Genomic DNA, 68,347 nt, shown 5'->3' with positions numbered 1-68,347 from the left:
AAAACAGTTGATTTTTGTGTCACATGGTTACATGGTTCCACATGACGAGAGAGCATTGAAATGAGGTGTTTTTTTGACATTAAAAGTATCTAGAAAAACATATTTGAGTCTGAAATTATTTTTGATTTCATGTTGATTTTGAATTTTATGTCGGTTTTTTGTGTTTTGAAAGTCATAGATTAGTTTAACAAAATTATGTTTTAAAATTTCATATCATAATTTAATTCTTAGTAAAAAAAATATAGTTTTCATTAAAAAAAAAAAAACTAGTAGTCCAAGTACACTTTCTTCTTTCTCTTTTTAAAACACTAATAGCTTGACATTTTTTCTTAATTTTTTAAAAAATAAAACCAAAATTTATATAGAAATAATTGAAAATTCATAATCTTAAATCTTACTTTCAGTATATAAAAATTTCCACGGAGAATTTAAAATCGATCAATTAAATTAAAAAGAATTGAACTTGAGTGTATTTAAATTATTTCATTAATTTTGTTTGCAAATTATGGAAAGGATCTTGAAAAAGTAATAGAAAATTTTGATTATATATGGAGGTTAAAATTAAAAATATTAAGACTAATTTTTAAATAATTTCAGATTCATGGATGGTTTTAGAGGTGTTTGTGGTTGATTAGGTGAAGTTGATACCCATAATTATTTCCAACCCAACTTTTGATATTTTACAATTTATAGATCCAGTTGTACAAAATAAATCTGCACCCGGGAGGGTTGGATATATCAGGTCGAATTAATTTTTGTGTGAATATTACATATATCTACGGGTTTAGCATATAAATTTCCTAGTTCATCGATGATTTTAGAAGAAAAAAAATACTTTTTAAAATATATAATTTTTTGTTTTTAATCACAATTGACGTTGCAATGATCCCATTCATATAGTTGGTAATAAACATAAAAAAAAAATTGAAGAGAGAGGGACAACAAAATATTTATACCAAGTATTGAGGTTACTCACTAACTATAACTAAATGAGTTATACTGATTGGGTGGTTTTTAAAAATTTGAAGCCTCGTGAGACCAATAATATCTATTTATTTGGTTTTTTAATCAATTATTACTTGTAATATTTATTTTAACTAATTTTGATGGGTTAAGTCGAATAAGATAATATAAATATTAAATATGACTATTTTTTTAACACCCCTGATGATTTGAGCAATTTAGCCATAATTAAATTTGCGAAAGTAACTGGCACAATAGTTCGTTGCTAGTGTTCCTTCCGTCTCGTGGTTTGGTCATTTGGTGTTCGGTTCCGAGCTCTAGCAGCCAGAGTTAAATTATTGGTATGTGCAGTGCATCAACACAGTAGTTTCAATAAGAATTTTATTTAGTTTTTCCTATATTATTTGTCAGTGAGACGTGATGTGTTATGTAGAGGGTAAGATTAATTTTTTCTGTGAACAAACAAAAAGAACATCTAGATATTATTAGTGTTTAAAAGTAATTTAGACAACAAGTAATTTTCATCATTAAAAATTTAATGTATTACTTTTAAATAAAATATTAAAAGAATAATATACTGGATTGATCCGAGCTAACCCGAATTAACCTACAAAATCTATGAATAGTGTGATCATGACAACTAAAATAAAGTAAATCAAACAAATTATAAAATTTAATTTTTAATCAATCTAATGCTGGAGAATAGAATTGACAAAAAAATAATTAAAAAATAGACATAAATTAATATGTCAAACTCGTGACTCGAGTCATGAAATAACCTCATAAAAAGCAAATAAAAAATATAAACTGAATCAACTCGGGTTAACATGTCAAACTCATGACCAAGACTATGAAAATATGATAACCATAAGTTAATGAATGTTTTAATTAATACCCTCTCTCTCCTTTTTTTAATTGTTTAGTTTATTTTTTTAAAAAATATTAAATGATATTTGCATTGTTCCTACAATTTCGTAACATTTGTTTTTAAATATTTTAATTTATCTTTAAATTTCTTTCCATCCTAAACTTTATATAGATGAGTTTTATTTGTATATTTTATTTATAAGAGTAAAAGTCATATATACTTATCAACTAGAATTCACTTTGAATATAAATAAAATATACAGAATGAAAAGAATAGTTGAGACAAAACATCTGCATCTGCTTCTATCTTTTATTTTCTACAAAGAAAATCAGCTTCCCTCTTGAACTTACTTTAAAAGGTGTTAAAAATTTTCAATTTATATGTTTTTAATTTGTTTTATTAATTACATATATTATTTTTTATTAAGAAATTTATGATAACAAAAAAAAATATCCATAATGTTATCTATTTCTTTCATTGAAAATCTACTAGAAATCCTATTTATAATGGAGCACGAATGCACTTTAAATTTAGAAATAACCCATGAAATATTCAAACCCCCAAGTTATCGCACCAGACTTAGACTGTGTTTCTTTTCCGCTAGTTTTGATGTTAGTGGTGAATTAAACGCGGTAACATGTTTGGTATTGAAAAGAATTGAGTTTTATGCCGTGAGATTTATTAAAAAATTAAATTTAAAATGTAAGTTTTGTATAATAGTTTTTACATATATTTTTAAATGAATTTTGTAAATATTTTTTATCAGTCTTATTTTTTTATGTTTGTAAAAAAATCAAAATATTTATCTAAATATTTTATATATATATTTTTTGTCATACATAAACTTCAATCTTTTATTAAATACATATTTAAATTTAATTAATTATAATTAAAAATATCTTTTTAAAATTTAATTTTTAAATCACAGTCATAAAAATTACCTCAGCAATGAAAACACCCATGCAATTATGCAAAAAGATACAGCCCACTTGCCCCAGTGACGGCACGGCCTGTAAAGGATGGTAGGCAATGACAAGGCGGATGGTCTGCAACCCACCTGTTTTCATTTGACTAAAATCTAACATTTGTTTGTTAATGAGGTCAGGCACCACGAGTCACCTCGTGATTACCGTGGCAAAGGCCCAGCACTCAAATGCCGTACACATATGAAACACATCCAAAATTAATATAAAATTAATATTAGAGAGAGAGAGAGGTTCGGGGCGGCAATGTTGGCAGTTCAAGGGAGAATTCATCTTCACAGTGGACATCAGATTCGGCCGACTATGTTCTGTTTGGGGCTGCGTATCTTGTAGTCTTCTAGCTTTAATTTATTCGTTCCAGAAGGTTTCTTTCGTTTTGTCAGCATTTGCTGTTAGGGCATGGCATGCAAAACATGCATTTTTTGATTTCTTTATGTTAAATTAACCCGAGCCGTATACAGTGGGATGCGACAGGAGAAAGGAGAAATGAGCCACCGGATTTTATACTTGGCACACCTCATCCAGTATGTTTAAAAGAGTACACGTGAAATCATCTTGTGGTCATCTGGTGGTCCAGTGATAAGAGTTTGAGATCAAAAGATTTGTTTTTTTGTGGTTTCAGGTTCCAGCCCTGTGTTTGCTCATATGATGACCACTGGAGGCTTACATGGTCGTTAACTTCAGGGCCCGTGGGATTAGTCGAGGTGCGCCCAAGCTGGCCCGGATACCTACGTTAAACTAAAAAAGAAAAGTACACGTGAAACCTGGAAGGGAGGTAGATGAAGTGGTAAGGTTTTAAATTTATTTTTTAAAAATTATTAATTCGAGTTCTATAAATTTCAGGGTCATTGAAGGTTTGCATGGTCGTTAACTTTAGGGCCCGTCGGATTAATCAAAATACACGCAAGCTGGTCCGGACATCCATACTAATAATAATAAAAAAAGAACATGTGAAATCAATTGTGATCTCCAGATAGTTTTCTTCTTCTCTCCGACCACCATCACGAACATTTAACGTTTGAAACAGCTAATCAAACCAGTCAATTATCAACGGTACTGTTACGAGTCATAGATGATTTATTTTGCATCTTTGCAAAGGAAGCATAGCTTGATTCCAAGCACTACCCCTATCTTACGTTGTAAAGAAAAGAACTTTACTTGGAGGAGATAGCAAGCTTATTTTTGAATCTCAATTAATGGTAAAATCTGTTTTAATCAGCTCTTCTCCTTTTTGATGACGACCTTGGCTCATACACATTGACAATTCCAAGCGAGAAGACCTGGGCAAAGGTCCATGAATTCACATTTTATGCATGAGTTGCTTAGCTTTCAAAGAAATGAGAATCGCATCTAGCTTGGAAAACATTGCCCGGGATAGGGTTTACGTGGTGGGGCATAACATGGCCCCTTCAGCATTTTTGAATCACGAAAATTCCTCGAAAGCTATTCTTACCGGTCTTCCCACTCATCTTCTAGTCTCTCCCTTTAGTATAATTAATCCCTCTAGATGAATTGACTTTAAGCTCCCTAATCTTTAAGATGAAAGCTCTCCAACAGCATTCTTTAATCTCTAAGAAAATTTGAATTCTGTTTATTACAACTCACAGCTACCTTTTCTTGTCTCCTCAACCGTTCATGATTGAGTTTGAAGATGCTCGATCGCTTAGTAGTGGTATCATCACTGACTTGTGGACAACGGTTTGGAAATTTTCGGCCAGGGAAGATTCATAAATCAAAGAAATTTCTTTTGTATATTTCTCCAATGATAAAATATGTAAGCCTATCCCTATATTGAAGTGTCCACGTAGATCGATTATTTGTTTTGACAACCATGACTATTCTTCTCGTTGCTTTTCTGAATGAAAGATAAGTTCGCCCAAATCAATTGGAAATAATTATTAATTTACCCATGTTAGTCATATAAACACACCCATATAATTGATATTTCACAACTTGATTCTCCCTGATCACATCCACACACACACACACAACCACACATATTTCGTACTAATTTGCTATTAAAAATATGATTGAAAAGGATAGAAAAAAAATCATAAAAAAAACCAAGTTGCAGAGCCTGTTGGTTTTCGAGGACCACCGATAAGTGCTGGACGTGGCCGGCTTTCTTTTCAAGTTCATCAATCTAATTAGTATCCACACCATTTTTTCTTAATTAGTGCTTGCATCGTGCTCACTGGTATTTTCATATTTTGTGTAAGAAATAAAGATACTCACCTTAAAAAAAAAAAAGGAGCTGAAACTTGATACAAGCCGGGTAGGAGATATATAGATATATATACGCATGCCTACAAATATCATTCAATAATTTTTTTTTTAAATGTATATTTAAATTCCACACTTTTCCCGTTTCTTAAAGAACTTTTTACTATCGTGCAGTAAATTTCAAGTTCGTAGCATTGAGATTTTCCTGAAGGAAAAACGTTTCTATAACTTTTCTGTTTCTTTTTTACATGTACATGTAAAAACGGGCTGATAGTCGGCATCAAGGAGCTTGTCACATAAACGTGGAACCTAAAAAAGCATATAGACTTAGCCCAATTAAAGGTTTCTGATAGACACCACCGACTGGCCAGAAAGGGAGGATAAACCCAAGCCAAGTATTAAAAGATAAACATGCCATGACACGAGCATCAAGTGCCACTTGCTAGTTGCAAGTCCCTACCACATGGCACATCACATGGTGAGACAAAATTAGTCTGCTTAAATTCGTGTCCCAATTTGTTGGGTAGCCAGGAATGCAAAAGCTAGCTCCCATCGAAAACAAAAAAAGGGCGAGAAGGTTAGCTGTATAGCTTAGCAAATTTTGTCGGTGTGGAATACTCTTCGCATAGATCTATGCTTGATCACCTTGTTTTTTTAATGGGGTTAAAACTTAATCTTAGAAATTTATAATATCGTTGCAAGTGAGATTTTGCTCTGCATTTGTTATTTTTCAGAACGAATAGTAAGGAAAATGATTTCTTGTAAATGCATAAATTCATGTGCATATAGTCTTAAAATAACAACTCGAGATAATCTATGGTTAAGAACTAAAAAATAATAATAGTAGGTCAACAATCTTTAAGAATTACAAAATTATATGGTATTTAACTAAGCGGGTTTAGCCTATAGATTTATTTAACTCTCTTAGTTATGATATTAATTATATGGTATTGCAAAATGGATGTTTTTATTATGCAGTCCGAAATGAAGTTTTTGTAACAGGGATAAGACAGATTCCTTGACAAAATTATGATGATTTTATCGAAGTCTGCTAACCTACATGTTCAACGCAGCACACATAGCTAGCCAATGTGGTGAGTTTGCTTTGTTGTTCCGCAATACTTGTTATTTAACGATGCATAAGAATATTTCGCGATCAAAAGTGACTCGTCTGTCCTCTGCGTATTTTTCTAAACTGGTGTCTAGCACTCGCTTTTCCCCCTAAAATCTCTGGTATAGGTTGCTGAGAAGACCGACAATGTCATTTGTCAAGCATCGAGAAATATTGGAAACACTTGACAAAAGAGATGCTTTCTAATCTGACTCGTCTCGGAGATAAAAAAAGAAAGAAAAAAAAGAATTGTTAGCTTGCCGATCCATCCCCCTTGAAATTAACATTCCACACCGAACCCGTTTATTAGTCGACTATTATTAGCAAGACGTAATTGAACCTTTTCTTATTTGTCAAGTTTCTTTTTTGTTATATACCTTCCATCCTTTTGTGATCTCGTGAACGATCAGCAATGACAAAACGTTCCTACTAATTAGTCAGTATTCCATCTTTAAACAAAGTAGAGTTTGGGGTGTTTGAAAATATATTAGAATTGTTTTTAAAGTGTTTTTTAATTTAAAAATACCTTAAAATAATTTTTTCAGTCAAAATCCCAAATTTCTTGTTTACCCTATTATCTAACATATACTCTATGATATATTTTACACTATTATCTAACATATACTTTCAAGTAAAAGGTTTTTAAACTTAAAACTTATATAGACCCACACTATTTTATGTTTAATTTTATCAAATAAAATGGAATGGTGATATTCAAATTTATGATCACCTGATTATCAAAACTATGATATAATATTAAATAATCAATCAAACTCAATAGTTCAAGTTATTAAATTAGGCTCCAATATGTCTTTTATATTACTGTATAACAGTTATTGCAAATAATCGTTTCATTTTTTATTATTATTATATATATATATATATATATATATATATATATTAAAAAAAACGAGTAGTTCTAAAAATTGTCTACTAAAAAGGAAAATGAAGTAAACGAAGGAAAAAACTGTAAATTTAGGGAAACATGATCTCTGAGTCTGTAACTAAACAGGCCTGTTTCTGTGGGTCCTCTTTGTTTCGTTGCAGGTATAGTGAACTACAACTCCATTGCTTCTAGGCCCAGGTAGAGACTCCCGTGAAAATAAAGGCTATTGGGCATTCTAATTGGCCCATGACTCTAAAAACTTTTCCCTGGGCTACGAACTCATTCGGCGTTAAGTAGTTTTTCAAGGATCCCATTTCAAATCTCCGGCACCTTGCCCGCCATCCCCACGGCCCACCGCCTCCACCCAAAAATAATAACCACAATACTTTAAAAAAAAAAAAAGACACAGAGGAAAATGTAAGGGAAAAAAAACTAGTAAGCACACATTATTTAAAAAAAAAAGCTGTACATACAGCTAATATTAGTTATCGTGAACGTGCTATACCATGGACAGAGTTTCAAGTTAATTTTTAATGCAACAGAAGAAAACATTGGCTTTATAGATGCATTTTCTAGTATCATAAAATTTGCTAATTGGGGGGGAGAATGAGGTGAACGAGAACATCTTCAAAGTTAATTTTTATTTAATCCTATGGAAATTAAAATAATCATTTGAAATAAATTCAAATTAAGTATTTAAATTCTAGAAAAAAAAAGATATTTCTTTAGTCAAAATCCTCGGTTTGTATTTATCCATTTTTTTTATATTTTAACGAGGCATGTCTTTTTCATTAGCAATATAATTTTTCAATTAAAACTTTAAGTAATTAAAATAAATATTCACAAGAATTACAATGATTTAAATTCATAAGAAAAGATATATTTTTTCAGTCAAAATCCCAAATTTCTTGTTTATTTTTACTTATCTTGAAAAACAAATGTCTTTCTACTAGGAGCATTTTTTTTAATGTAAAGATTTATCATGTTTTTAAAAAGGCAAGTTTTTAAAAAATTAAAACATGTATTGATAATTTTAATGCCCTTGTATGGAAATATAAAAGAATAATTAATTCATAAAAATATAAAAAAATAACCACGACAAATATATATTTTATTCTCATTAAATATTCATGTGATTTTTTAAAAAATTATATTATATTTAGATATAAATATTCATAATTTAATTATAAATATTACCATAAAAAGCTCTAATCTTATTTAAAGTTGATGGAATAATCAAATGATTTTTAAAATATCATTATAATTATTTATTTAAATGAAAATTTATTTTTAAAAATTTGAAAAACTAACATCGAAATAAATAAAGTTCTCCCAATACTTTTTTTTTATTTTTTAAGTAGAGTGGACGACATGTTATTTGATTGGACAAATAATGTGTCATTCAAATTTTTGAACATCTATATCTCAACTTTTTTTTAATAATAACATCCTAGGAGTATCATTAATTCCATTTTTTTCCCCAAAATATCATCTAATTAATTTAAAAATAAAATGTCAGACAAGATAAAAAAAAAAACTCCACAAACCTTGATATACTTAACAAAATAATAACTTAACAAAAAAAGAAGAAGTAATTGAATACATTACAGTAACTAGAAGGAGGTATTTACCTACATTAACGAAAAGGAGCTACGAATGGAAAAGTCTTATTTCTTAAACATAGCGACAACACATGGTAGAAGTATGAATAGCTTAGTCTCAATTTTAAACTATCGTGTTTTTAATAAATGTTGCCTCTTCATTTAATTTCATAGTTCTCATCGACCAAAAAAACCTTGAAAATTTGTTATTTTGAGCTAAAGATTTTCACTTATGCTGATTAAAAATTCAATCCAGTTTCAAAAATATTTTTATTCTTTTTGAAGTTAAGAAGTATTTTTATACTTACACAATTGCAAAAAACTAGAAAATAATTTGGAATGATCTCAAATTTTGTTGGATGCTCTAAAACATTATATACATTTATTTGCTTTGTCTTAGTATGATAATAAAAATACTTGCATCGTCGAATGCACAACACTTAACCAACCCTGAAATATATTAATTTTGGGAACCACAGATTATAAGATTTTGAGAAACGAATAACTAAAATTATCTATATAAATTCCCACGAACTTCATAGAGCCTTCCAACAAATTTAGTTACTATTTAGTTATGAATTCACAAATTAAATCAGCACTAATAAAAATAGACTGTGCATTTTTTGAAACAGTCAAAAAAAAAAAAAAAAAGGATGATTTCGTGGCATCGTTTACAACTCTATGCTTCACAGTTCACACGTTGAATTAATAATGCAAAAAACGTCTCAATTTTTTTCTCATCTCTACAGAGCACGAGCAAGGTGAAAGTTCATGAAGAAAGCCACAGGGCATCATGCAAGAATCTTTATTCTTTTTACACCATCATTAACACTAATACACTAATTTTGTGATGCTCAAGAAGTAATTAATTATTTTAATGTGAAAGAATATAAGTAAAGACACGATCATAATCATTTTAATTTGATGGTCATAAAATTATTTTTTTCTCCTACACGTGTCTTTCTTTTTTAAATAAATTCACTAAAATAACCAAATAGGATGTCAGTAAATTTTTCTACACCAACCCCTTTTTTTTCCTTCTAATTTTGTTGTTTATTTATCTTTAATTGGTTAAATACACGGTTCGCGTAAAGATGGCAACTCGACATCTACCAGCAGCAATAACTAGTGGATTATATCAAAGCACTCGACTGAAACGTCCGCGAAAATAAGATAAAACTTCAATGATAATAATTAAAAAAAAAAACAATTTAATTTTATTAAGAGTCCTCTTTTATTATTAAATTATAAAAAAATAAGTTCGCCTTTTTCGATGAAAAACCATGTTTTGCACATATACAGTTACGGATTTCCCAGGAAACGATCTCCTCAGATCTTCATAACTCTCTCCTCAAACACCAGTGATTATTTTATATATCAATAAATAAATGCATGCTAGAAGGAGAGGAGCGCGTGCTTGAAAGACAGCTAAAAGAATGGCCTTGATCTCAACACAGAACACATAAAAAGAATAACCATGTTTTGCAGTCTGCTCCGACTACAAAAACACGAGAAAAAAAGGAATGCAGGAAGAAATAGGCATTGTTTGCTGAATTATATTCACCTGAATATCCATCCAGTAACATGATATTTGTTTTCTACATCACTTTGCTAACGGAAACATGATAAATATAGTTAAAACCATGACATCGATTTTAGAATATATAACCAGCGATGAAAAAAAAAGGGGTGTTGTTCAGACTTTAGAGCTTTTAAAAAGAAGCTCGATATCGCACGTACAAAATTTATTAACCGGTCTTTACCAAATTTAGTCATTTGGATTTGGATCCAAATTCAGATCCAAACCCGAATTCCCATAAAAAGAATTACCCTCTTTCATCTCTGTGTCAAGATCGCCGTTAAGTTCTTTGAACTCCTCTCTCTCTAGCAAAGGCCTCCATTTCTTTCCTTCACTCTTCTCGAAGTACTTGACAGCCACCTGTATCCTCCTCAATATAGCAAAAAACTCTTCCACCTCCTCCTCCTCCACCTCCTGCTGACTTCCCTTTAGTCCTCCCTCTTCCTTCCCTCTCTTTCCGTTCATTTTGCCGTCAACTTCTCGTTTGCTCTTCTCTGCCTCCATAAAAAATAAAACCTTTTGGGGTTCGTGTTAGCTGTGGCCAGGTATTGTTCTTGTTATAAGAAGCGCTAGGAGAAGTTTGCCCGTCTCCGAAGGATGATGGTGATGTGATCAGTGGCGTCAGCGTATTACGTCAATGCATGACGTGTCTTTATGAAGAGTTGCCACGTGATATTCTTAGCTGCTGGGTGGTGAGCTTTTGACTACGAGCATACTGCACGAGATTAACGAGGCATCACTTTGGAATGATGCTGATATTTTTGTCCACAAACGAACTAAATTTCAATGGTATATTAAAAGAAGCTTATTGTATATATTGGGTGTTATGGAGAATACAGTTATTGTATATATTGGGCAGAGATTCTTCATAAAAGGTTAGTGACAAGTAATGTGCCCGCCAACTAAAGTAGAATGGATACAAGTAGCGAGAAGCTTTTTTTTTTAAAAAAAAAGAGGCATGCTAGCAACGCACAAATTAGAGTGACATACACGTGAGATGTCAAATTTTTACAGGCATTGAGCTTTACAACGCAATGAGTTCTGTGTAGTGAGAGGGCTTATGAGATGGAGGGTGCTGAATATTAGATAATTTCCACGCCTCGCCTGTATGTCAGGTTAAACTATTTTTTTATATATATAAAAAATATTTAGATGCTACTTTAAATAAAAGATAATGATAACCCGATATAAAGTTAATCAATTAAATATTAAATGATAAAATAAAAAAATTATTTTACTATGATTAATTTATTAAATTCGTGAATTGAATAATGAGATTATAATATATTTTATTTTTTTAATTTTTATTTTAACGTCTCGACTTGTTTGAAGTCAATATTTACAGTGATTGTATGATGATCTTGATATCTAAATTTGCGCCACGTCATCCATACTTGGATGGTAGAATTAGAGCCGAGCCAAAGAAACTAGGCTAAAAGAGAAGGAAAAAAAATGGGGTCAAAGAAAAATTGATTTTTAAAATTAGCATGCTCCAGCTTGTTATCAAAGATTAATAAAGAAATAATCGTGTCTTACTCTTAGATTACCGAATCAATTTCTAAAATGCATTCTAAAAATAAAACATCAAATTATCATAATATACATATCCATCTTTACATGGTCCCAAATCTTCTATTAAGAATCCTTAGGATAACTCAACTGTTCATACTTAGAATTTACTCTCAAATAGTCACGAGTTCAATTTCTCTCGGGAGCCATTGAAGACTTACATTGTCATTAACTTCATGGCCTGTAGGACTAGTTGAAGTACGCGCAAGCTAATCTAAGCACCCACATCTATCTAAAAAAATAATCTCCCGTTGAGCGAAACTTTTCATCGGTCCATTTATTTGTTGCGAATCAAGAAATATAACATGAATTATACATAATTAATTAAATAATTTGATTTTTTTAATGGCAAGTCCGAACATGTACATATAAATTCTCTTTAAAATAAAAATATCTTTAATGTTTTAAATCTTTCTTTATTATAAAATGGTTTTGAAGGAAAAGTTTGCTTGATATTAATTTAAACAAAGTTTGATAAAAGTATTAATGAAGATAAACTAAAATACCTGATTCGTGATTCTTTTAATGTATAGGATGGAATTGATAAAATATATAGATTTGGGATTTAATTGAGAACACAAGTAGTATACAGGTCAGAGATTGAATTTATATTTCTCCAATCTCTTTCTTCTTTTAATCACAATATCTTTCAGACCCGAATCTAAAAGAATTGAAATTCAGAAAGTACTTCAGCCCTAACCTGAAAAACTCAATTTATTTCCAGAGTCCCAATGAAGCTAGTTTCTTCACTTCTTTTATTGCTTTAAATAAACACACGTTTTAGTGCCAAGACTTTAAAGCTTAGGTGGCTGGAGAACTTTATAAATGTTTGAAATTGTCGTACTGTTATTTTTTAAAATAATTTTTGTTTAAAATTATTTAAAAATAATATTTTTTTTTATTTTTTAAAAATTATTTTAATATCAACACAATAAAATTATCTAAAAATACAAAAACAAATAATTAATTTAAATAATTAATTTTTTTAAAAAATATTTTTAAAATAAAAAAACAAACCTGTTATTAAGTACGATTTGCGTGTTAACCTCCTACCAATACAAGTGCTTCAAAATGGACAGCAATACTATTGGTCTCGGCCTATCGTTTTTGTGGTGCTCGAGCTTTGTCCTTTATTCTTTTATTCACGGATTTCATTCCCACCACACGAATGGGGTTCTAAGTTCTCTTTTTTTTCTCTTGCTTTCGGTGGGGGTAATGATCTGAGATTCAAGTGTAATTCAATTCCTAAAAAATAATCAAAAGTATAAAGTAGATTATCTAATTTGTTACAGTAATGTTTTTTAGAATTAGTATTAAAAACAATATTCCAGAAATATCCTCAATAAAAGGTATAGAATTCTTTTAAAATATTGATTTGAATTGGAATTCAATTCCTAAATAATAACCAAAAGCAATTCAAAAAGGTGAATCCTCTCATTTGCTACATTAATTCCTCTTGAAATTGATATTAAAACAATATTCTAGAAATATCCCCAACAAGGGTTTAGAATTCTTTTAAAAGTATAGATGGTGGAATTCAATTCTAAAATAATATTCAAAAGCAAATCAGATAATTCCTCTTAAAATTGATATTAAAAACAATATTCTAAAAATATCCTCAATGGGAGGTTTAGAATTCTTTTAAAAGTATTTATTTGAATTCTAAATAGAATTCAATTCTTAAATAATAACAAATTCTGTTTTTTACAAAACTTTTCACCGTCTCTTTCCCTGTTTAACCCCCGCAGTCTCTTCTAACACCTTCTCCTATAAATTCCTCGCTACTTCGATATTTTTTTTTTTGCACAATTTTTTTTATCCTTTTTTCTAGTTTTGATGACAGTGACAAATAAGATATTAGCAATGTCTTGGAACTTCATGGAGCTATCTTTTGAGGTTTTTGATGGGCGACTATAATAACCCCCCAGCATTGTTTTCTGTTTTTGGGAATTAAAAATCAAGCCCATGATGGTTATGGTACTTGTTTTTAGCTCTTTATCGTGTGGTTCTGGCTTGAACAGTCCAGAACTGTTGTAAATTTCACTGTAGTCTTGTCTGGCCTTGCTTGATCCCTCTACAATGCACAAGAATAGCAAATATATATTTTCTTTTATTTTTTTAACAAATATTCAATAAAAAATTATATGAGATAGTGCTATCCGTATCTTCTTTAAAATATTTATATTTTATGTCATTTTAAATAAACATAAAGATCTTTTAATAAAAAATAATAATTTACATGACAAAATAAATTATAAATTAGGGGTAAAATAATCAATAATGCTAATTCAATTTATTTTCATATGTGTTACAAATACTAAAATTAAATTAAATTATGTAATGTAATATTTTATTCTAAATATAAAAATTATAATAGATTATAAATTAAATTTAAATATATTTATAAATTCAATTCAATTACACATGTTATTTTATTATAAACTCGTTGTCAAACTTCATTTGACGTGCTTTTCATACTTGCTGCCCTCTCAGCAATTAAGGTATGATTGAGATTGTGGTAATGGTTGCGATTCAAAACACTTTTCATTTAAAAAAACATCAAAATGATATATATTTTTTTATTTTTTAAGAATTATTTTTGAGATCAGCAAATCAAAATAATTCAAAATATACAAATCAAAATTATTTTTGGAATTATTTTTTTATTATAAGAAAAGATACGAATCATGGTTGAACTACAACTCATTCATTAAAATAGATTTATTATCTGTGAAACAACTTAATGTAAGGATTCATTAAACATGAGCATTTTAGACAACAAAAAAAAAATCATAAATAACCAATTAAATTACAACCAAATCCGTTACATACCAGCACATTCTATGCATGTGAACGGTGGTGCCTAAGATTTTCATTTGATAAAAAAACAGGGCACCCAATACGATGGCTTACACAAAAACATGAATTCCAATGTTTTATTTATTTATTTTTATATAGGAAATATAGATCTCATCCATCAATTGTCAAATGAAATACATTAGATGATCCATAAAATAAAATTAAAAAGATAGAAAAAAATTAAAAAAAAACTAATATGATTGATCAGGTTTATTGAATCATTCATTCAATGCTTCTGCTTCAATTAACAACTTTAACACTGATTAGCCACTGGAGCAACCCACTTAGCAAACTCGGCAACACACAACGGTAATGAACAAGTAGGGGTGATCATTTTCGGTTCGGTTTTTACCTTAAAAAATAACCAAAATAAAATTTTAAAAAACTGAAAAATTTGAACCGGAACCGAACCGGAATCGGTTCAAACCGACCGGTTTCGGTTCGGTCCGGTTCGGTTTTTTTAATATAAAAACAGGAAAAACCTATATTCAAACCGACCGGGTTTTTTTAACAATCTTCTCTATAGCTTCTCCAGCTTCGTTCTTGTTCTTCCCTACAAACCCCACAATTTCAAAAGCTCAATTACTCAACAAACAACAAATCTGTCATCATAAGCTTCATGAAAACTATCATGGGACTGCATATTATAGAGTTCTGGTAAGACAGCAAAGAGTTGCAAGGAGAATGGTTTCCTTGAAGATGAAGATCACTGAAGCCATGAAGATGAATCTGTCATCATAAGCTTTATGAGAACTTTCATGCCCAATTACTGAAGCCTTGAAGATGAAGATTGAAGCTATGTTGAAGTTTTGTTAGATGACTAGAAGTCTAGATCTGGCCATTAGTGATGGACGAGAGTGTGAGAGATTGAGATTTGAGAGTTGTGTGCTTTGGGGGGGTCTGGCTAGTGATGGACGAGAGTGTGAGAGAATGAGATTTGAGAGTTGTGTGCTTTTGGGGGAGGGGGCGGCTGTGATGCAGAAGGAGGGGGAGTGCTAGGGTTAAAAATTTAGAAGGGGCTTTTATAGTATTTTTTTTTAAAACTGAACCGGTTCGGTTCGGTTCGGTTTTTTCGGTTTCAGGTTTATCAAACCGAAACCGAACCGAACCGGTCGGTTTTTTAAAAATTCTAATCGGTTTAATCGGTTTTTTTTTACGGTTCGATTTTTTTGGTTATTTTTTTTTCCGGTTTTCTCGGTTTAATTGGTTTTTCGGTTTTTTTGCTCACCCCTATGAACAAGAGCATAAAATGTGCAAAGTTTAGTGAAAACGTAAAGCGCGCCGATGCTTCGGGGGCTCCCATGAAAATGGGTCAAGATGGAATAAATGGACGCCGGTAGTTTGCAAGAATAAGAGTTATGCTGAGCAAGGCCCAATATCGCCTGGTCCAGGCCTAAGCCTAGATCGCGGGCCTGACTTCAGCCATACAATCCTTTTCATCTCAAGAGAAATACGCAGGCTTGACAACATATAAAATTCTTCTAGGGTATTCGGTTTTTCTTTCTTCTTTTTAACTGTCAAAATCTGATTGAAAGAAGCGTCGTTGAAATTCCTGAAACCGTCTTGGAACTCAATTCTTTTGAATCCCGGCCAACATTGAAATACTTTAAGAACATGCAGAGTCACAACTAAAACAGCCGCAGCCACCTATCCAAACAAAAGTCAAATCTAAAAAACCAGTGATAAAGAACAGTCAATCTAGGATATCAGTAATAAAAGCTTGAAATCAAGAGATTTGTTTTTTCTGTGGTCTTAGATTCGAGCCCTGTGATTGCTTATATGATAACTACAGAAGACTTACATGATCATTAACTTTAAAATCCTGGTGTAAGATACCGGACACACACTAAACTAAAAAAAAATCAATATAAAAATCGCAGGTGTACCAAAAGGTTACTTGCAGCTCAGATCTAGCTATAGCCAAAATCTTCCCTCTCTCGCACCTATTCAACGGTAACTATGTGCGTGTGATGTGCTTGCATACAAGCATACGATTGCTGTATTCCTGTCAGTTTTGCAGGTGATACACTGATTGATTTGATTTTTTTCTCAGATATTTTTACTGCTCGTACTTGTAGCTTATGAAAATGAGCGATTCAAAAGCAAGCATCCAAAGCGAATCTCCATGGCATACTGATACAGTTAAATGAGAGGCCTTTTTAGGGGTAGCTAGGTTTCGGGGCCAAATTAAAAAAAAAAAAAAAAAAATTAGCAAGGGAACAAAAGTTTAAATTTATTAATTTTAAAGTTAAAATTTATAAGAAAATAAAATTCTGACCCCCGCCTCCGCCCCTGCCTTTTCTACGCCGATAATATAGAAAAGTAAGGGTGATGGAGAGAGTGACAATATCTATGAATGGTCACGAGGCGGTATAATATCATCAGTCTTGTCAGCTTCTTATAGTCTGTCTCATTTTCGTTTCGTTTTGTTTTTTAATTTAAGAAGCTGAAATATTTGGATTGAATTCTATTTACTTTCACGCTTAACAAGAAGAAGTCAGTCATAGTGTAAAATTGTTTGTATTGCGTGTCAATTGTTAAAAACATTTTATCTCGAGGAGATGTTTGTTTTTATATTTTAAAAATATATTTTTTTATTTTAAATTAAAATTTTTTAATATTTTTATATTATTTTGATATGTTAATATCAAAAATAATTTTTTAAAAATAAAAAAATATTTTTTTTTTTAATCAAACATTAACACAGTTTCATAACACTCAGCCGTCCACACCCCCACGCTTTCAGCAACCTTGAAAGCTACAATTTAATGCCGCTACTCAAAAACCTGACAATTGCTCTAATTTGAACCAGGGTTTCTTGTCCAATTTGGATGGTCCGTCCCAGTCCAAACCCAACGTCACGAGATCTAGGCCATGTTTGTTTTCTGGAATTCATTTTTTGGAAAATTACTTTTCAAATTTTTCTGTGTTTGTTTGTCATTAGAAAAGTTGGTCAACGGAAAACACTTTTCGGTCAACGGAAAACATTTTCCAGTCAAAGAAAAATTTGGTTTGATTTCCAGGAAAATGTTTTCCCTTTTGGCTGTGTTTGTTTTCCGGAAAGTGGTTTCCAGGAAACCACTTTCCAAACTTTCCTGTGTTTGTTTGCCATTAGAAAAGTTGGTCAACGGAAAACACTTTCCAGTCAAAGGAAAATTTGGCTTGGTTTTCAGGAAAGTGTTTTCCTGGAAAATTTGGGCGGAAAACACTTTCTGGAAGTTGTGAAAAATTTAGAAATGTCATTATTTGCTGATTATATCAAATTTGATCCTCAAACTTTTGATTGTTATATATAATTTGTTTTGAATATTTATTTTTCAATCCCATCTCTTGAAATTTAATTTTTATATTAATTTTGGTTCTTATTTTTATAATTGCTATTTGCTTTTTTCTTATCATTTTTTTATTGAAATTTTTTATCTATCAAATTTGGTCCTTATTTTTTTTATTGTTACTTATTTTATTTGAAATAATTTATGAAATGTTAATTATTATTATTTTAATTTATTCACCTTTTATTTTTTTTAATTTTTTATATTTGATATCTATTATTTTGATTATTATTTATTTTATTTGAGATAATTTATGAAATTATATTTTTTTTCAATTTCATTCTCATTCAACTTTTTAATTTGTAAGATTTGTTCCTCATTATTTTAATAAACTTGAGAAAAATAAAACATTAATAAGTTATTTTTCAGCTCATTTTCCATGACATAACCAAATACTGGAAAGTGTTTTCTAACTTATTTTTTATTACACTACCAAATATCGGAAAATACTTTCCCGGAATTTATTTTCTAAAAAAAAATTACTTTCCAGCAAACAAACGGAGCTTAATTACTGATAAAACTGGTTTTTTTAATTAAATAAATGTATCCTATTTACATATAGCTCTTATTAGAGCTCTTATCTTATCTTCTAAGCATACGTGTTGGTATCATGATTTTAACGTGAGATGTTATGTGAGTCTCAATGATAGATCGACCCGTGTGTATTCTTGATTTTTTTTAAAACACAGCTGTTGCTGCTTACAATCATAATTTGTAATAATTATCCCAAACAGGCCGCAGCTAGTTACCACAGTCGAAACCAAATGGGGCCAAAAATTATGGATAAAAAATGTGACCTTCAATTTTAGGGTGCAATGGCCCACGGACCTTCATCATCGTCACATGACAGTGATGGCCTCATGCCTCGAATCACAGTCCATGGTCCTGCCTCGCATGTTGGTGCTGAACGCTCTTCCCTCACTTTTCATGGTCTCTGGACACTAAACAGTCTCTCAAATAGGTCCTTAAAAAGAGCCTCCTACCCGCTACTCAAACTACTCTACCAGGCAGTTTAGTTACAATGTTTTCTTTCCTTTCTCTGTCTTTCTTTAATTATCTTCTCCTTTTGCTCCTATGTTTCCATCTAGTAAACTCATCTTCTACACCCACCAAAATTGGCAATGGCTACCGTCTCATCTCCCTTAAAGAAACCCCTGATGGAGGCATTGGTGGCCTCCTCCAAGTCAAGGAAAGGAACAACATCTACGGTCCTGATATCCCCCTCTTGCAGCTCTATGTCAAGTAAGCTCCTTTACTATCACTTGCATGTTTGTCACGTTCATGACCCTCGCTGCACCTAACTCTAAATAAACGACTAACATTATTAAACTTGTACAGGCATGAAACACAAGATCGTTTAAGGGTCCGTATTACTGATGCAGAGAAGCAGAGGTGGGAAGTGCCGTACAATCTCTTACCAAGAGAGCAAGCGCCAGCATTGAAGCAAACAATAGGGAGATCAAGAAAGAACCTAATAACAACAGTTCAAGAATACTCAGGCGCTGAGCTAATTTTTAACTACATAGCAGACCCTTTTAGTTTTTCTGTTAAGAGAAAATCAAATGGGCAGACCCTTTTCAATTCAAGCTCTGATGGGTCAAGCTCATTTGGTGTAATGGTGTTTAAAGACCAGTACTTGGAGATATCCACACAGCTGCCAAATGATGCTTCATTGTATGGTCTTGGAGAGAACACACAGCCACATGGTATTAAGCTATTCCCTGGGGATCCATACACTCTGTATACAACTGATATCTCAGCCATTAATCTTAATGCTGATTTGTATGGGTCCCATCCGGTGTACATGGATCTTAGGAACGTCAAGGGTCAGGCTTACGCTCATGCTGTGCTGTTGTTGAATAGCAATGGCATGGATGTGTTTTACAGAGGGACTTCTTTGACGTACAAGATTATTGGGGGTGTTTTCGACTTCTACTTCTTTTCCGGGCCCTCTCCTCTTGCCGTTGTTGATCAGTATACCTCGTTGATTGGCAGACCAGCTGCAATGCCTTACTGGGCTTTTGGTATGATCCTATTCTTCACTATTTTTCTCTTTAGTTTCATTGCATTCTCTCATCACTGCTTGTTTATGTTTTTTTTTGTTTTATTGATATAATAAGGTGTAGGTGATTATTTAGAACGATAAACATGCCCTTTAATGCTGTCTGCCACATGTGTTACTGATAATAGCGTGTCGATATTTGCAACTATAACAGTGGTACCTCCCTCACTTTGTGTTTGAGGTCTAATGATTGTGCTTGATTCGATTTGTACTGTCTCGTGAATGGGATTTTTTTGACATTATAATGGAATTTACCTATCCAGTAGTGTGATAACACTAAAATTCACAGTGGGAAGTCTAGAATACCAACATTAGAATATCGGTGCCCGGTTAGAACTTTAAGTATAGCAACACCACCGTTCACAGCAAGTGGCAGTCAAATACATTTCGTTTCTAGCTCTTTTTGTCTAGTCATGATACCACAAGTTAAAGATAATATAATCATATCATTGATTGAAGATCTTACAGTGACCATGTTTTGTGTAAACATGCTCTTAGTTTAATTAATTAATAACAGTGTCAATCTCTTTGGTCAAATCACCGAAGGAGGATGATTGAGATGTCTAGACAATTAGGACCGGCTGGTTGGCGTGGCATGTGGGCAAAGTTTGATCGACGATGTGATGTCTATTGGCTGCGTAAGAGTTGGACACTCGTGTTATTGCATGACAGGGATGTTATTGCTCCTTTTTTTTTTAATTTGGGTTAGGTGGGGTTGGTCCATCATATACTTTACTTCATTGTGATTCTAAATGCTTTCACCTATCGAAACTATTTCGTAATTCACTGGTAACAACTTTAAGTCTATATGTGTGTATATATATATATATATATATATTAATCTGTAATTAAAATGATATTTTCACTATTGATCCACTGATAAGGTTGCTGAGAATCTTTAAAAAATTTATACTAAGCTTGAATTCGCGTGGGTGCTCATATAAGGATAAAATGATTAATGTGCTTGTTATTTATAGTTTTATTAAAGAAAAAGGTTAAAAGTGACAAAGGGTCACTCAAAAGCTGCTTTATTTTGGGTTTTGTGATCTATGTACTTTTTGATAAGATAGCATGACCAATTCCTAGAGAACACGTAAAGGGGATAATTAAGGCTTCTAGGAGCCCTAATTGAGGTTTCATGGGAGCATTGGACCCAAACCCAAATGAAAATCTATTTGGGTCTTGGATGTCGGGTGATCTATATGGTTCATCATGGCTTTAGACCCGTATTTCCTACAAATCTAATATGGGTCATGTGATCGGGGTGTCGACCTCAAGTCCATTATCCACGCTACAGATAAAGATAAAGAAAGAGTGGTCTTACTTCCATATCTCGCATTTGAAATTTTCTTCTTTCTAGCTCAACTTTGCAAGCCAAAAATCCTAGACCTTTTTTTTTTGCTAATGTTTTCTGCAAAGAGACCACTGGACCCCAGAAGGCACTACTATCCAATCCGCCTTGCAGAGCATGCGGTCCTCCAGAAACTTGTCCTTCCTACATGAAGTGGAAAACCTTCATTCAATCTCCAATCTTTTCACATTGCTGTGATAATTATATGCGTGTCCCACATGATTGCCCTTAGGTGGCGGGGAATGTGTAATATTGTTCTGTTGTTTTTCCCACGGCATTATGAAGATTCTCATGTCGGTAGCTGAACCATCGAAACATAAGACAGGCATGCTATAGCTATCTAGGAGAAATTGAGAGGGAACAAAAAAATTATAGGCGAAAATCTGAAATTTTCCTTTGTTGTAGTATCATCTTTTATGTGATCCTGCGGCTTCTCGTTTGCTTAATTACTTGGGCCACTTTTTAGCTTAAAATGGTTCTTGATAAGACAATGGAGATTTGATAAAAAGAACTATTAGTATACCTGTAGTTGAATTTGAGCAGGATACATTTATCATGTTTGAGCTGCTGAATTTGAATCATGATGTAAACAACTTATGTTAAAGTATATTGTAGTTAAAGAACAGATAAGAAAATTTCTTGAAGTAGTTTAATGAACACGATTGAAAAAGCTTTAGGTGTCAGTTTGTCTTTATTTCATGAACTACAATAATGTTGTGACTCAAGTAACTATATCTTCAAACTATTTTCATGGTAATTAAATCAGGCCCGACTCATAATTCAGCCAAAGGCTCAGATCATAGGTTAGGTGAGTTACCATATCAATCAAAACAAGTTTTAGTTTTTTTTTTTAAAAAAAAACAAACTATGTTTCATTGCAAAATAAAATAAAAAAGATAATCAAATCAGGTTTTCCAGTCAAATCTGATTGACTTTTCTTTAACATCTTGATGGTCGGTTGGGTCTGGGTCGACCTCCGAGCAATTTTAATAATTGTGGCTTTTTCTCTGTTTCGGCGGATTACAAGACATAATGTAAGTATACCATCCATTCAAGCATAGATCCTAGTGCTTCCTGATTTATTTATCATGGAATTTTTAGCTATTGAAAACTTCAAATTCAATTCAATATTTTTTTCGGTTGTTATTTAATCTAACCGAAGAATCACATTCTAAACGCTGGGAAACATCATTCTGCTAATCATGTGATTCTGATGTTAACAGGGTTCCACCAGTGTAGATGGGGTTACCATAACCTGTCTGTGGTTGAAGATGTTGTCGAGAACTACAAAAATGCTCAAATCCCGCTTGACGTCATCTGGAACGATGATGATCACATGGATGGCCACAAGGACTTTACCCTCAACCCCAACAACTATCCTCGCCCAAAGCTCCTCGCATTCCTAGAAAAAATACATAGCATTGGGATGAAGTATATTGTCCTTATTGATCCTGGAATTGGTGTTAATTCCAGTTATGGTGTGTACCAAAGAGGCATTGCCAATGATGTGTTTATCAAGTATCAGGGTGAGCCCTACCTAGCTCAAGTTTGGCCTGGAGCTGTTAACTTTCCTGACTTTCTCAATCCAAAAACTGTTGAATGGTGGGGTGATGAAATTCGTCGATTCCATGAACTCGTCCCTGTCGATGGTCTTTGGATTGACATGAATGAAGCTTCAAATTTTTGTTCGGGACTGTGCAAAATCCCAAAGGACAAGCAGTGTCCAAGTGGAACTGGACCAGGTTGGGACTGTTGCTTGGATTGCAAAAACATAACAGAAACAAGATGGGATGATCCGCCTTACAAGATAAACGCTTCAGGATTGCAGGTTCCAATAGGGTACAAAACCATAGCAACCAGTGCAGTTCACTACAATGGTGTTTTGGAGTATGATGCTCATAGCATATATGGATTCTCTCAAGCCATTGCTACCCACAAGGCCCTTCAAGGCCTTGAAGGCAAGAGGCCATTTATATTATCACGCTCCACTTATGTTGGATCAGGCAAATATGCTGCTCACTGGACCGGTGATAACAAAGGCACTTGGGAGGATTTGAAATATTCTATTTCTACTATGATAAATTTTGGTATTTTTGGGGTACCGATGGTTGGATCAGATATATGTGGCTTTTATCCTGCACCCACAGAAGAGCTTTGCAACAGGTGGATCGAGGTGGGTGCTTTCTATCCCTTCTCTAGGGATCATGCGAACTATTATTCCCCAAGGCAGGAGCTTTATCAATGGGAGTCAGTAGCCAAATCCGCTAGAAATGCACTTGGCATGAGGTATAAGATTCTTCCTTATCTGTACACACTGAATTACGAGGCTCATACCACCGGGGCCCCAATTGCCAGACCACTTTTCTTCTCATTCCCAGATTACACTGAATGTTACGGGTTGAGCACTCAGTTTTTGCTTGGAAGTAGCCTCATGATATCTCCGGTGCTTGAGCAAGGAAAATCACAGGTTAAAGCACTCTTTCCTCCTGGTAGTTGGTACAACATGTTCGATATGACACAGAGCATTACATCAGAAGGAGGGCAGTACGTTACTCTTGATGCACCCTTGCATGTAGTTAATGTGCATTTGTATCAAAACTCAATCCTACCCATGCAACAGGGTGGGTTAATTTCTAAGGAAGCCAGAATGACACCTTTTACGCTTTTAGTCAGCTTCCCTGCAGGCGCTACTGATGGAAAAGCCGCAGGGAAACTTTTCCTTGATGACGATGAGCTCCAAGAAATGAAACTGGGAAGCGGATCTGCAACATATGTAGATTTCTATGCAACTGTAAGTGAAGGAACTGTAAAATTGTGGTCAGAAGTTCAGGAGAGCAAGTTTGCTTTGGACAAGGGTTGGAAAATTGTCAAGGTAACAGTGTTGGGATTGGGTGGAAGCGGAGCACCATCTTCCCTGGAGGTTGATGGGAAGCCAGTGACTGGTGCTTCAAACATCGAGTTAAGCTCATTAGAGCAGAAATATATTACGAACCTGGAAGTTGGTGATGAAAAGAAGAAGATAATGATGGTAGAAGTTCATGGTTTAGAAATCCCTGTTGGCAAAAACTTTGCTGTGTCCTGGAAAATGGGGGTCAGTGGTTGAGCATTCAGAAGGTTCATTACATGTATTTCGGATCACGTATTGAAATGGTACTATTCCATCTAATTAGATTGTTGATGCATTTCGAGTTTTTTGTCAGGGTTCTAGTAGAGGAGATGAGCTGAGCTATGCTCATCCTTTTCCATGAAAAACAATTCACAGAAAGTAAGTTTATATCTCACTGCTTTGTTAGAGCATTTTCAATGATATTGTAGCTTAAAATGAAGCAATGCAATCTCAAGTTCCTTGGAGTTATAATGCAGCTTTTGGATTCTGGATTTGTATTCTTGTTCTATAAGGATAGATATGGTCTTGGTTGACGGCTTCTTTCCTTTCGCCCAAATTCTGTGTCAAAAAAGTTTTTTTTGTGGGTTTGCACCGCGGGGTAAAACTAAAATCTGGCTCAGGTTTGGGCCTGGGGCCATGGCTTGGATGCCAAAATTACACGAGTTTTACAGGATACAGCAGTTCAGAATCCAGCAATGTGAGGCCTGTGATCTGACAACAAGGGGTTCGTGAAAAAAAAGTAGATAAAAATATTAATTTTATTTTCCAAGTATAAAAGGGTTCATGAAAAAAAGTAGATAAAAATAATAATTTTATTGTTGTTGTTATTTGGAACTGACAGTGATCCTTTGGACTGCACCATAATGCTGGCCGCGGTTCATCACATTAATATTGTATTTAATTAGATAAAATATATTTTAACCAGAATTGGATTTTATTTTTAACGTTAACTTAGGCTGTTAGTCTCTTAGATTTGTTAAAAACGGTACTGAACCTTCTTGGCGGACTTTCTCACTGGGTTCAGTGATCTGTGTCCATAGCTTAGCCCGTCCAGGACGAAATTCCAGATCATTATGCACCCCAAAAATTAACGAAAAGAAGTCGTGGATAAACGTCAAAAAGTCGCCATTTTAAATGCAAAATTTTACTTAAATATCATTTGGCTGCACAATACATTTGGTTAGGCTGCCCAGTAGGTACGTTTGGTTATTGTGGCGAGAGATGACACATAAAAGACAAGATAGAATAAAAATTAAATATAAAATTATGTTTGACATTAATATATAAAATATAATGATTATTTTTGGATTATATGTTTGACATTAATATATAAAATATAATGATTATCTTTGGATTATATTTGATTAAAGGTAAATAAGATATAATAAAATATATATATAAATGATTTTACTTTTAACACCTATTCAAACAAATAATTATATATATTTTTTAATTTAGTTTATATTAAATATTAAAATTAATGATGTTATGGTAGTCTAATAATAAAACCCGGGCTAGCTCTGGAGTTGGCTAACCCATAATCCAGGACCGATTCAGGTATAGAAAAAAAATAGAAAAATAATTAATTTAGTCTGAACAACTGAAAAACTTGAGTGAATCCATAATTATAATTATAAAACTTAATATGAAGATAAACTGAGGCTATTATGGAGTTCTAGGTTGGGAGGGTAAACAATTTTATTTATTTATTTATTTTTGTAAAAATGAATCAAAACAAATGACATTGTCTTGTCTATATTTTTAAAAAAATAAAATCACGAGTTGATGATTGGGTTTTTACTGCCGGACACCAGATTACCGGACTCCTTTCGATGTGGCCCTTCAACTTTTATCATCACCATTAGGCGGGACACGTATCGAGTCCTTTAGGCGGGAAAGTGAGGTCACTAGGCTCCACTTCGGCGCTTTTGGCGGGAACCGAAGCGACCTTTCTCTGTCTACACATCACCTCTTGCGTCAACCACTTGTTTTCCTCTCCACAGGCATAGGCGAGCTTAATGCATGGATCATACATATGATGTTCATGGTTACATATGTATGCATGTTAGTTGAGATTTTGTTATTTTTTATAAAGGTCACGTGTTTTTTTTTTTAAAAGGAACATGGAAGGTCACCTGACCCGGTGATGCGTGTTCATGTATTGATAATAAAAAAAATATTTACTTTTTTATTTTTAATTAGATTGAGGAATCATGACAAAAAAACGTTTTTTTAAAAAATATATAGTAATAAGAAATCAAGAACTATACTATATTTTTGTTAATAGAGTTTAAATTATTTATATTCTAACAACAAAAATAATTGAAGAGATTCTCACTATATACGTGCTCTTATTTAGGTGATGGGATATGTACAGCTGGATTTGATCAGTGCTATTCCTGATGTGGACAGCAACACGTGCTGGGTGCGTGCTACTCTGAAAATATATCTCCTTTAATAAATGAATTTAAATAATAGTTAATTGTTTTCCATGCTACAAACCAGAATACTCTGGGCTATTCATCCCACGACCTTGCAAAGAAATAAGGATATTGTAGATCTTTTTCTTACATTTGATAAATAAATAAATAAAGGATATTGTAGATCTTGTCCTCTTGCTTTGACTCTTTTCAAGTGTTTCATAGATAGTATCTAACTTAAATCCCTTGCTTTGACTCTTTTCAAGTATTTCATAGGACAGGTATACAGTATTCTGGCTTCCTCCGAAGATTCTGGTACGTATCAAGACCATGAAAATTCAATTTAAATATGTACATTAGGGATCGTATATATACATTTTATGATCCCAGTATAAATAGAAGTGTGGATTAACTGAAGGGTGGATTTAGATTTACAGTTTTGAGAATATAGTACCTAATGTTTTTTAGTTTTTTTTTAAATATGTATAATTTTAAAAAATATGAAATTGATATTTTTTTTAGTATTTTTTATGTTATTTTAATGTAATGATGTAAAGAATAAATAAATATTTTAATATATTTTTTAAAAAAAATATATTTTACACCCCATTAACAAATACATTTTTATTAACATAAGTCACAAGAAAAAACATTGGTTCTCAAACTTTTTATTTTAGATGACTTTGTCTCTCTTGTCTAAAATTTAATGGACTGAAATATATATATATAAATAAAGTTTTATAAGTGAAGTGTAAACTTCGCATATAACATGGATCAAAGTGTAGACAGTTTGCTCGATGAAAAATACCAATAAAAAAATGTATGTTTACTCTCTAAAGTTCTTTTTTTTCAATTTAATTTCTATTTTAATCGCTCTCTTGTGAGTTTTTCACGTTTTAGCCCTGAAATTTATTTTCTTCATGTTGTGGTCCCAAGCATGGGAGAGAAGAGGGGAGGAGAGAGAGAGAGAGAGTGGTCGAATCAGGTGAACGAAAGGCAAAGTTTTTAAATTGATATTTTTCAATAACGAAACTCGTTGTTATTGATGTGAATGAATTTCATTTATAACGACAGTTTCAATCAGGTCTACTTTACTATTTATATTGTCTGAAAAATCAAACCGGGATTCGGGATTTGTTTTTTTAATGAGGTTAATTTTTCACTTTTTAATTAATTGAATTGTGATTTAATACCAGGAATGAGTTTTTTTAAGCCCCTGTGATATTTCTTAGTTGTTTTTGGATGAAAAAAAATGTAAATTTGTTTTTTTTAGTTTAACGTGGGTGTCCAGGTCAACTTGCGCGCACCTCGACTAATCCCACAGGCCCTAAAATTAACGACCATGTAAGCCTCCAGTGGCCATAATATGAGCAACCACAGGGCTCGAACCTAAGATCACAGAGTAAACAAACTTCTTGGTCCCAAACTCTTACCATTGGGCTACCATCAAGATGGTTGTAAAATGAGTTTACACCTTTAAGGAAGTGGATGCTTAACAGTATGAGATGCGTTGCTTGTCATTTTTCTTTAAAAAATAACAAGCGGGGTAGACAACATGTTTTTCATTCCTAAAAAAACAAAAGTTATAAAACAAGCCTAGGAGGGCTACCCTAGGTCCATGCGCCTTCCCCAGACCTATACGCCCTGGCTTTTTTTATTTGTATTTATTTTTCTTATTGATTTTTTTTTAATTTTATCCTATAATATCTTATTTATTCTAAACCGGGCTACATATTTTCTTTGGCTTGGTATACGTGGGTTTATCATGATTTGAAATAAATACTTCAATATTTAGTTTGTGCTTGAATTTATAATTATTTTTTTTGTCTTATAGTTAAATAAAAACCAATTTAAAAGGGAACAAAGTTATTAAAACAAGTTCATCACTCATCTCATGTACTATATAACTAAATTAAAAATAATTAAAAACTTTTGAATACATTGAAATTCATGATTCAATTCGCATATTTAAAGGGTTAGATTACAAAACCTAGATACATCTAATATATAGTATTCGCAGTATTTTAAAAATAAAATCATGTCATTTTAGAATTTAGGTTCATTTTTTCTGAGTTTAAAAAATTAGCTGCAGACAGACTCTTTTTTTTTATCATTGAAGTTTTTTTATGGGTTATATCACGAAACCCAGGTAAACATTTTTTTTCTTAAATCAATTTGTTTTTGTACCACAGTCAATTATCTAGTAAGTAATACATGTTTTTTTAGTCACGTGGAAAGAGAGGCACCTAATACAACTGGTTTTTCCCACAAGGCCAAATATCAGCGTTCAAACTTGTAATTTAAATATTTAATGCTTTATTTTTTACGGTGTCAATGAAAAAAAAAACTTCTGCTTTTAGAGGAAAAGCTTTTGAATTCAGTGTCTTTTTTTTTTAAAAAAAGAAGAAGAAGCCCGCGTGTATTAACAAACACGCTAATTAAAAAAGCTAGGCAATCAATTGTCCATTCTACCACACCTAGACGATTCCAAAGACATAAATGAAGGCCTCCATCGGAGCTTGCAGAGGCCCCACATGCCTCCCTTATGTTGCAACTTTCCTCACACACTGTTGCACGTATTACATGCTCCAAACACTTTTTACCAACTTCATTCAATTTAGTTCTCGATTCTCTCAAAAATCTTCAATCCAGTCCTAAACTTCATCCCTCTTGCCCAGTAAAGGTCTAATATGAGAGACAGGATAGGAAGGGAAAGGAAATAAACAAATTGCCCAGCTAGGTCAGTTTATTATAATCATGTTCACACCTAATTCGTGAATTTAATGGATTGATACAAGTTATTTTAATATGTTGTTATCTTAATATTTAAAAAAATATTTTTATTTTTTTAAAATCAAATCATATTTTTACCAGTCGTTTGTGTTGCTTTTAAACTTTATATTTTTACCGATCGTTCAAGTTTTTTTTAAATCTGTCGAATCAACTAAGTCACATTGGTTTAACTTTCTTACAGTTTAATTTAAAGCTCGGACTAGATAAAAAGTTGTGTCAGGAGATTTTAAATTTGATCCATTTGATTATGTTTAATAATACTGTAGAAAAGTTCCCCCACAGCCTCAATATTTTTTCCAGAAAAATATTCAAACAATACTATTTTTTAATCAAACTAAGTTTTCGTCTTAGAGTTACCTTACCATGTTATTAATTTACGCCTGTTTTTTTTTTAAAAAAAAAAATATGCCCACAATAACATTATTACATCTCAAATCTATACTTGAAACAAAACGCTAGCAACGAATCTAGTCACAAGCTAAGAGTGTGTTTGATATTGCTGTGGTTGTTGTGGTTATGATTTGAAAAAAAATATTTTATAAAAAATATTTTTAATTGAGGTTGGTTTGAAAAAATAGGTGTTTGGTTAAAACTGTGGTTGAAATTGAGGTTGAACAAAAAATAATTTAATATGTTTGGTTAAAAATGCTTTTGAAATAGTTTGAAATTAAGGTTAAAACGGTCTTTTTTTTTATTTTTTAAAAAAGGTAGTATAATTTTTTTTAAAAATAATTCCTAAAAATTAATTTATAAACCCAATCAAGTTTTACGTAATTTACTTCTATTTTTAAAAAAGGTAGTATAAGGGCAGGGTAAAGTTGTTTGTTCCAGTGGGTATCTGGAAAAATCCGACCTGTCAGGGATGGGTATAAGAGACAATGTCCCCTTGATAAATAAAAAAAGATGCGGCGGGGAACATGCCCAGAGTCTCCTGTACAAATAAACCCGATTATATATGCGAGGCCCATAAGTTATTTTAAATTATTGGCCCATGTATTTATATTAGTATTAGCCCATTACGTTTAATCCATTAGTTTGACCCAGAAGCCTCTCTCTCTCTCTCTCTATCTCTCTCTCTCCAGACACACACACACGCATGCATCAACAGAACCTCTTCGTTCATTTTTTTTCCTTTCTCGTGAATGTTCTTTATTTCTCTTCAAACCCTGGTTTACAGATTGTTCATATAATTCCTTTTATCCCGAGCAAGTTTTTTTTATTCCTTTTCTAATGGATTTATGATATTGTTTTGGGGTTTTTTCTTTACATTAGTTGTTGATATTTTGGGGTTTAAGTGATGTTAGTTGACATGTTATTGATTTGCTTGAATTTGTTCGTGTGTGGGTTATCTATGCATATGAAAATAAATTGAAATGAAATAAAAAGGAATTAACTTGTAATTTTATTTAATTGATGTGTTTTGGATGAAACCTTACAGAATTTTAATATTACAAAGAAAATATGAAAACATGGAGGAATTATGTAGTGAATATCAGTATTTTCCGCTGAAAAAATTGTGTTGAGGTTAAAGATGATAGAATTACATTTAACATTTTATTTTGGAAAATTATGATTTTACCTGTTTATGGTCATGAGTGGCGGTTTTTCATATAGGTTTTGATAGATAATTAAGATTTATTGATGATTTATGATTAAGCACCGTTACTTAGCTTTGAGCACTCTTACTTAGCTTTCCCTACAAATCATCAATTTTACATTTAAATGAGTGTGGTTATCTTTATATTAATATACTAATGTGTTTTAGGTTAATTGAAGGTGACATTGGCACATGTTAAAGGCTATTACATATATTTGCTATGATGCTCTATCTAGCAGGAGTTTTTTTATCGGAATGTGTCGAGTGAAAATATTTAATTCCACTTCCCCTTTTTATATTTAATTTTTTGACGTAAATCACTCAAAACAAAAAATGATTGAACCATGTTTTATATGTGCTATTAGTCAACTTAATTATATCTCATTATGTACATCTAGTATTATCTATTCACCAAGTAGTGGAATTATCATCATCATCGATATATTATTACAATCTTTTTAGGTTCATGGTGTTTGTTAGTTGATCAAGTACAACTTACCAAGATAGGTCACATTGCAGGCTGGGCTTACTCTTTTTTGTATTCATGTCCTAAATATAACATATGATGTCGTGCGTTTGTAATTATAATAGTTCATGGGTTATTTTTTTTAATTTTTTTTATAACAATATATATTTGTGTCAGCTTACATGTTTTTTAAGATTCTGAAGTTAACAATAAAATCAGCCTTCAATAATCAAATTATGAGATTTATATTCTAACTGATAACTTTTTAAAAATAAATTTAAAATTTAACTAATTAAATTACACCCCTCCATCAGCCCCATGTCATATTCTTATGAGATGACATGTACATATACATTCACGACCCATGCTTGAGCACTTGACCGGCACACAAGGCAGTGCGCTCCTAGGTTCGAGCACGTGACCTGCACACAGGTCAATGCATTCCTAAGACCGCTTTGTCCATGCCAAGTCCTAGACTTGTAGATTATTTTGCCGGGATTTATAATCAAAGCAATTATATAAAGATTAATCATCCCCTTGTACTGCTATATCATACATGTGTGTGTGTGTTTTATACCCGTTAATGAAAATTTCTTATTTCAAAATGGAATGCCCATGAAAAAAAAATCAATGTGGTTTAGGAAGTTTAGAGTAGCAAAAGTTTTTATGTTATTGTTTTATAATCTTGAAAATTCCATTTTGTCATTCTATAAATAAAAAACAAGAAAAAAAATAATTACAGAAATCAAATAAATATTTATCAAAGTTTCATCCATTCAATGACAAGATAGCTCGAAGATGTGGAATAAAATCTTGTTTATTCGCATCGAGCTTCAACGGAGCTCGTTCAAGATTATATTGTATATATAAACAATCTTTAAAATAAGTTCGTAGTTGAATCTACTACTTCATTGTTTATATTTAACTTCGTACCAATAGTCAAGTAAAATTCAATATAAGTATAGATTTAAAAAATATTTTTGCATTGTGTATTATAGTATTATTGTGTTACTAAAAGACACCATATTTTTTTTTGGTTGTCAACGATGACCTTCTAACCCATCCCAGGTTCGATAGAAAATAAAAACCTCTTTCTACTCCGAATCCAGAGCCTGTTTAGAAGTATGGTTGCAGTTGTTTTTCAAAGTGCTTTTCATTCATAAATGTATTAAAATAATGTTTTTTTATTTTTAAAAAAATATTTTTGATACCAACATATCGAAATGATTTAAAAACACAAAAAAAATATTAATCTGAAGTAAATAAAAAAATAAAAATATTTAAATATTTTTAAAATATAAAAACAAACAAAATCTAAGTAGAGTCAAAAGAAAAATATAACCACGCCCACCTCAAATGACTCGATCCCTGGTTGTCTCTTCCTTTCTTCTATCTTCTACCATTGTAACCATTCGCTCGTATTAGAAAAAAAGGGTTTGTCTGCATATCATCATGTAAAAATAAAATCACTTTGCAAGTAATATCTGATGGATTTATTGATGTCGCGCATTTTTTCTTGATAGAATATGTCTTATTTATGAAATGCACGGGATGACCACCCAAGCAATAAAAACATTCATCGTATAAAATATATACCGATATATTCTCACGGTCTACTTAAGGCTACAAAACAAAGTAGCTGGTAAATTAAAATTGAAATTGGTGTAATTTGCATAATTCTCCTAGTTTTTTATTTATTTCTATTTTTTTCGCTGTTCAACAATCTAAAATAACACCTCGCTCACGTACAATTTTCGAACCTTTTTCCTGAACACGGTTTAAAAATTTCCCAAGTAGAAACAAGATTTTGGCAAACAGCCAGCACACCCTTGAAGAATATATATATATATATATATATAATCCAACTAATATTCTGGATTTTCTGTTTTTTTTTTTTATAATCAATGTCGGAATTTAAAATAAAACTAGTTATATGGTCTGCTAGTGAATCGGATTGTATTTTTTCAATGGAAAAAAAAAAAAACACAATCGTTATCAAAGCATTTTCTTGCAGCAAAAAGAAGAATTATGATTGTGAATTTAAAATTAAAAATGAACTGTTAAAGGAACTAACAAAGGTTTTTATGCGCTAATAAATGTTAGCATTATCAGAATGAAAATAGTTGAACGATCTGATCAATTTAATACATCCGGTCATGACTTATTAACTTTATCAAAACAAAATTTGACTAAAAAATTATAAATACTGCTATTTTGTTTTTTATAAACATCAACACAATGATATTTTGAGTGGACTCAATTTTAAAGTGTAGCCTAAGTTAACATAGTCGATCAAACTAAAACTAATTTTTATTTTTTAAAATATAAAACAATGTCAATTCAATTTTTTCTATAAACAAATTATGATGATAATGTTTTTGATAAACCCAAATCAAACTGGATTAATCAGTTTAATTCATGATTTAGGTCCCAACCCTTGCTAAATTTAATACCTTTATTTTTTAAAATATGATGGAGGATTCTAATAAAAAATAATATAACAAGATACATTTTTTTTTAAAAAAAGAAGATAAAGATCCGAGTAAATATCTTTAAAAAAAAAGAGAGAGATTAGGCACCTGTGCTTGACAAAAATCTCAAGCTCATATGTGTTCAGGGCTAAAAACCCAAGCCCTAGCACGCGGGTTATTATTTTTTTTTGGCACAATTTGATGACATGTTACCAGGCCATTTATCTTTCAAGAAAATAAGTGATGCGTTAGCTACTGTAGTAATGCATCATCTACTGCATCAGACAATAATATATCGTCCATAAACCCAAGTTCTGACCATTATAATGGCTGTCAAGAAATCAGGGTAGAATTTATTGCACTCTAAAAACTCATTTCCAAACAAAATTTTACCTGTAAATATCTAAGAAAACACTATAAAAAACTTAAAAAAACACATTTATCATCTTAAACTTGTAAAAAAACTGGTTTGAAGTTGCAAAATCAACCTAATTCTAAAAAAATTATGAGTTTCAATTTATTTTTTCAGACATGATAAAAAACAAAGAATATCTAAATATAATTCTTGTCGAAATGAACCGTTAACATCAAAGATGACTTTTTCATGGCTGAAATCTTGGCCAACTAGTAATTTTTTTTTATTTGTTGTTTTTTAACAATTTTTTTTTATTTTTGAAATCAGAGACTAAAAAATAAGAAAAACAAAGTTTTAGACTGAAAAAAAATTTTTAAAAACTAAAATAATTGTAATGAAATAAAAATAAAAATAGGAGGATAAAAAAATCCATGTCATTCTAATTTAAGATTGGCCATGTTAAACATTTACTGTATTTGACACTTTGATTCTGTATTTTTATTTGAATTTTTTTTTATAAAAATTAACGTGAAATTAATTATTAATTTATTTGATAAAAAAATGATGCAATTAAAAAAATTGAAAAAAAAAACATCGTATGAATTCAATTGCACTCGTTGTTCTCTTTCCCTAAATCTTCGAGTGTTTCTTATAAAATAGCCATTAAAAAAGGCAAAACAAAAATATGGGAAATAAAGTCATACAAGGCAACAACACATTTCAACATAATTGCACTAAAAAAAGAGGTAAAAACAACATGGGAAATATAGTCATACAAGGCAACAGCACATCTCAGCATAGTTGTACATCGACAGCTTTTCTTATTTCTAGAATCACATTAAATAATAAGGTAAAAAGTATTTCCTCCACTTTCAAAGATTTGGCCACTAAAGTCTCAAGTCGAATACATGACCCGACAAATCCTTCCCCGTGATTGCCTCTCATTTTTCTCCATTAAAGAAAAGAAAAAACGAAACTAGTTAAGCGATGAAAGTATGAAAAAATCAACTCCTAGTTAAAAAACTTCAAGGCGGTGCCGTTTAGGATGGGAAAATTTCCTCACAACAAGGCTACTTCAGGAACAAGACATTTTAAGTGGCAGCAACTGTAAATTTGCCACAACAACGACCCTATACTTTTGACTAAAGTGTCGGAGGACAAGCCATTCCAAGACTTAACTACCCCTCGAATACGATGCCCACTCGCGGCGCTCCGTTTCCCAAAAAGCTGCGATAAATTTGTCCCCCACACCCGCTCACACTCCACACGTGCTTTCATAGCGCGTATACTCAACCATCCATGTAAAACGCATTTATATTATCCCACCAAACATTTACCAAAGTAATAATCACCACCAGTAACTCACACGTGCTTGACTCAGAACTCATGTGAAAACAAGATTTGTACTGGCACGGCATGATAGACATGACATGATAAATAATAGATGACAATCATCCATGATCCCATGCCTCCATATTTATCAGCTACTACTTTTTATATAATTATCTATCAGATACAACTTACTTTCCTTGATAGTATTAATTTCCCAATAGCAGCAATAATTTCTCCATTATTATAAATATATTAGCACCGTCTCAAACTTTGACCGCATGGAAAAAAGTGAAACTGTCAATGGCCTAGAATAAAGAGAAGAGCAGAGAGGTAGAGACCAGTAGTGTAAGAGGAAGTGAAGAGGTAGGGATACAACGGTCACAAATCTAGTACCGTAACTTCTTTAGTTTTTTGTTTTTTAAATGGTGTTTTTATGGAGATTTGCGTTTTGAAGTTAAGGTCTTCATCCCTGTATCTGTTTAAAAAAAACAAATCCGGTATTTCAGTATTTTAACTTTTGATGTTTTGTCATGTTATGGAGAGAGAAATTTCATCCATTGATTCCTCATCCTTTTAAAATCTTTTTTATACTGGACTCGTGGGTTTGTTTATCGTTTTGGTTCTTCTACTGTTATATATCAGTCTGAGTATCTATTTCTATGGTTTGCTTTTTTTAGCTTGAAAGGAGCGGAGGAGAATCCTATAGAGAGGTTTCTGTGTTTTGAGGAGTGGATTTATGTCGGCTGAGTTTGATTTGACTTTCGTTGGGGCGCAATCGCAGCTCTGGATTTCATTCTTCATTACAAAAGCTTTCACTCTTTGCGTCGGTGGTGTTGTTTCTTGGTGCTTTTGCTTCTTCTGCTATATGCTTCTCTGCTGTTTCAAGCAGAGGTTGAATCTGGGGTACCCGGCTGTTTCGATGCCTTTGAAACCAAAAAGGTACGCTCTTGTCTAATTTTCTTTTGATAAACCCCATGTTTTATTTTTCGTTTCTTTTGATGTTTCTCATCAATTTCTGAAATGAGTTCTGGGTTTTTTATGTTTTTGTTTTTTCAGGCCTTGTTCGGGAGTAGAGGCTTTCCATTTAAAGCGATTTTTTAATCTCTTCCTGTTCTTGAGAGGGGCTCTCACTTGATAAATCAAATAGCTTTTCTTTGCTTCCGTTTCCTCTTATCTGTTCCTTTTTTTTTCTTCACAAATTTTTCTGGGATCATTTTGAGGGGGTTTTGGAGAGTTTTACCCACTATTCATAATGTCACCAAAAAGACAGTCTTTGCTTTACACTAAAACCGGCAATAAAACCAACGATAATAAACGAATCTTGTCGCAGGAGTCTAAAATGGAGTCCACAATGAGAAAAATCCGTGTCATCTGTTATGATCCGTATGCTACCGAATCCGATTCCAGTGATGATGAATCTGACAAGAAATCGTCTAGAAAACGTTTTGTGCGAGAAATCAATCTTCCTTTGGTTGTCACCCCCCAGCCAAAAGCCTTTGAGCCTGAGAGTTCCTGTCAAGACAGTAATAATAGTGCTAAATCCCCCGGTAAGAAGATGAGGGTTTTGCCTGAAACCCCAACATCAACTTTCGAAGCGAAGAAACTAGCACCAAAGAAACCTGTTGGTGTTAGGCAAAGGAAATGGGGTAAATGGGCAGCTGAGATTCGGAATCCAGTGACCAAAGCGAGAACGTGGTTGGGTACTTTCGATACTCTTGAAGAAGCTGCCCAAGCCTACGAGGCAAAGAAGCAGGAATATGAGGCTTTGGCTATGTTAGCCTCTGAAAAAAGTCAAAACATTTCATCATCTCTGGCCATCTCTCAATCTCATTCTCACAACAGCAGCAAAAAACAAGTCAGTTTTGCATCTTCTGGGGATAGTGATGATAGCGTTGTTTCGCGTACTTCCCCTGCTTCTGTTCTCGAGCTTGACACTTCTATGGTGTCAAATGTTACTGGTGAATGTGATCTCGTGATCAAATATGAAGACATTGGTTCTTCTGTTGCGAATCTTGAGATACCTGATTTGGATTTTATGAACGATCCTTTGGCATCTTGTCCAATAGATCAAGATCTGAACTTGGGTCTCGACTTTGGTAATCTTATTGACGAGTTTGGTCGATTTTATGATGATTACTGTGTTATTGATGATCTTGATATTTGCGGGCTAAATGGCGAAGAACCAGGCGAGCTTCCTGATTATGATTTTGAGTTTGGCAACGAGGAATTCACTTATTTGGATGATCATCAACAGAAACCCCTCAACATTGCATGCCAATAAGTTTTGCAGCTAGGATTTTAATTGTAGTAGAATTTTTATTATTACTAGTTTATTATATGTTGTATTAAAGCAACAAGAGATCTCAGGGTCTGTAACACAGGCCCTTGAGAATGGTTTTGCAAGTGAGTTTGAGTTGTGTGTTTTTTGAGAGAGGAGGAATTAGCACATTTTGCTGTAGGGTTTTAAGTATTCTTTGGGTTTTTCTGTGCTATTAGAGCCTTCCAAGGAATTCTCCAGTTTCTTGAGTCGTCGATGTTACTGGGTTTTGAGAGTTTTGCTTATTCCTCGCATCTTGTCCATGTGACGTTATGAAATGGAACTTGTGTGATTTTTATCTCGTCTTTTGGCTTGTTTATTTCATCTCTGAGGCATTCTTTCCAGGATTGGAACGAGTTTTTTGTACTAATATCGTGGCCATAACCCCAGTGCTTGTAGTTGGTATCCCTGTACTAGAGGGACTTGAGCGACAGCATCATTTTCGTGGCCATAATCCCAGCAGGTCTTCAAGTTTGGGATGTAAAATTACTTTTTACTTTTTATCTAATGTTCTGTTACTCTGAAGTATTGTTGGGTAGCTTTTGTGTCTGGTGTTCTCTGCCAATTTTCTGTTCATATTCAAAAAAGCATTGAAAATTTAACTGCCATTTTCTTGTAGACTAGTTGTAGGCATGTAGCATCATGCAGTGTCTAGCATAAGGTAAGTGATGTTAGGAGCCAGGAGGCTTCGTAATAATGTAACTATTGTTTTTCAATTTATTGTTTTTAAAAATATATTAAAAACATTTTTTTATTTTTAAAAAATTATTTTTTATATTATCATATTAGAAGTTAAAAAATAAAAAAAATTAAGTTTTTTTTTAAATGTTTTTGAAACTAAAAATCAAATTAGTAGTTTTGTTGCTTTTGCTATAAAGGGTTTTCCTTGGAAGAATTGGGCCAAAAATTAATTTGCTTTGTATCTGTGCAAGTAGAAGCAGGAAACGATATTCTCTCGAGAATCCTTTTTAAAGCTAGCTGGATACCAATTGCTTTCTTTCTTCCATTCTTCTCCTAGTCCTTCCACGTACTCTCTAAATAAAGGAAGCTTGTGACAGTGTTGGCTTGTGTTTGGTGACACCAGCTTCACTGTGTCTTTGTCCTTTTATGTTTTCTGTCGCATGCTTAAAAAGTGGGGGAGAGCACTGAACCCTGGTTTTCTGTTAGCCTCCAGTAACACCATTTTTACCTCCCATATCAACACCAGGCTGTACCTTTTTACATATTCTGTTTGCCGTTCAATAATAATAATAAAAAACATAGTTCCTGATTTTTCTTTTAAATTAGTACAGTAAAATAAATTTAAGACTGAATAACACAATTAAAGTTTTTTTTTCTAAATAGCACAATTTGAACTTATAATCCTTTTAAAGTGTGATATTTAATAAATATTGTTATTTTTAAATATGATAATTATTATGTCATGTTTTTAGAATAGTGACAACTTAATATATCGTGTTTCTGAAACGTGACATGCCATAAAATTTAACCTTTTATCCAGATCAAAAAACATTCTCTCTCTAAAAAACCCACAAATCATTTGGTTTTTGTCTTTAAAACACCCAAAATTCAAACTCATCACAGTCTTCAAGTCTTTCTTGGGATTACAATGTGTGCATGCACTGAAATAAAATTGTTATTTACATAGGGATATCATGAAAGTTCATATTCATTTGAAATAACAAAGTTAAATGGACTGCACACATGTGCCTCAACTTTTATCTAGAAAGACCATCATCGGTTTTATTGTTGATGTCGTTTCAACCCTTGTGATGAATAACCTATTAATGATGGTTGCAAACATTCAAAAATAAATAAAATTTTAATACAAATATAAAATATCATAGGAAAAATCATAAGTTGCAAAATAAAAGGTGCTTAAATATCTGTTTGGTTCACATGATGAATCATTTGAAAAATTGCCAAGATTGTTGTTGGAAATGAAAAAAAATAAATCCTAAAATGATTGTTGATTGTTAGCACAAAAAAATATCTTGATGATAGTATGATAATATTTAAAAAAAAAATTTAGTCATTTGGATACTGTGTTGATGGTTTTAAGTACCGTGGACCACTAATCATAATTGATGGCACACATTTGTATGGACGATATGAAGAAAAGTTTATGATTATAGTTGTTTTTCGATGCAAATAATGAGATATTCCCTTTAGCTTTTGTAATTGATGATGAAAAAAATAAGTATTACTATTTAATATTTATGACACTTGTTTTGTAGGTCACATGGACTCCATATGAGGAAGATAAACTGATAGTTGCTCTAACTGTTTGCACTAGCGGGGTGAACATATATACATTAATGGTGCCTTTGATATTTTTTAGATTGTTGAGCTACATTTCCCATATCGGATAATGTGACAGGTCAGCTATAGCTAACACGTTCCAGTTAACATCAATACAACTAGTAAGTTGCACGCCATAAATTATCATGGTAAAAATAATGATCATGATTGGACATCTGAATATATAGCTTATGTATCACAATGAGATACACAAAGAAATACGATATTTATAGGTATGCACCATGTGATTACGAGGGAGGAGTATATGACTCGGAACATGTGTATCACATGTTAGGTCATTACATTGGATCTTGAACATATCTCTCCACTTGCAAACATGCAATACATGCAACATGCATAACAAATACATAATAAATTCAAAATATTATAAGTAATCGTATTTTTTTTAGAATTAGTATATGTTAAATGATGCATTTTATTTATGGATTCTTTAATTTAACGTTAATATTGTATTAATATTAGGTTGGTTTATTACCATTGGAGGGTCGAGGTGATTTTATTTATGGATTCTTCAATTTAACGTTAATATTGTATTAATATTAGGTTGGTTTATTACCATTGGAGGGTCAAGTGATCACCTCGTAACACCGACGAGGAAAACAATGGATTCACCTATGCATCTTGGTGATTCACTGTTTACCACTATGCACTTACAAACTCCGAAGAGATGTAAACTCTTGATGATGTTGTGACTTAGGGTTAGGCCACACAGAAAGAGCAGGAGGCAATCATGCTATTGATGAGCTCGTATCATTTAAATCTCACATGAACCTTTCAAATATGTAGGATGTTGAGGGATATTATAGTTCTGGATTTTGGTTAGGTTGTGGGAATTTAGTTATTGGAATTTATAGACATTGAATGTCATGGTTTAGGACCGCAATATTTAAAAAAATAACAGTTTTGAAGCGTGATATTTAATTGTTATTGTTGTTATGAAGCACAACATGGTGATTGTCACATGAGGTAATCATGACATGATGATTGTTGTATTTGAGAATAATAATATTTGTTAAATATTGTGATTTTAAAACACAATAATTTTAAATTATACTATTTAAACAAAACTTTTTAAATCATGTTATTTCACTGAAACGTTTTAACTTTTGGTGCAAAGAGCCCAAATAACCGAAGTTCCATGAAGGTTAAGGCATGTAGAAATTATAATTTCTATATATTAATTGATTCGTGGAGATTTGTGTGTCCTGAGTTGAATTTTGCTTATACTAAAGCAGCTGTCCTTTGGGTTGTGTAGAGGCCAAAATAGTGAATATCGAAATATGCTGAATCTGGTCAAGTCAAGATAGCGTAGTTGCAGTATATTTCATTGTTAATTATTTTCTGTGTGATTTGTAGAACTTTCTTCTGTGGTTATGCTATTTAAAAGCAGGCTTTGTAGAGGAGTAGGTGGAGGCTCAGCGAGATTTTCTTTAAAAATTGAATGCAGCAAAAGAAGGGCTAAATGCATCCACAGGTGTTATTGTAATTCGGACTGAAGTAGCTGTTTTCGCATCACCGGCTCTTTTCTGTTCTGTTCAGGGATGTTGTGTTCCGGGATTTGATTGTGGTTATTTTTTAAAATATTTTATATTTAAAAAAATATTAAAAGAATATGTTTTTATTTTTAATAATTATTTTTAATATTAATATTTAAAATGATCTAAAAATACAAAAAAATATTAATTTAAAACTAATAAAAAATTAAAAAAAATTAAATTTTTTTAATAACGCTTTTGAAACGCAAAAACAAACTAATAAAATTTATATAATCTAAATATACTTGATAAAATAAAATATATATGATCTAATAACTCGTAAAAAGTTGATTAAAAATTAAAGTGTAAATTTTTGATCTGTCAGGGTATGATATTTTTAAAAATTTATTTTTTCATAAGAAAGTAAATGATTAAAATTATGGAGGAAAAGTTTTTTTTAGTCAAAATCATATGCTCTCATTCATGTATTTTTTTTATTATCTGAACAATAACATGTCTTTTTTATTAGCAGCATAGTTTAGTGAGCAAAACTAATGAAAATTAAAAAATATCTATCAAATTCTAATGACTTGAATCTAGAGTAACAAACTAATATTTTTAATCAAAAACACCTTTTATTTATTCTATATATATATATATATTGAGAAAAATCAAGTTTTTTAATCATAAATATTATTTTTTGAATAAAAAATATTATAATCATGAAAGTATCGATAAAAAATAAAAAATCATGAATCTATTATTTTACATGTTTCCATGAATAAATCTATAAAGAAGCAAGTACGACGTCACAAACAAGGCAGGGGCTTCTAGGCCTCCAAGGAGGGCGTCTGGGCATGTGCCAAACTAACAAGCTTGCGCGCGCATGGAGAGCCCCTCCCGCACACATGGCTCTTTTTTTTTAAAAAAAAAACAATGTACGGACAAGTCCACTGTCACCCCCCCCCCCTCTATATATATTAAAAGCGGATGATGCATCATTCGTTTGGCACATGGCATGTCGTCCATTGATTTGATTTTAGTGATTAAAAAAATTAGTGTTTAAAGTTTTAAAATTCTGAAAATCTATTTTTCAGATTATCTTTGCCTGTAGACACCTGAAAAAATCTAGAGAACCTCACGATACCCTTTCTTAACACAAAAAAGGTTCTTTAATTAGTCTACAATTAAAAAAATAACTTCTCTGACCAATCTTTATTAAAAAAAAAACTAAAACTTTAGATGCCAAGTAACACCCTAATAGAATTGAAACTTGAGAGATGATAAACAATTTAGAGATAATAAAAAAATGCTGAAACTTAAAAAAAACAAAAGTTTAGTATCAAAATACATGTATTATAACTTTAGAGGCCAAATAACATACTAACTGAAATTTTCAGGACAAAATCAAAGTTGTTTTACATGTTTTGAACAGTAAACTTTTATTTTAGCCCTTCTTCATTTAATCTTGTTTTTAACCATAAACTAAAATTTTATTTAAAAATATTGATGTTTAATTTAATATCGAGATGTTTTTCGACATTTTAAAGTGTGAGGATATATATAAAAAAGAAAAGGCTAATATAATTTGAAATTATGAAATTACAAAGAAACTAAGTTTACTAATATGAAATAAAATGAATTGTTCATGCTAACAATGCAATGGATAATAAAAAAAATAAAAAATAAAAAATCTATTAAACGAGTATACCTATTTAAATTCACTTGACTCTTGCCATGTTCATTAAGCCATTTAAATTGTTTGAATAATCTTGACCAAGTTTATGATTTGACATATAGGTATAGGTACTAAATTATATTTATAGTAAAACATGATGACCAGAAAATTTCAATCAAAGATTTTTTTATAAGAAAAAATAAAATATCTGAACCAAAGTAATTTTTTTAAAAAATAATCAGGGATAAAAGTGTACATCAACGAATATTTCATGTTGTAGAGACATGACACTTGTCAATCTTTAATGGTGTTAGTGATATCATATGGCAAGAGGATTTAATGATGATAAAAAAAAAATATTAAGATAAAAAAAAATTTTAGATATCTTAAATATAAAAGAAGAAAAATAAAAAGATACAGAAAAGAATTAATCCTTAATAGGGAGGAGTGGGTGTACACAAGTAGATACTGTGATAAAAGTGTATTAATATTTGATTTTTTTTTTTATATAAAATAAATTGCAATTAATCACTAGGTGGGCTGATAAGCTGGTGAATTGAACCCCAGACTGGGTGAACTGCTAAATAAATATTGTGGGGGCGTGGTTGACCTTTATCTATCGGCAACACATCTCTATCACTTTTTTCATTTTGCCCGATAAGATAAAGAGCATATTGACTTGCTCAAAATAACAAACAAAAAGTAGCATATTCAATCTTAAAAAAGAAAAAAAAGAAAAAGGCGTCATATTAATTAATAATAGAAAAACGATAGTTACATGTCATCCACGGCATATTTTGACGAATCTAAATTGAATTCAATTAAAAAATCTTAATAAAATTTTATATTTGAAATCATTTTAATTGCTAATACTTGAATTTCAATATCTAAAATTTATACAAAATTAAATCAGAGGCCAACACTTCTAATTTACAATCTTAAAAAGAAAAAAATTAATTTTAAAACTAGTTTTTTTAAAGTACTTATTTACCCATTTTTTTATAGGGGATATTTGAAGAAATAAGATGAAATTAATATAAAAAAATCAAATTGAATTTAACTCTCTCAAATATATAAATTTAATTTATTTATCGATTTAAATGTTATAATTGAATTTAATTATAACAAAAAATTAGTTTTAAGGGCTCGTTCGGGCAGCAATACAACTAGAGTTTTATGAAATTTTTATTTTTTTTAATTAAGTTTTTGGGTGTTTTTAAATCGTTTTAATGTGCTAATATCAAAAATAAATTTTAAAAAATAAAAAATATTTTAATGTATTTTTAAGCAAAAAATACTTTAAAAAATTATCACTACTACTATTACAAACACCCCTGTATATACTTGGTTTTAAATATACTAGAGAATTGGTTATAAATAACTATTAAGTTTTAGAATATGGTAACAATTGCATTTCAAAATATTTTTTTGTTAGGAAACATTTTAAAATAATATTTTTTTATATTTTAAAAATTATTTTTAATATAAACACATCAAAATATTAAAAAATATTTTATTTTAAAATTTTCATAAAACAATATTTGGAACACAATTACAAACAACACTAAAGCAGAGAACAAGTGATAGTTACCAGGTAAATTCACAGCATGGTGTCTAAGGTTTCAGAAGCTGGAAAATTCACAGTAGTGTTAAGAGTATATTTTTTTTAAAACTGTTTTTATGTTTGCAACTATTAATTAATTAATTAATGAATTAATGTAGCACTCGTTGAAAAGCTTCCATAAGCAACTGGGATTATAATACATTAGACTTGGAAGAATCTAAGAGCAAAACGAAAAGAACCCCCAGAAAATATATAGGAATCCAAGGCTAGCCTTTTGTAAAAAATTGTTGGTATTCTAGATACATTTGAACGCGTAAAACCAAAAACAACAAACAAAGCAAAGGAGGCCACGTGGCCAAGCCCTTATAAAGGCATGCCTGTCGTTATTAGGATTCTCTTGAAGGAATCTGTTTCTCTTCGAAAAAACAATTTCCCTTGAACTCATTGTGTTGATATGATTGCAAACCCTTAATGTTGACTGCCTTTTATTTATTCATATCTCTCTACCTTGATAACACGGGCAGAAAAATTAGCCTAGAAAGAAAACCACCACAATTAGATTCTCTCTCAGTGCACTGTTTGTTTGTTTTTGTGGTATAAAAGTATTTTTAAAAAATATTTTTTTTTATTTCAGATTATTTTTCTGAGTATTTTTATATAATGTATTGATATTAAAAATAAATTTAAAAAATTAAAAAAAATATTATTTTAATATATTTTTAAATAAAAAATATTTTCAAAATTCATCAACTCAAAATATCGACCCTGCAAGTAATTCTCGTTTTTATACAGGCGGCGGGGCTTCTAATAATTCCGGCTCCCTGGATCGGCTTTATAGGCCCATGGAGTGTTGAGTTTGGGGATGGGCTTTCATAGGCAAATGTTCTGTTTTGACTCATTGGGCCATTGTTCTTACAATTATCAGGTCCGACAGTTTCTTTGTTTCATAGGATTGATAATGATGGATTTGATTCTAACAGCTTTAAAAGCGTTTTATTTCATTTTTCGTCGTAGGAACCAACGAACCTTTTCTGATGTCCTTTGTGACCAACAGCTGAAAGGTCTCACGGTTATCCTAAAAATTCAACTCTATAACAGTTTTTCGGAACCTCGTCGGAATTTTCTTTTCTATCATAATAATCATTCAGTGAAATGCGATGAAACTAGACAACTTTAATTTAGGATTTTGATGAAGTTCTAAAAATTCCACTAGCTTAAGAATATGTTTTCAAGTTGGATAATCAGTTAATCAATTAGTGCTGGTAATCTCATATATTCTTTCTAGTCAAGGTAGTTGATAACTTGTGTTCGGTGCTAGGTAAGTTAAGGTGACTTGTAGCTAGTACTGTTAAAGGTTTTTTTTTTTTTTTGTGGAGGTGAGGACTTTCCGATGCTTAAATAATTATCTTTTCAGAGAAACAAAATACAAGAATATTCAAGAGAGAAATGCTTTGAAAATATTTATGCAGCAAAGAATGAAGATTGTGAATTTGTATTCTGAACGTCTCATGGTGTATTTATAGCATTTAATGAGGGATAAATATTACTTATATCTATATTAATATTTGATGGGAATATGATGGGTCAAGACTTTTATACACCTAAAATATATAATCCTACCATGATAACATTTAACGAGGGATAAATATTACTTACATCTATATTAATGTTTGATGAGAATATAGTTGGTTTTTGGAGAACTTTTATATACCTGAAAAGATGCAAGGAGATTAGGATCCAAGATGTCAAATATAACTAAACTCATGGAGGTTGAATTCTTCTTCAAAGTTAGATTCAAGAGAAGTTGGTTACTACCTTAGACGTGTCAAAGAAAAATGGTCGTTACCTTGGATGTGTCCAGAAAAAAAAGAGGTCATATGGGTTTTTTAGAGCTGTTAAAAATAAATTTATTAGAATTTATATGATTTTGAGCAGACAAGTTCAAATGTAAGAATTAGAGGACATATAATCGGAAAGAGGAGAAAGAAAAGAAAAGGATAAATAAGAAGAATGAAAGGGACTGAGTTACAGATACAAGAGAATAAATATTATCAAGAATTCTATGAATTATAATTGAAGGCCAGCAAGCAGCCTTCTCATTATTTAGTAGAGTCACGAGCTACTATCAAACACACTTGATTACGAGAAATACAGATGTCATTCACTAGTTTGAAAACAAATTTTCCAATATTATTGAACTTAAAGCATAAATTATGGGATTTAGAGAAATCCCTTCTCTTGGAGACTCCTGATGCAGTCATCAAACATTTGTTCATGTGTTTTGAAAGGGGGCAATCCTAACTGAGCAATCTTAGTGGTATCCATGCTATGTGGGATGTTGTCTCCTTCCTGGCTGCTACACCTGAAGTGCCATGATCATCAAATGTTAACAAGTAGAAACTTACGAGGGGTTGTTCTAGCTAAGTAAGCTACATTCTCGAGAAATAAGTCAAGTAATTGTTGATGCCATTGCTTTACTCACTTGTTTTCATACGGATAGGATGGATATTTGGCCCTGAGCATCTTAATAATCTGTGACCAGTGAGCTACTGGGCCTGAACATACTAGCCTGCCTGATGCTTCGCTATTCTCCATTGCTAAAATGTTACCAGCAACCACATCATCTATGTGCGTAAACCCCACCGTCATGTTTGGATATTCTCCTCGTGAGCCTGATAAATAAATGCTGCAACTTTATTAATAGAAAACATTTCAGGAAAAGAAAAAAGAACTTGTACTGCAAGTGTGATTCCAGAGCAGGAACTCAAGTGTGATCTGCCAGGATAATGCATTAATACTATAGCTGGCATTGCATCTGTCCCCCGATAATATCATCCTGCAATCTTTTCAACAGTTCATTGTCTTGGGTTGAATTCGATCACATCACAAACATTGCAAATAAGACTCATGTCTACTTGTGCATTTCAGAATTTTTTCTCTACACTAGGAGCTAAAACTTGTGTGAATTTTTTCTTCTGCCAACAAGAAGAGCTTTATAAAACACTAACTAATGTAGCTCTGACATAGCTATATTTTGTTTTTCATGAGAAAAAGATGAGCATGAAAATTTAAGGCCGTGGTGGCTTTTAACATGATATTGATAACATGGAAGCCTAACCTTTAACTACAGATTGTATCAAAAGCAGTGTACTGTTTGGTTCTGGTGCAAGCAATGGACCAACTACGAAAGATGGGATGAAGGATACCAGATCAATCCCATTTTCTTTTGATACTCTCCACGCCTCTTTCTCTGCTACGGTCTTTGCATAGGCGTACCAGAGCTACAAGGCAAGGACAATTGTTTAATCCCTCCTCCGCACAGAAGAAAGAGTGCACATGTGTTTGTCAAATGATGCATAAAGAAATTCAACAAAGCAAGAAATTTTGATACATTATGGCGTTTGCAGTACTCAGTATCACTCCAATGTGACTCATTAAGAGAGAAAATTTGTGGCGTATCATCACGGTATCTCACTGTGGAAGATGAAGAGGTGAACACAACCCGTTTCACACTACTAGCTTTCAAGCAGGAGTTCAGCACATTCAGGGTGCCCTTAATACATGGATCAATCAAAGTTTCCTGCAAAAGATCCCAGCACAAACAAAAATTTCAACTTACAGAAAAAGAAACCCTGAAAAAGTCAACTTACATAAAAGAAACCCGGAACGAGTTAAGAATTCACAATTTTTTTTTCAAGTTTAACTGCTAAACACATGATTTATAAAATAATAATTTTTTGTTGGTTGTAATCCTTCAAACTTTAGTTCTTAAATAGTTAATTGGATATATATTTTTTTAAATGTAAAAAAAATATTAAAAATACGAAGAATGTTTTAATAGTATTATTAAATCTAATCAAATGAGTTAATTTTTAAAACTTCACTCAACTCTTTGCCAAACCCAAGTACCTTGGTCTTAACAGCCATGTCAGACCTGTGCCTGAGTATGGCATGACCTAAGCGCCTAGATCTGACAGCTATGCCAAAACCATGCGTTTTTTTTAATAAAAGAATTCACTTATAATTGTTCTAAAACATATTTATTTTGTATTTTTATCGTTGTCTTTATAACTAAATATATTTTTATCTTTTCTATATTTCTTTTTTCTATTTTGGGACATTAACCACACGTATCTCTAAAATATACTCAATTTTTTTTATTAATCTCTAATTTTAGTGAAGAAATCATCTACAAAATTGTACAAATTACGATAGTCAAAAGGACAATAAGTCTTTTATATATACAATATTTTCTTTTCCTACAACCTAATGTATCAATTCAAAAGTTCTCTTATGATCATATATTTCAAATTTTCGTATATATTAATACTTTTAATGTAGAATAAACTCTCCTTGTAACAAACTTTGACAATTAAATCATGCAACAACATCTCAAATTGTCCAATACTTGGATGAAAACATAAAATTAATATTTTCATCCACAATACATACAAAAAAAGAAGTTTATTTTTGAAGACTTGAAATAAATCACTTAGAACTCAACAATTATTTTTCCATTCTTTCCTCTTTGAACATAAAAAATTTATAAAATATATTGTACAAACAAAAAAGAGTTTGCAATTAAGTTGTATGACAAACATGTCTAATTTGACAAACAACAAACAAAGAGGATAATTGTGCACTTTAGTTGTCAGGAGAGTTTGTACTTGGGTCTAAACCCAAGGTACTTAGATATGACAAACTTCCTTGATTTAACAAACAACAAAAAAAGAGGACAATTGTGCATTTTAGTTGTCAGGAAAGATAAAAGAAAGAAAAAATACAAACAATCAATCATTGGCGACAATTCAACCATTATCTGTCTACACAAGTCACACCATGTGGAAGAGGGAACGACTGCATATCTAGTTAGACAGTGTATGACCAGATTTGGCCACTGGAAAGCGTTATACGCATCTCTTTAATAGCGTGGACTTTACCCACTCGCCAGGATGTGAGAAACACGTGCCTATAACTTTTCAATTAAAAAATAATAAATATACCGTGAAAATATTAAAACACCCTCGTGATCTTCTTAATATCCATGTAAAAAAACCAAAATTCGTCCACAGACAAAGTTTTTTTTTTTTTTGTTAATCTTTTCTAAGGATAAAAATATTATTTAACTTAAATATTCTTGTGAAAAGAAAACAAAAAAAACACTTAACCGCTTGTAAAAAGATGATGAGAAATTAAAAATAAAATCACTATTACAATACACAAAAAAATCTCTTCATCTATAGTGATTTTCTCACAAGTTTGAGCTTTCTTTATAATGCTAATTTCTTTAATAAAGCAAACAAGGTAACAGCATACTTTCCTAATTCCATTTTCAGAGAACATACTAAAAGAAAGATTAACAGCTTGAAGGATAACACAAATTGTTCAAGGAACCTTGCCTGAATTCTATCACTATAAGGAACAAGCACCGGTGCAGCGACGTGGAAGACCCCATCAACCCCTTGAATTGCCTCGTCAAAGCTGCCTTCTTCCAACAATTCGGCTTTAAAAATCTTGAGTCTCTCCTTGGCTCCATTAAACTCCTGAAGAAACCCAACCTTTCTAACATTCCCTGAAAATTTAGACGGCAAGTGTGTAAAATTTTAAATCTTGAAGATTTAGCAGAGTTTACAGCAGAATTGGACAAGATAGAAATAAATACTAGAACCTGGGTCTCGCACTGTGATCCGCACGGTGTGACCTTTCTCTAGCAAGGACTTGACCAAGTATGCTGCTATGAAACCTGTTCCACCTGTGACACAATATTCAGGCATCTTCCACTATTGGTTTTCTTTCTAGTGCAGAAGCAAGGGTCCTCTTCTCTCTTTCACTCTAGATTTATTTATTAGATCTGGGAGAGTGGTGGCTGACGTGGTTTCTCCATTTTTGAATGTGGGGTAACAAATTGAATGCCGTGGGAGCGGGTAATACCGTAACAGGAGGTGTGCGTTAATAATTGTTTTTTAAAGTATTTGTTTAATAAAGAATGAATAAAAATAATATTTTTTATTTTTTAAAATTTATTTTTAATATTATTATATAAAAATAATATAAAAATATTAAAAAATAATTTAAATTTTGTTTTTTTAAAAAAACTCCCTCAATCGCTGAAACAATTAGAACAGAGGTTCTTTCTTTCCTCGAGATTCGTTTCTGAGCTTTGATATGTCGTTCTCCACGAGCTGAGCTATGCCACACGATTTATGTTTTTTGTATTTGAAATAACAGCCATACATTTGGGTTCTCATTGGAAGCTATTTACCCGTACGTTGTCGAATCAGAACAGTAGTTATAACAATTGGGTTTGTTTGGAAGGGCATCAATGGCAACATGTTTCTCGGTGATGTGGATACCTGAACAAGAGTGGTTGATACTTGATAGAAATCATCCGAGAAGTCGGTGCCTTTATCTCATGTGAATCCCACCATCTACAAATATATCGTGTTTTTATTTTATTTTATTTTATTTAAATTATTGATTTTTTCTGAAATCGTACTTGGTGGATGGACTTGATGAAAATACAATAACCACAATCCCAAAAACTCGTGTCCTTTGAAGTGAAAAGATTCACTCTGAGGGTCCAGCGCTGCCTTTGCCGTTTTTACAGGTGAAAATCTACTCTCGTAATAGTATTTTCAAACTTTTATTGTGACTGTGATGTGAATGGAGCGAGAGAATATTTTTTTTTTATTTTTTTTTATCTACCAATAACCATATTAAAGATATCATTCATGGTTATCTACCAATAACTATATTAATCATCTCTTATAGATTTTGCATAGCAATAATTATAACCATCAATTATCCACTAGTTTGTTTAGCGACTAACCATTAGTTTTATTCTTATAAAAAGACCAAGTGAACTGATAAAATTTCACAAAATCAAATAATCTCAAATGAAAAAACATTAATAACGTAAAAATATAATAATATATAACAACAACCAAAATAACTTTACACGTAAATATATTCTTAAATCAGACAAAATATCTATTTATAAATAAGAACGACTATGTAAGTTGTTCCACCACAAAATGAGTTTAAATATTGTGACAAAACTTTAAAAATAAGCATTCGTAAAACATAAAATGAATCACTAGTCTTTTATACTCAATAGAGTAATTAATCATAATTTTTCAACATTTAACCCTATGTATATATATACCAGGATACCTTCATTATTACATGATTAAGAATTGATTAAAAGCGGTAGCAATTCATTTTCGGGTAAACTATATTTGGCCCCTCTAAATCACTTGTATCCCCGTGGTTAATTTACCGTTTCTCCATGTTACACTAGTAGATTTCAAAACAAAATTCAATATCATTAAATAGGTATGAATGAAACCTCATGAAAGCCCACTTCTTGAATTGTAACTTTCTAGGTTTTTGAGTATTTTATGAGATATTACCACATGTACAGTACAGGAATTTGAGAGGATAGAATGAGCGAAAAATGAGAAAAAAGCGAGCTTTCTTGTCCATTTGAACGATTAGGGGTTATATCAAAACTCTAAGAGAACTGGAGGGATAATTTTCCGAAAGTTTTAAACTCCAAGTATGGGTGGAATATTGGTGAAACTGCGAGAGGATTTACCGTTCATTAATTTCGCATTTATGGATCCATACAGTGCTTCCCAGAGGGATAGAATGTGCTGTCTTTACGATCAGAAATACCACAAAGGTCAATGAGGAATGAAGCAATCATGTTAAGAGTTTTTATGCGATATGAAGACACAGCTAGCAATATCGGGGAAGTTCCCATCAGGCAACAATGGTTTTCTGCCCATGTCAAAAAATGTGTGGACACCTGATTTCGGCTTTTAGCAGGTTTTTTTTTTTTCCTTAGCCAACACGACAACCGAGGAACTCTCGCTTTCTTTCCTTTTCTTTCGAGGAGGACAGGCTGGAGTTGAATCAATTTACTGTTGCGGAACTTGTCGCCCTGCAGATAAAAATGAAAGCTAAAACAGTAATAATGGAATTTTTATTTTTTAAAATATTTTTTTGTTTAAAAAGTATTAAATTAATATAATTTTTATTTTTTAAAAAATTAATTTTCACATCAACACATTAAAAAAATTTAAAAAAATATATAAAAAATTAAATTTAAACAAAAAAAAATATTTTTCTTAAAACACAGTTTGAAACCAATTTAATTAAACTTTGCAAAATTTTTAAATAACATCCCTGAAGCAATAGGGACACGTGTCAGTCCAACTGGTCTGAAATTCTTAGCAAAATGCACAGTCACGGCCCAATGTTGTCGAGACTCTAGCTGAGCCCATATAATATTCAGGCTTGAGCATTGCAGACAATGAGATGGACTGAACCAAGCAAATTTACAGTAATCTGGTCTCCTCATGCGTGGGCTTTACATTAGATGTTCGGGCCAGTGATGGAGTAAGCTCCATCGGAAGAAGGTCTAAAAAGGGCCCATATTTAATTTCCTTGACAGCCAACCCTCTTATCGTCAATGGTCCTATTAGTGCAGTCTGGCCAGCGGTCCAGTCAAAGAAGGTCTTGAAAGGGCCCGTATTTTCGTGTTTTAATTTTTATTTATTTATTATGATTTAGATTTAGATACAAATCTTGTCTTACGCTACGGTAAGGGGGTTAGATAATTTTTTCTTCATATAAAAAAAAATCTATACATTGTTAATGTTTTTTCTAGTTGAAAAAAAAACTTAGATCTTATGGTGATTAACTTGATGTGACTTGGTCGCTCCAACGGATCCAAAAACCACCTAAATGACTAGTAAAAACATGGTTTTAGTTAAAATAAATATTTAAAATAAAATTTTTTTAATAGATATTGAGACATCAACATATTAGATTAATTTGATTCAACGAGAGTTAACTTGTCAATTCACATACTAAGTTATGAGATCATGATGACCTCGTAAAATAAATAAATAAAATATGAAACTCATTTTCTAATAAACTCAGTGTTGAATGATGAAACTGAAAAAATACCAATTAAAAAATAACCAAAAAAAGATAACTCATTTCAACATGGTTTAACCCACAAAACCCGCGCCCTGGGTCATTAAACTATGATAACCCAATATAAAATAAATTAAAGCAAATCATAAAGCTTAATTCTTGATTAACTCGGTGTTGAAATATGAAATTGAAACAAAAATCAATTAAAAAAAACACAAAAAATAACTTGAGTCAACCAAAGCTAACCCGTCTGCGCGAAGCCCATGACCTGAGTTATGAGACGATGATAATCTCATAGAAAATAGACCGAAACAAATCACAAAGTTTAATTCCTAATCAACCAAATGTTGAAAGATGAAATTGAAAAAAAAAATCAGTTAAGAAAATGAGAGAAAAAAAAACCCGAATCAACCAAGTTAACTTGTTAAACTTGCGGTTCAGGTCCATAAATATGAGATAACCTCATAAAAAGTAAATTAAAAAAAATCCAATCCCAATAAATACAATATTGAAATAAAAAAAATGAATTGAAAAAAAAAACTATTATAGTGAATAATATTATTATATAACGATGGTATGGTAATAACTCCTTTGTTTTTTTTCCAATGAATGAAGAATATTTGCGTTCCAAGGAGAAGATGAAGAAGAAGTTTTTTTAAAAAATCGATGCTCGATAATTGAGTGAACCATTGCTTTCATGAACTCATACATTAACTTATCAACAGGCCTCAATTTATGATGTACTTATTGAATTTAAGAGCTAAGTTTTTCAGTTCCATGAAAAAATGTTGAAAACTCACTGTGGCCGGCTCGTTTTTCACCTTTTTTTTTATTGTTTGTACATATTTATTTGATTTCGAATTACTTTCCCAACATTAATCAAAACAAATTAATAATTTGAACCACCATGATGGTTAATTACAAGTTGTTGCTCGCCATAATAGCTTCGGGAGCAGTAGTGGTACATGCCATGGCAAGGAATTAAAACCGAGAACATGCTCTCTAGGGCCCAATTTGCCAATGGCTGGCTCCAGCTTCTAGATCCATAACTACCTCAAGTGATTCACCAACGTGCGGTTTGCTCTCAATGATTTGACATTCTCAGAGAGAGAGAGAGAGAGAGAGAGAGGGGAAAAGCCTGATGTTTATATCAAATTATACTTAATAAAAAGATGAATATGCGTGTACTTGTATTCTAGAACATGTGTCATTTAACATTCAATTGATTAATACTTGAAATTTAACCAATAACACCTAGATGGTGTTTGAATGACCATTCTTTTTTAATGTATTTTTTTTTTGTTTAGAAACATATTAAAATAATATTTTTTTATTTTTTTAAAATTATTTTTAATATTAATACATCAAAATAATTTAAAATATAAAAAATCAATTTAAATAAAAATAAATAATTTTTTTTTTAAATATAATTTCAACCATATTTTCAAAACTCCATATAAAGACATTTATTGCGATGCTTTAGTGGTTGGGAGCTGGTGATTGCTATATCCCTCGAAATTAAATTTATTTTTCTCATTTATAGCAACGAAGGGGACCAATGGCATTGTAAACGTCTTAATCCTACCTTGTTGGAGCTCAGTCTTGGAAGAAACTAGCAAGTTTTTGACATATGGATGGTGTTCATAAGCCACATGTCTCGACCACATGGAGGGCCAACGATCAATCCTGGCAACACGTTGCCTCCGATTCAAAACATTTTTAATTAATTATAATGGGATATTCCAGAATGCAAGCTCGAAGCTATCTTCGATGGGTCGTCTTGCTTGATTGTTGTAGGTACCGGGTAGCAAAAAGGAGCATAACCTTCTTACCGTTCATGAATTCGTGCATAACTATAGTTTTGGGAGGGGCTGCCAAACAAGGAAGATATCGGAGTAAACCTACAAATAAGACAGTGAAGAATATAGTTCATAGCTTCTTCTTTTTTTTGGCTATGTAAAACATGTATTTTCTACGAAAAAAGATCCTTAATGAAATTTGATCTTCTCTTATTTGAAACTATATGTATAATAATAAAACTTCATTTGTATTACATACGTTTTTCTTGCTAAGTTTGAAAAACCTTTTTGGTTCATAAAAAAGGACAATTTTAGATTTCTATTCTAAACAATGTTTTTTCTTCAAATTCAACTTCTGATTTTCCTGAGTAGTCTTAATGAAATTTGATCAGGTTTGTCAAATATAACCATATTAATTTCTTGATTGATTTAATTAAAAATTTAACATGATTTAGATATGAAGTTATTAGATTTCTAGATCATCTCATCTTAGGCTAAGATGAGGTTTTTCTTAATTGGTTTAATTAAAAATTTATCTTGGGTTAATTATGAAATTATCAGTTTTCTAGATTATTTTATTAAGCTAAGAAGAGTTTAACACAATTATAATATATAAAGATTTCAAATATTTTTCGTTAACATTTCCAAAAGAAAAGGAAAATAATAATAATTAGATAAATAAAATCTACTCGAAGTCAATAATAATAAGAAGAAAAGAAAGAAAAGAAAGAAAAGAAAAGTTGTTCCTAAAATAGTTATCTCAACAAGTCTTTATAGATTTGAACTCGTCTCATTCATGCTGATGGAACTAACAATTTCGTTCTCAGTGAAAACAATCAACTTAACTACAAGAAATTCATCATTTATCTTATTAATTAGGTAATCTCGTTTCTATTTTCATTACTAAACAAGATCGTTCTCTATAGTTGCTCTGGATATGATCAAAATAGTAAAAAAAAAAGATGAATATATTATTAATCAAGTACTTATACCTTTCTGATTTTTATTTCTGCCAATCACCATCTACTTAGCTTAAAAGGTTTCGATATAAATTTTGAGGGGTGTAGCTCAATTGGTCAGGCTCTGGATTTACTCCCCAGAGATCACCAGTTCGAGACTCACAAATTTCAGGGCCATTGGAGGCTTACATGATCGTTAACTTTAGGGCTCGTGAGTTTAGTCGAGGTACGCGCAAGCTGAACCGGACACCCATTTATAATGCTAAGTTGAAGAATTTTTTTTACTAGCTTACATGTATTTTCAATTAATTATAGATGAATTGTAATCATCGTCCGAATTCAAATTCCGAATAAGAAGTACAATATATTACAATATTTATAAACATATCAACTCAATACTAATGCTTTGCAACCACTTCTTGTTGACAAGATCCACCTTGACCCGAAATTTATCAGTCACTGACCAAAAAAAAAATCTCGACATCATGTAAATCCATCAAAAGACTTTTAGCTAGAGCCTATCTCGAAATCATCTTTTAGTCTTTGAAGAATTCATTTTGATGTAAAAACAAGCTGAATAGCACTTAAAACAAGTTGTATAGCATTTAAAATATCTTTGAGCATGAAGCTAGCTTGCTGTAGAGCTCCAGAAAGAACATCGACTATATATTCCTATATTTTCCTCCATCAAGCATAACATAATCATCAGATCGATGGTGAGTAATTTGTCCATCGCCGATGATGTAATTAACATCTGAGCACATTGAATTGAACGTATTTATCAAGCTATAAATAGAGCAAAAGCAAGAGCTCTAAACGAGTATCTCCAATTCTTCATAAAATCCCAATATGGTATGTCATCTTTGCCTGTTTTCAACTTATCAATAGCAATCATCTTAGTAGTTTAAGCTTCTTGAGCATCTTTCAATCATCATATCATCTGCAAGAAGCTCTAACAATATCGCCATAGAAACCAAATATGAAAAGAAATCATGAACATAAATGACATCTCGTGATGCTGCAACTACTGCGCAAAACAATGCACATTATCTGCATAACAGTACTAGTCATTAAGAAATGATGCTTGTAAACCCATTCCATTCATCATGCACGTACGTCGCTAGCACTATCATATCCGTGGCTGCAAACATTTTTAATTTGTAGATTGTGATGAGAAAGGACAAACACCAAGTCATTCTTCAAAGTTGTTGATCTAGTATCACTAACATACACAATATTCAAAAAAAAAAAAATAACTCTTTATTATTAAATGTATTGCCATCAACAAATCTCAAAAGAATAAACATATACTCCTTATTAGATCCGTCTCAAGCTTCATTGATTATCATATAAACTCTTGGATCTTCAATCTTTTAATTGATTGCAAGGTGCACTTTATTTGAAAATCACTTCTTGAATATCCCTTGGCGTACACTTATAGCTATATGGAAAAGAACCTTATTGAATTTGTTATTCTAGGTTAGATGTTAATACATTGATTTTGAAAGCACCGTTCACTGACTTGGTTTTTTTTTTATAAAAAAACTATTTTTTTATTTTCCAAATTCATTCTATATTGGATTTACTGCTAGGTATATGGCTTTATAGTTTCTTTCTATTTACAATCTATGGGTTATTCTGGTTTTATGATCCGGATTACGAGTTTAACGGGTTAACTTGAGTTGACTTATTTTTTCTTAATTGATTTTTTTTTTAATTTCAACCTTCAACATTAAAATGATCATGAATTGAGCTTCATTACTTGTTTTGATTTGCTTTCTATAATGTTATCATACTTTCATGATCCGGATTGAAAATATGATAGGTTAGCTAGAGATAAATATGTTGTCTTCTCAGTATTAAAAAAAATATATTTTAAATTTTTTTAGTCAAACCATGTTTACTTATTGTTCGGGTTATTTTTGGACATGCTAAGTCAACCATGATACATTAAATCAATCCTTATACAATTAATTTTTTTTTTACTAGAGAATAAATTATTAATTTTTGAATTTTTTTTATGTTAAAAAAATCTAATTTAATCTTTAATATAATGCGAGTCAATGATAAAAGTTGATCACCAAAGCCACGTAGGTCCCATAACTAAAATCCCAAAGCTATACAAGCTGAGAATCTTCCATTTAAAGCTTTTATAGCTTTCCTTTTTATTTATTTTTCTTATATCTATTTACAAGATCTATTTAAATATGTTTTATTTTTTAACCAAATATTTTTTCTTTGACTACCATTATAATTACAGTTACAGCCATAATTCAGCCATAACTATAATAATTGCAACCACAGTCCAACCTTTAATCAAAACAAAATTGTTTTATGATAAATGTTATGAATAATAAAAAATTCATTAACTGCGGTTCATAAGCACTAATAGCAAACCAAGCATAATAAAATTAAAATAGAATCTATGATTAATAATTTTTCTAATTTTATTTTCAAATTTTTTCCATAAAGTCTATTTAATTAAGGATTTTTTTTTCAAATTGTAAGCTAGTGGCTATTAAATGAGTTTTATATAAGTTCAAGATTATGAATATTCTTTCCCACATCCTTTCTATGATTTTTTAAAAATACTTAATAAATCTTGTTTATCCCTCTTGGTTAGACCTAACATGGGGTGTCATAAAAAAAAATGCATCAATCACAGGATTTTTAGGCAACTATTTTTACTAAAATAAAGTTGTATCATTCTTTTTTTCTTTCTTTTAAAGAAATTCATTTATGTTAATATTTTATTCGATTCAATTAAAAATCTAATTCAAGTTAAGTTTGGGATCTCAGATTTTCAGATGAATTATTTGGTTAAACCGTATTAAGATTAATAATAACTATTGTAGTACCAAACTAATTATTGAAAGACTAATCTACCTTAAAGAAGTGGGCATAGTTTGTGTATCCGACAACTTTTCTCAGTTAAACAGTTTCAAGTTTCAATAACTTCAATCTATTTGGTTGTTATAACGGTAGAGGACTACTTCTCGTTGCGTAGTCGAAAGCCCAAATGAAAAAAAAAACCTACCTTGGTTTAAGAAAATCTCCAACTACTAATGCCATCGAAGTTAATACACCTTGATTTAAAAATATTTTCTATTAATAATTCAAAGAGTTAGTTTAGTGGTCAAGAAAAGGCTAACACTTGGAGGAAATAAAGAACACTCCTTGCCATCGAATGAAAAAGCAGTAATAATTAAAGTGATGGTATTCTGAACATTACTCCTTCGCATAACAGTTTTTCCAGGAGTTTGTCATATGCAGAGACTGACCACCACCGGCCGTTCATGATATTGATGATACTCAATTATTAGGAACTTCACAGCTTATAAAAGCACTGTTTAGTTCAATTTAAGCCTATAAATCCAATTAATGTAATGTTCTTAATTTATATATATAACTGAATGGTGATGGCAGATGGGTCCTTCGATTTTATCTACCTATGCCGTGCCAATAAATATTGGCTTAATTATTTTGTAATATAAAGGTACGACTTTCCTGAAATTAAAGCCACTAACTACTGTACTAGTTTCAGTTCTTTGGGTCTCAACCATATTTGTTACGTGTATTTTTTCTAGAAACTCAGGACCTTTGAATTATAGCCATCCATTTATATTATGGGCTTGCTTGATATTATTGCGGTTTAAATGGAGATCGATTGAAATTTATTATTTTAATTTAAAATTATTTTCTTATATTATTTTAATATGTTGATACTAAAAATAAATAAAAAATAATTTTAATATATTTTTAAAAAATTGAACGGACGTTTCGATTACATTATTGAACGGACGTTTCGATTTTATGATGATAGCAATAAAGCATCGAAAAGTGTTAAACTTGAAAGCTCGTGATACGCCGAGTCATCTCAACTTGTTTCTCGTACTTCATTTCGGGGCCTATAAACACACGGCAACTCAAGTGCGGATGGATGAATTAATTGAATTTGCAAGCTTTTATAACCTACCCAACCAATTACGGATACCTTATCTTCTCATCAAAGTTGGTTGTTCGTCTCTCACTTCACCTTCCACGCTTTCACTCAAGTCCAACATAACTCGCAGCGTTATTGGTTGTGTGCATGGAATGGTCTCAAAATGTCAAAGATTAGTTTAAGGTAGAAATCTATAGCTTTTTGATCAGTTTTTTATTTTATTTTATAGAAAAGGCCATTGATGAAGTTTTAAAAATTCAACTAATTTAATAATAGAGTTCTCAAGTTGGATAATTAATTAATTAATTAATCATAACAATCTCATCTATTTTCTCTAACCAAAAAGGTTAATAGCTTATACGGAGTGTTTGGTAGATAAAGATAATTTGTGACTTGTATCTGCAAAGATTTCTTTTAATGGAGGTGGAAAATCTTCGATACTTAAATAAATATTTTTTTAAAAAAGATAAAATACAAGAATATTCCAGAGACAAATGCTCTGAAAATATATAATTAGTAGAGAATGAAGATTTTGAATTTTTGTTTTGAAAATCTCATGGTATATTTGTAACCTATGAGTTTTGTCATTTTTATAAAAAAAAGGGGCTGGAGTGTAACTTTATCTTCATGAAATTTTGAGTTGCATTGTAAGTTATATTCCACTCATTTTATCCAGCTAAAAGATGATGTCATAGCTGGCCATAAAAAACTTAAGCCTATTTGCTGAGAAATACTTTCTCTGTGATTATATATATATATATAATTGATGGTGTTAGACCAATCATCTTTTGGGTTTGACCAGTGTCAGACTCAGCGTGCTTGAGGCTTGGTGCACTACCAAGCCCAATCACATCCGGGTTTGGCTAGTGCTAGACCTAGCATGCTTGAGGCTTGATAAACTGGCAAGCCCAATTATATCTGGGTTTGGCTAGCGCTAGACTTAGCGTTCCAGGAGCTTGGCCAGACAACGTATTTTTACTGGAACATGCTTGTTTTCCATAAAATTTATACACGTAAATCTTTTTCCATCCAATGTTTTTTGTTAAAATTTTATTGACCACTTCCTTTAGTCAACAAGTCGTTCATCAATATACATGCTTTTTATACACATATATGATGACAATTCTATTTTTTTTAATTAAGGGCAATCATAGGTTTTTTTAAATAAAAAAATTAAGGCAAAAATAATTATTCATCAAGAAACACTAAAAGAGCAAAAAATAAAATTAAGAGGAAAAACACCAACTATTTAAATTAGACCAAATCATATTTTAAGGCAGTATATATATGCATACAATACACACACACTAACTAAAACTAGATCCATCACCCTCTAAAAACATTTTATTCATGTTAAAATCAGGAGTACCGCTGAAAAATACCTTCTTGTGACATGATTCCAAGGAAATTGTATTATTAAAACCCATGTCAATTTATATGTAAGGACTACATGAATAAAAATCAGAAAGAAGAAGAAAGAGCTATCATATTCACAAACAAGTTCACGTTATAACCTAAGCTAAATCCTTAATCGATCCCCGGCCCCCACCTAACTATATTTCATGCTATTTAAAATATAGCATGAAATCCGTCAATTGAAAGGTAACATTAAAATTATATGCTTGCGGGTAAGAAACCAAATGCTTTTACTTCAATGTGTTAACAAAGTTTTATCGAACAGCAGAGGATGAGAGGATTACCTAATTATTCAAGGCACTTCAAGATGGAAACTAAGAAAAAGATAGTGACCCCACAGCAAGGAACAGGAAACTAAGAAAGAGACGGCGACCCCATTGCTTAGTTAATTTGGTGATCGGCGAGGCTTGAATATTAGAAGAAGCTGTGAACTACAATATCCAATTACATGAAAGAGCATCGCTTTCAAATTATTTTATAGTATTCATTTCTATATCATGAACATTACAATTTAGAAAAGGAAATTAAGACGTAAGTTTCATTATCTAAAATCCAACTACCCAACTGTACAGCAATGGCAATAAAACCTGAAAACTAACTCTGGGAACAGAACAGCCTAGCTACCATGTCAGTCAGCCTGGTCATTTTGGAGTTCTTTCGGTGCAAATTTATGGCCCTTGAATATTTATACATGGTAACCTAGAGGTCTTCGTTGGGATCAACAGGCTTGGTTCACTGCTTAATTAAGCCATAACCACGACAGGTGTCATTGATTTGATTTATAAATGAAGAAAAAAGGAAATTAACTAATATTATATATATAGTGAATTCTTAAAAATACGTCCCTCAATATGATAAACATTGTTATATCGATCGGGAAATATAGTTTTAGGGTTCCTAGTATTTTTAAAAAGAGGTGCCTTCGTCCAACTAATCAAAATACGAGAGTCAAACTATGAGAGTTACATATAATTTGGTGTCAGAGTAGAATGGCATTGAAGTTATGGCTGCTAAACTTTAGCTGACTGTCTGTTTCATAGCCTAATTTAGCCAACACCTCAAGTTCCTCTCTCCTGATGGCATCTGCTGCTATCTCTATCCTCATAGCTTTTAACCCATATCACATGTTTTCAAGGTACCAGAGAGGCGGTGGCTTGATCTAAGAAATTTAATCTTACCGGTAATTTGCAATTTATTTGCATAGTTGATTTCAATTAATATTGATGTCATACTATAACCGGACTTACTAAATATATTACCAGGGTCTAAAATGCATACCACCATCACCAGGACCGGAATTAAGGGCCGGCTCCTGCAATGAAATTTTTTCCAGTATTTTTCATTTAATAAATTAGATTTTTAGTTTTAAAAATAAAAAATAATTTTTTTTTATTTGACCAGCTCAAAATAAAATTAATAGCTTCGCCCCTTATCCTCACCTCGACATTTGTCTTTGTACCAGTTACCAAAGACATCACGGCAGGATTCGAGGCTGGTGAAGAGAGAAGATTAAAGAAAGGTGTACCTCAAGGAGGGACGATGAGTAAATTAAATATATTTATTTTGGAATTTTTAAATTCATGAGCACACGAGGCGCGACGGCTCTTATTAAATTTTTCGTACTTACCATGGAGAAAAAAAAAACAAATAAAGTAATAAATGTATAAGCGAGACGTACCTTTTTGGTTCCTGCACTACAACTGTTTTTGAAGCACAAAATATTATTTTTTTTCCTTTCAACGTAAAACACCAATTCCTTTAAAAGGAAACAACTTTTCTTCGAATATAAAACAGGGGTTTAAAGCAACGCAACTCGTTGAGATTCTTTCAAGTTTGTGCAGTGCAGCTCATGATGGTAGTCATAACACAACAGTCCTGGATCCAACTACATTTATAATTAAGTTCTCTCTTTGGTTGACCAGTGAGAATCATTGAGAAATATCAAAACGAGTTTTTAAAAAAATGAATATGAAAACAAATGCTCCGCTTTGACTTTTCTTTACTTTTCCCTGCTTTAATGGATAGGGGTATCAATTTGTCCAGTTGCAGTTGTGGAAGTAAAATACAATTATGTAACATTTTAGTTGTTTTTAAAAATGTTTTTAATTTAAAAATATATTAAAATATTTTTTATTTTAAAAAAATTATTTTTAATACTAACATATTACAACCAGATACAAACATGAAAAATATTCTTAAACAATTCTTTTTAATTTTTTAATAAAATATTATTTGAAATACAATACTGTAACATTTTAGTTGAAACTCTATTTTCTCTACAAGGATGCATGGATACTTTTTTTTTTAACTAATTGAGTGTATAACAGTAATTATAATTTTTTAAAATATTTTTTATTTGAAAATATATTAAAATAATATTTTTTATTTTTTAATAAATTATCTTTGACATCATTATATTAAAACGATTTAAAAAAATAAAATTTAATAAATCAGTGTTTGAAATGCGTTTAAATATCTCTTTGGCGCGGTCAGCCATAGCTTTCCATGCATTAAACTACAGGCGAGGACATCAGACGCCAGTTGTTATATAATTTTTGGACATAAGGTGACAAATCTTAATTTCCCCACCACATGCAGTACTATTCTTCTTTCCTTTCGATCTTGTGCTAATTAACTAGTCACATGTTTTGCTTAATTAAATTGAAGTGTCAATTTCATTTTCATGTTAAATTAATTTGTTGTCGGTTCTATATATAACAAAATTATCCCTTCTGTTTGTAAGTATTGAATTTTTTACAAGATTTATTTATTTAAATACAAATTACTTTTATTTGAAATCTTTTAATTATATATATTCCTTTGTTATTGAACATGAATCCAACATAGATTCATGGGAATTAGGTCCACGAGAATATATTAGCCCCTAGCTATAAACGACTGAGAAGATACATTTTACTAACCCCCCTCTCCTCTAGTGGATGCGATCAGGTTCAAGTAAAACTGATTACAGTGATACAATTTCAAATGCTTCTGGATCTTTCTCCCCTTTCACTCATAATTAATTTTTCTAATCCCTCCTTTTTCTTATTATAAAATGTATATGTCATCAAATTTGAAAATATGCATATACCAAACATCATTAAAAATAACTATTTTATTTTGTAATCATTCCTTTGTTGATTTTTTAGCTCAAAACAAACAAATTCTAAACGTGATTACTACGATTCAACTTCAATACAGATGTTACTTGAAATTCTGCTAGATTACTTAATTAATAGTTTCTAGCTAAATTATCCATATATATCTCTTGATTTATAATTTCTGATTAATAAAAACAGTGATCATTTGATTTGGAGCACACAATAACAAATATGCTATTGATGAGTGAAAAAAAATAGCCGAGAGAAATATAAACAAAGTTATTAAATTTGGTTCTATTTAGAACTCCACTAGAGATTCAAGTCAATCAAAAAAATGTTATTTTAATTTAATAAAAATAAAACTAAATTTTAATCAGTTCATTAATTAATTCATTGAATTACTCATTTGATTAGTTGCAATCTCACCAAGTTTTTTTTTTAAAATCCGACACAGCAATAACAAATGATATTGGACAGGGAAGGGTACTCCGAACCCGTACCTGGTAGGATGTCTAGTTACACCCGGAGAGAAAAGAAAAGAAAAGGCCAGAAAAAATTAATAGATATATTTTTTTTTTTTGGTGTAAGAAAATTAATAGAGTTAAGTGGGCGTTGAGCGCCTCATTAATCTTCTCATCTGCCTCCATCATTGCCCACGGCCCCGTGCCTTTATATCTCCCATCCTCCCGCCTCCCCCCCTCACCTAATATCATCAACTCTCTTTCTCTCAAGCAACAACCATACACTCATCTCTTCTCGTCTCCCTCTCTCTCCCCCTCAGTACACTACATTCCTCAACATTTCTTCTTCTTCTTCTTCTTGGCAAAATAATGCCTCCAATCTTGCCTGATTTCTCTAACTCCGTTAAGATCAAGTATGTTAAACTTGGCTATCAATACCTTGTAAATCACATTTTGTACCTTTTGTTGATACCTGTTATGGTTGGTATTCTAATTGAGGTTCTTCGTTTAGGCCCTGATGAAATCTTGAGCTTATGGAGATCACTCCATTTTAATACTGTCCAAATTCTCTGCTCATCCTTTCTCATCATCTTTATTGCTACTGTTTATTTCATGTCCAAGCCAAGAACTATCTACCTAGTTGACTATGCTTGCTACAAGCCTCCTGTCACTTGCCGGGTTCCGTTTTCTACCTTCATGGAGCATTCCAGGCTTATCTTGAAAGATAATCCCAAGAGTGTTGAGTTTCAGATGAGGATTCTTGAGAGGTCTGGACTCGGTGAAGAGACCTGTTTGCCTCCTGCAATTCATTATATTCCTCCAAAACCAACTATGGAGGCTGCAAGAGGAGAAGCTGAGCTTGTTATCTTCTCCGCCATGGATTCTCTCTTCAAGAAAACAGGGCTTAAACCTAAAGATATCGATATCCTTATCGTAAACTGCAGTCTCTTCTCACCAACACCATCTCTATCTGCAATGGTTATTAATAAGTATAAGCTCAGAAGCAACATAAAGAGCTTCAATCTTTCTGGTATGGGGTGCAGTGCTGGGCTGATTTCTATCGACCTAGCTCGTGATATTCTTCAAGTGCATCCAAATTCAAATGCAGTTGTGGTTAGCACAGAGATCATCACACCAAACTACTACCAGGGAAATGAGCGAGCTATGCTTCTTCCTAACTGCTTGTTCCGCATGGGAGGTGCCGCAATTCTCTTATCAAACCGCAGGTCTCACCGCTGGCTTGCCAAGTACCGCCTAGTCCATGTGGTACGAACCCACAAAGGCGCAGACGATAAAGCTTACCGTTGTGTGTTTGAACAAGAAGATAAAGAAGGAAAAGTTGGAATTAATCTATCAAAAGACTTGATGGCTATAGCTGGTGAGGCTTTGAAATCAAACATCACTACTATTGGGCCTTTAGTCCTTCCGGCTTCTGAACAGCTCCTGTTTTTGTTGACTCTCATTGGACGCAAAATCTTTAACCCCAAATGGAAGCCATATATTCCTGATTTCAAGCAGGCTTTTGAACATTTCTGTATCCATGCCGGTGGCCGTGCTGTTATAGATGAACTGCAAAAGAACTTGCAGCTATCTGCAGAGCATGTAGAGGCTTCAAGGATGACACTGCACCGATTTGGCAACACCTCATCGTCTTCGCTTTGGTATGAGCTAGGTTACATTGAAGCAAAAGGCAGGATGAGGAGAGGAGACAGGGTTTGGCAGATAGCTTTTGGCAGTGGATTTAAGTGTAACAGCGCAGTTTGGAAGTGTAATAGAACAATCAAGACACCAACAGATAGTCCATGGGCTGATTGTATTGATAGGTACCCAGTACACATTCCTGAGGTGGTTAAGTTATAGGCGCGAAGATTGGCGGGTTACTTCTTGTTGTTTGCTAAACATCTTCAAAGTCTGGAGACTTGCATTCACTTCTCTGATGATCTGTGTTGTATTCTCTGTTGCTCTTTCTTCTCGTCACACTGTTGTACTCTATATATTCATCTTCATCTTCTTCTTTTTTGAATTTCTCATAAATTTGCGTAGACATTGGGTGATATGGCCACTTCTTGTATTTAATGTTCTCTTGCAAGAAAAAAAAAAAGGGCAGAATAAGAGTATGTATTGGTGGTCTCTTGGGTCTGCGGAAAAAAAGTAATTGCAAAAATGGGAATTGAAATAATGAAAGTATGGATTGATGGCGATTGAGAACTGTTTATTTATCGTGGAGGAAAATTTGATTAAGATTGGCTGCAATTTAGCAGCTAGCAGGTGGTGTGTTATACCCAAAATTTGGAGAAAGAACCCCCCCCCCCCCCCCCCCCCCCAAATGTTGTTCAGTGGAAATAAAGCTTAAAGCCTCTAAAATTCCATGCACAAGTTAACCCCAAGTTTTAATATCCACGACACGTAAAAATGCCACGTATAAACACTTCTATATATAACCCAATTACGTCTCAATTCTAAATTCGTGGTATGTGCAAGCTTACTTGGTATAATAATAACGATAGATGACGATGCTGTAAATATTAGATATTATGCCAGGCATCATGAAATCAAATTACAAGGAGACTTGAGATAGAATAATTAGATACTAAGGTTTCGAATTTGGAAGCTGTGAATTTTATATATATATATATATAAATATACTAATATGACACG

At 31.8% G+C, this 68,347-nt stretch overlaps 5 protein-coding genes across 6 annotated transcripts; 3 read left to right on the top strand and 2 right to left on the bottom strand.

Moving 5' to 3' along the window:
• Nucleotides 1-10,403: 10,403 nt before the first annotated feature.
• On the bottom strand, nucleotides 10,404-10,718 carry LOC18102574 (protein NIM1-INTERACTING 2). Its single transcript, XM_006378427.3, has one exon. The coding sequence runs from the start codon at nucleotides 10,716-10,718 to the stop codon at nucleotides 10,404-10,406; it is 315 nt and encodes a 104-aa protein (XP_006378489.2).
• Nucleotides 10,719-18,724: 8,006 nt separating this feature from the next.
• LOC7466901 (alpha-xylosidase 1) lies at nucleotides 18,725-24,767 on the top strand. The gene is made up of 3 exons (XM_002315908.4): nucleotides 18,725-19,216; nucleotides 19,313-19,998; nucleotides 22,611-24,767. The coding sequence occupies exons 1-3, from the start codon at nucleotides 18,996-18,998 to the stop codon at nucleotides 24,488-24,490; spliced, it is 2,787 nt and encodes a 928-aa protein (XP_002315944.1). The 5' UTR covers nucleotides 18,725-18,995; the 3' UTR covers nucleotides 24,491-24,767.
• Nucleotides 24,768-35,910: 11,143 nt separating this feature from the next.
• Nucleotides 35,911-38,326, top strand: LOC7489346 (ethylene-responsive transcription factor ERF119). Of its 2 annotated transcripts, XM_002315907.4 has the most exons (3): nucleotides 35,911-36,071; nucleotides 36,386-36,647; nucleotides 36,765-38,326. In XM_002315907.4, the coding sequence occupies exon 3, from the start codon at nucleotides 36,961-36,963 to the stop codon at nucleotides 37,987-37,989; it is 1,029 nt and encodes a 342-aa protein (XP_002315943.2). In that variant the 5' UTR covers nucleotides 35,911-36,071; nucleotides 36,386-36,647; nucleotides 36,765-36,960; the 3' UTR covers nucleotides 37,990-38,326. The 2 variants fall into 2 exon arrangements, with proteins under 2 accessions (XP_002315943.2, XP_052312779.1); XM_052456819.1 differs by lacking the exon at nucleotides 35,911-36,071 and having other exon boundaries at nucleotides 36,116-36,647.
• Nucleotides 38,327-47,045: 8,719 nt separating this feature from the next.
• LOC7466900 (tetraketide alpha-pyrone reductase 2) lies at nucleotides 47,046-50,971 on the bottom strand. The gene is made up of 6 exons (XM_002314827.4): nucleotides 50,733-50,971; nucleotides 50,464-50,636; nucleotides 48,456-48,644; nucleotides 48,183-48,345; nucleotides 47,547-47,736; nucleotides 47,046-47,426 (listed from the first exon to the last, which is right to left on the bottom strand). Exons 1-6 carry the CDS (start codon nucleotides 50,836-50,838, stop codon nucleotides 47,285-47,287), a joined length of 963 nt encoding a protein of 320 aa, XP_002314863.1. The 5' UTR covers nucleotides 50,839-50,971; the 3' UTR covers nucleotides 47,046-47,284.
• Nucleotides 50,972-65,921: 14,950 nt separating this feature from the next.
• On the top strand, nucleotides 65,922-67,890 carry LOC7489345 (3-ketoacyl-CoA synthase 6). The gene has a single exon (XM_002315906.4). The coding sequence runs from the start codon at nucleotides 66,059-66,061 to the stop codon at nucleotides 67,547-67,549; it is 1,491 nt and encodes a 496-aa protein (XP_002315942.1). The 5' UTR covers nucleotides 65,922-66,058; the 3' UTR covers nucleotides 67,550-67,890.
• Nucleotides 67,891-68,347: the final 457 nt, after the last annotated feature.

The sequence above is a fragment of the Populus trichocarpa genome, chromosome 10, assembly GCF_000002775.5.
Source record: "Populus trichocarpa isolate Nisqually-1 chromosome 10, P.trichocarpa_v4.1, whole genome shotgun sequence".
NCBI lineage: Eukaryota > Viridiplantae > Streptophyta > Magnoliopsida > Malpighiales > Salicaceae > Populus > Populus trichocarpa.
Note: the sequence above shows the minus strand (reverse complement) of the source record. Positions and strands in the feature narration are given on the sequence as shown.

Coding starts and splice junctions, on each gene's coding strand:
- LOC18102574 (XM_006378427.3), bottom strand. CDS start 10,718: ATGGAGGCAGAGAAGAGCAAACGAGAAGTTGACGGCAAAATGAACGGA.
- LOC7466901 (XM_002315908.4), top strand. CDS start 18,996: ATGTTTTCTTTCCTTTCTCTGTCTTTCTTTAATTATCTTCTCCTTTTG. Junction 19,217..19,312: donor CTCTTGCAGCTCTATGTCAA/GTAAGCTCCTTT, acceptor AAACTTGTACAG/GCATGAAACACAAGATCGTT. Junction 19,999..22,610: donor AATGCCTTACTGGGCTTTTG/GTATGATCCTAT, acceptor TGATGTTAACAG/GGTTCCACCAGTGTAGATGG.
- LOC7489346 (XM_002315907.4), top strand. CDS start 36,961: ATGTCACCAAAAAGACAGTCTTTGCTTTACACTAAAACCGGCAATAAA.
- LOC7466900 (XM_002314827.4), bottom strand. CDS start 50,838: ATGCCTGAATATTGTGTCACAGGTGGAACAGGTTTCATAGCAGCATAC. Junction 48,346..48,455: donor AGTACTGCAAACGCCATAAT/GTATCAAAATTT, acceptor CTTGCCTTGTAG/CTCTGGTACGCCTATGCAAA. Junction 47,427..47,546: donor TCCTATCCGTATGAAAACAA/GTGAGTAAAGCA, acceptor ATGGCACTTCAG/GTGTAGCAGCCAGGAAGGAG.
- LOC7489345 (XM_002315906.4), top strand. CDS start 66,059: ATGCCTCCAATCTTGCCTGATTTCTCTAACTCCGTTAAGATCAAGTAT.